The sequence below is a fragment of the Jatropha curcas genome, chromosome 6 (assembly GCF_041381405.1).
Source record: "Jatropha curcas cultivar XTBG-Jc1 chromosome 6, XTBG_Jcur_1.0, whole genome shotgun sequence".
Classification (NCBI taxonomy): domain Eukaryota; kingdom Viridiplantae; phylum Streptophyta; class Magnoliopsida; order Malpighiales; family Euphorbiaceae; genus Jatropha; species Jatropha curcas.
The window spans coordinates 18,311,710-18,383,798 of NC_143156.1; the positions used below are offsets into that span (position 1 = coordinate 18,311,710).

Sequence of the window (72,089 nt, forward strand, 5' to 3'; positions counted from 1 at the left end):
TTAACCTTTGCCAACCTCTTCGTCCATCTTTGCATGCCATAGCTGATAAACGGCTCCATTTTTGGGCAAAGTGCTTGAAAATTTTGAAAGATCGGGCTCCAAGGCATAAAACGACACCTTTTTGAGGCCATAAATAAGGTATTTATAGGCTCCAACTGCCTACCTCTGAGAACGCACAAGTACCGATTTGCCAAATATCAGCTCCGATGAGACCCTATTCGGTACCGATTTGATACCTCGAAGGGTACCAAAATGGTTACATTTAGAGGACTTATGTGCACTCTCAGGACACCTCAGTACCGATTGCTCCCATCCTTCTCCAAAACTTTTTCGGAACAAAGAAAATGTCTTTTTCTCAGAAAATCGACCATTTTTCTCAAAAGTCGGTGTTTTCCGTGCTGCAAAATCAATGAGTTTTACTCAAAAGCCAGTACAACTTTCAAAAACTATCGATGCTGGCAAACCAGGCCCATATCCCCTACCAGCACTCTCTCAAAAATTAAGCCAAATTATCAGAAATGGCACTCATGCATCATGTATAAATTTTTTGTTTTAACTAACCATGACTTTTAGGGATGGGGTCAAAAGGAATCGGAATGGGCAGTTTGGTGCAACCGCAAGAAAACAAGCTGTTCAGTGCAACTTTTAGTGCAATTCAGTGCAAGTTCAGAACAGGTAGCCAGTGCAAATCCCAATATAATTTAGTATAGATATCATTCAAATCAAGAATCAGGCAGTCAGTACAAGTTCAGAATAGGCAGCCAGTGCAAATCTCAATCTAATCTAGTGCAGATGCAATTCAGATTAAGAAATAGGCAATTCAGTGCAAGCTCAGAACAAGGATTCAATGCAAATTCAAAACAGGCAGTTAGTGCAATTCAGTGCGGGCTCAACTCAGATGAGTTTCAAAATAGGCAGTTAGTGTAGTTTTCAAATGAAACAATATGAACAGCCATTCAGTGCAACCACAACAAGACAGGCGGTCAGTATAAAGCTCGAAAAATAAGCATTCATTATAGATTTAGTATGAACAGTGCAACCAGCGCCAAATCAGAAAATTCAAGACAGGCAATCAGTGTAACTTCCATATCAAATGCAATAAACAAGCATTCATTGCAGTCCCATTCAAAACAAGCAATCAGTGCAGTTATAAATTAGGCATCCAACATTAGGGGTGACCAAAATCTAGTTTTCAGAACTAGAACCATCGGTTCCGAACGTGTGGGAACCGGTGCGAACTGAAATCGGTCCGAACCGGAACCAGTCCAAACTGGTTCAGTTCCGGTTCCACCATTTTTCGAACAGTGAACTGGCAGTTTCAGCTCCAGTCAGAACCGCCGGTTCTAGTTCCATCTGAAACCAGCCGAAATCGTCCAAAACCAACCGAAATCGGTCCGAAACCTTCAATTGTGGAACCATTGAGGAATCGAAACCGTTCGGTTCCAAACCATAACCGAAACCGTTAATTTTCGATTCAATTCTGGTTCTAAATTTTTTGGAACCAGAACCGAAACCGACGGTTCTGGAACCGTGGCCACCCTTATCCCAACATAAACTCACTCAGAACAGGCAATTCGTGCAGCTATAAACTAAGCATCCGATGTAGACAGATAAAATAAGCAGGTTGTGCAAAGTGAACAGAAATTCCCACAAACATAGAAACGACAACAGATCCTATAATAAATATGTTTGATGCCTAAACCAGAGCAGCACCCACCGAAAAATGTATTGATACGGCCATCAAGGCCAACAAAGGTACGCTAATCTAAAGGGCGATACTACTGTCCACATTTCTTCGGGCGCCCCTCCCTCTCCGCTAGCTTTGCATTGGCAATGCTCTCCTTGGTAAGGGAATCAGAGAGAGCTATCCGAAGGTGCCCTACAGCAATGGAAATCTCCTAAGCCCACTCAAGGGTTGGCTGTAGAAAAATAGAAAAGAGTCAGTAACAAACACTGAGGGTCAATAGAAAATAAGAAATAAGAAGGAAAAAAGAGAGGAAACTTACTAGCTCATCAGTGGGATACTCTAGCCAATCGTCAGGCAAAATCCTCGGCACCTCAAAATGAGTTGTCCTCCATAAATCGAAGTAGGGCACTCTCCTCTGTGACTCTGGCCGCAGGCAAAAAGGAAGTCAACTGAATCGAGAGGCCCCAGAAGCAAGGGCATGACCAGAAGATGAAGTCCAGCTGTTACGGAAGTCCTAATGGAGCCAAAGGGTGACCGGTAGGACCAAATCTAGCTCCCATGCCCTCTGCCACATTAAAGATTGTCTCAGGGTCTATCTCGAAGTCAAACTGCTCCTCTGACTTAGCCCCGCTACTCTGTCTGTGGGACACTGTCCTAGTCTCAGTGCCCGAAGTCCTGTCTGGGGAAGGCTCCACCCTAGTAGCCAAAGTAGAGGCTACCTAGTCAGCATAGGTCTCCCCCAGGAGGAGGAAGGTCTCAAGGATCTCCCCTCGCCTTCTCAGCTAGTCCACTATGCCTATGCCATCCAACATATCCACTGGAGGGTTACCTAGTATCCAGTACAGGCCCATCACCTAATGGTAAACCTGCTCACCCAGATAATAGCACAGGATCACCCCACACCTCAAAAGGACTCAAGAGTGCTTCATCTCCCAAGCATGTAACAGATTTCCCTCCAGGGGAGTATCAAGGTGATAGATGTTATTTTTATAGTATTTTTAATATAGTTTTTATTAGGATTTTTACTACTTTTAATTCCTTTAATTAGTTTTTATTTAGTTTTATTTATGTTTTTGTTTAAAGCTTTCTTGAATCATATTTCACTTGATCTCGAGGAATTTTACAGCATTTCCATAGAAAACTAGCCAAAAATATACAAAAGAGTGTTCCTAAGCAAAACGGCTGGTATGCCCTGGGTGTGTTATCTAGCAACCCCGTGCTATGTTCAATTCAACAGAGGTTCAAAGGCTAGCACGCCCAAGCCGTGCTAGAGAGCACGCCCATGCTACAAGAGGTCGTCGATCTCTGAGCATGCTCACCCCAGCATGGCCCATGCTGTAACTACTTTGAAGACTCAGAGGCCAACATGCCCCAGCTGTGCGTATCAGCACACCCGTGCCACAAGAAGCTATTAATCTCTGAGGGTGCTCATCCAAGCACGGCCCATACTGCAGCCACCTTGGGGACTCAGAGCCTAGCACGCCTAAGCTGTGCCATATAGCACGCTCGTGCTAAAGATCAGATTTTGCCTTGGGCCGAGAACATCAGTTCTAGTCCGTGCTGCTTGCATGAACATCAATGCTTGAAAGATAGGTAATTAGACCGGGTTAAAATAGCTAACAATACATCGGGACAGCTTGTTAGTAATTTTAGGTTGTTTTTCCTACTTGAACAATTAAAATTGATTATCAAACTAATAGAATAAATTAGATAGAATTAAGTGAAGTCAAAATCCCTAGTAGTTTTTAATCCTTCATTTCTTTTCATCAAATTCTCTTGCTTGATTTCTTTCTATTCTCTTTTATTTCTTTTAATTTAATTTCTTAAAATAATTCTTCTTATTGTCGTCTAAATAATAGTAGGTTAACACAATTTTGGTACTTGTTATACAATCTTCGTGGGACGATACTCTACTCATTCTTTATTACTTGTTGCGATTTCGTACGCTTGTGAAAAAGTCCCGTCACCAGGAAATACTGGAACATACGAATACCGACTGCAAAATTAAATGACACCTCTTAATGTCAGAATCAGACCTTGACAAGAACGATGATCTACAAGTCGTTGGAAACTCACCTAAGCTATGGACAGCTCATTGAATTCCTCCTCAGGATCAAGTTAACATGCCGCTCTATCAAAGTCGGTCTAAAACGGCTCGTCGCCGGGATCTCCCACTGTATGTCCTATGTCAGAACGGGAGCAATGAATGGGAAAAGTAGAAAAGCCCAAGCCTGCAAAACAGAGGGTCAAGAAGGTGAAGGCAAGAAAAATCAGCTCAAAGGAAAAATAGGGAACAGTTAGAAAACGTACCTCCCAAATAGCTACAGTACCTCCTAAGCCAATCCGAACATGGCGACTGCACTGACTCATGTCATGATACATGGATGCCATAAAGGCACCATCCCATTCATACTCCCTGGCAAGCTCAGGTCTACTAGAGACTACACAAAGGCAAGATCCATGTGATCCCCAAGTCATGTGCAATGGTGCACCCTAAGATTAGAAGGAGGCATGCATAGGTCAATCAGTCAGTAGTAGCCATATCTCCCTCTACCCAGCTCAAGTCCCTCAATAGCTCTTTAGGAGTACCACGGCGGTACAGACCCCCCGTGAGTGTCAGCGTGAATTCGATCAAGTCAGCTAAATGCTTAGGATTGACCATGGCAGAATCCACGTCCAGCGGGCGAGAATCGAAGTGGATCCCTGTCAACATGACAAACTCGAAGGGAGTGATAGTCCACTCCCTAATGGCTGTGTGGAAGTTGTCAATCGTGTCCCACCAACTCTCCACCGGTGCCCGCCATAATGGACGACAAGTGTTACCAAACTCCACCGCAGCAAACAAGTACAGCCTAATAGGAGCTATCATGTCGCCGACAGTCGGATGTCTCCCGATGACACTCCCTAGAGCACCCAGGTCCTTCCGCGGCCACAGGAATGAATGTTGGCCTACCAGGTACACGCACAGGCACAAAAACGCACAAACGTTTATTCTAAGAACTTAGAACCTCACCACTTATGGATGTGTTAAATGAGCTCACTAACACGCATTTCAGTGCAAAAACAATGTCAATGTAGCAAAACTAACATTTCATGCAGGAAAGTAATAAGTAGACAAACTAAACACAAACATCTTCAAACATGATTTTCAGATCAATTATAGAAGTTTTTAGACTTAAAACAGGGTTTTCAGACCAACTATAGAAGTTTGACTTAAAGCAGGGTTTTCAGACCAACTATAGAATTTTCAGACTTAAAGTAGGATTTTCAAACCAATTACAAAAGTTTTTAGACTCAAAATGGGGTTTTTAGACCAATTGTAGGAGTTTTTAGACTCAGAACAGGGTTTTCAGACCAATTACAAAGGTTATCAGACTCGGATCAAGGTTTTCAAACCTATCAAACTCCTCTCAAGTCTATCCATAAGGTCACAGGAGGTTACAACTCCAACCAGAGCTAAAAACATACCACAGGGACAAAGTGGTAATTCTTCCAAAACATAAGATCAAAACGGCAAATTACAATCAGACTTCGACCGGGGCTGCCTATAGGGCCTTAGGAGGTTACGGCCTTAATCAAAGCCGAAATCAGATAAAAAATCTAAGCCGAACAGGCTTTAGGACCAAAAAGTAATTTGCCCAAAGTTCAAGGACCAAGTTGCAAAATTCTTGCCTAGTCGACTTAGGCCCCCTAACATTGAGTACTTCTTCTCCTACAGGTCATGCATATCAGCTGATGCTCAAAGAAGATTTAAATTTAAGTAAGTGCACAATTGGGGACTAAATTGCAAAATTTTAGAAGTTCAAGGACCAATAAGAAAATATCGTGCTCTGGGCGAGAACCGAGATGTGGGTACTCTGATCCCTCGATGTGAACTCCATGTCACCCAAAGTTGTGATAGGCGCAAGTCTTGGTTGTTGAGCCATTTCCAAAAGAATAGCAAAGTCAGAATTTTAGAGAGGAAGCAAGGGAGAGGTAAGCAAATGTGGGCTCCTGAAGCTCACCCCCCTCCCCTATTTATAGGAAAAGGAGAGGGCGGACTTTGCCCTTACCCAAAAAAATCAGGCTTCTCAGAACTCATCCAGATTCAGAATGATGCACAGTTATAGTCAAAATGTTCGTAACAAAATTTCAAACACAGTCGTACCTTCTGATTTGCCAAACATCAGACAAATCGGACCGGCTCAAAAAATCAAATGAACCGGACCGGTTCTACAAAAATACTCTCGAAATAAGCCGAGATTTACACATAAAGTTCCAAACATCACCATGATTTGCCAAGTATGGTTCTCAAACCAAAATTCCTTTTAGAAGTGCTGAAATCGAAGTTAGGAAGATCAGGCATTGATCGGCTCCGATCCCCCGAAGGGGACAAGCTGTTGACCATGATTTTAGAATCAAGCTCTAGGAAATTCTGCTATGGTTCCAACAGTGCAAGAATCAACTCGATTGGACGTTGTTTGGGCCTCAAATGGACCTCCGGAAGCCCAAAAACCATAAAATCAAAGGGCAGGGGCAAGGCAATAATTTTCCCTGATCGACGCCGACAACCTCCTCACCGGCGCCGATCAATTAGTGCCAAAATGGCATGTACCGAAGGCCCTAATCGATACCAAAAAGGCGCACTTCAGTATCGAAAAAGGGGACTTCGATACCGCAATGCCCTTGACTCAGCACCCCTTGGCTTATAAATATGGCACTTCCCCCTCATTTCAAGCACCTCTTGTTTCTTGATTGAGCACTTCTCAAACTTCAACGACTCTCATTCTTCCTTTTACGATTCTAAGGCAATATAGTCCGACCTTGCTTTTCTTCCTTAGATGAGTTAAGGCCCGACTTAGCATTCAAAAGTCGATCCTTTCAACATTCATTTACACTTTGGTCTTTGTGAATACTCAAATCTTGAGGCTCAAAAAGCCATTTTTCTCGGACTGCAAATAGTCCGACCGGACTGGAGGCCATTTTGGAAATTTACTGGAAGTATACCAATATGGTACTTAAAACGTCCGAAAAATTACGAGGATCGTAGAACTGGTCCCGGAATAATTTTCGGAGGTCTGGAACTCCCGAAAAAGCCTTTTTTTTGGACTGCAAGCGGTCCGGCCGGACCGAGGCCATTTTGGAAGTTCACCGGAAGTATGCCAATATGGTACTTGAAACGTCCGGGGCGTCGCGAGGATCACGGAACTGGTCCCGAAATATTTTTCGAAGGTCCGAAACTCCCGAAAAAGCCTCCGGAACGAAAAATCAGCAGAACCGCCGAGCTCCGGCGGCCCGGCCGCCGAAACAGTCCGTTTCGCCTATAAATACAGGCCCGGTGTGACCTTTCAACTCACTCAGTCTGTGTTGACGGACGCTCCTTCTCCCCTACGCTCCTTGCGATTCTTTACTGCTTTTCTGCATTTTAGTTTAGCTTTAATCGCTTTCTTGCTTTGTTAAGTGGTCATTAAAATCAAATTAATTAATATTCCCTTAACGAGGAGCTTAACCTGGAGTTAAGAAGCGGTCGACGATTAAATCAGGTACATGAACTAAACTCTGCCTATTTAATTTTAGCACTTCATGCATGCTTCTCTTCTACTCCTAATAACTCTACAACTGCATAAATGCCATCCATGTCATCATTAGGCAAACAAATTGCTTCAAGTAAACAAATTTAGGCTAAATGCCCGGTTAATCAATAATCGTGGTGTTAAGCTTAAATCCGACAATATTGGCTAAAAAACCTAGTTAATCAATAACTATGGTGAAATTGCCTTTATTTCGAACAAATCCGGCTTAAGTCCAATTAATCAATAATTGTGACTAAAAGGCCTTAATTCAAACACGTTTTTCTTGGCAATAAAATTGCCTACATTATAATCCAGTTAATCAATTTTTGGCAAACACATTGCCTATAAATTAGATTAACTATTTTCAGCGACAAATCGCTTAAATCAATTCTTTGGCAAAATGCCTTAAATTAATCAACCTTTTTTTTGGCTAAAAGCTTTCGAATAAATCAATTTTGGCGACAATCGCCCAATCATCAACTTTTGGCAATAAATTGCCTAAATCAACCTTTTTGGCTAAAAGCCTTCAAATAATCAATTTTGGCGACAATCGCCTAAATCACATCATTTTTTGGCAACAATTGCCTAAATCATTCTTTTGGGCCAAAAGCCTTAAAATTAACATTTTTGGCATCAAATGCCTAAAAATCAATCAATTTTCAGGCAAAATGCCTAAACAAATGCACAAAGCATACACACACTCATGCATAAAGCATCCCCATTCAAAGCCCTCTAAAAGAGGCCTATCGAACTACGTTGACTTTGATCTTCCATTCAAACGGAAGTACGTAGGCACGTTTGGGATTTAACCCCGGGCGGCAAGTCGAAATCGCTTAAACTTTTTTATTGGTCCAACTACATCATTTACCCTGCAAAGCATTCATTGTTTTGGTTAGCTCATCAGCATGACATAGTCTCGGGATCCACCTCGGGTTCGTAGATCATGCCTTAAACATTGGGATAATTAACCTAGTAATTAGGTTAATTAAAAATCGGAGTCAACTTAGGGTTTTTTCCTAGTTTACCCTAAAATAATTAAACAAGGTGGCGACTCATACATTCACGTGCATTTATGCCCTTAGTCACATGCATTCATATGCCTTGGTATTTGGGGTAGGGGTTCACAGTCTTCCTTAGACCAAAGCTATTAGTTAATTAATTTATTATTAATTAATTTAAGAATTAATTAAAAATTCGTTAATTAACACTAGTATAATATAAGATTATAAATCGGGTCCTTGGGTCCTCGTACCCTACCTAAGCTTTATTTGGAGGAAGACTTGACCTCCTTGGTCGATTAACATCGTGGAGTTCCGATCCGGCCGCATCACAAGCACTAGGTTATAATCACTAAACTCAGACTTGGTCAATTAAGCCCGGTCCATCTGATATGTTATAAATTGCCAAGCCCGGTCCGTCCAACAAAACCATAAAACTAGTTCTCTAACAAAAGCCCAGTCCGTCTGGCACCCTATAAGCCCACTCCCCGAGTGGCACCTTTGAAACCTTTCCATCTTAATCAATGGTAGAACTCCTTGTACCTTGATCCTCATCCAAATGAGGTACGTAGGCATACCTACGGATTTCAGCCTAGGTAGCGAGCCCCCGACCAATCTGACCGGTGGAAATTTAGGGGAATGTATCGCACGACGTAGAATCCTCGATAAACGAGGCTAGAGTCGGGCTCCCATCCGAATTACATGCTTTTCCAATAATTTAGGCTTTTAATGTTTTGTCGATAATTGTCATGCATTAATAGTATGATCATGCATCAATAATATTGACATTCATGAAAAACTATTGTTGCGTCTCTTTTGAGTTCCCGCAAGTATACGGATCGCAACGTAGTAATAAAAGATCGATCCCACGAAGAACGGGTTGAGTCCACTTGCTACTTTATTCTTAATGATGTGTTTACAGAAATAAATACAAAAGTGATTGATTTCTATTTATGCTAAGGATAATGTTTAACTAAATTAAAAGATAAGTTTGTAGTTAAATACTTAGAATAACTAATCATAAAGACAAGTGTGTAGTAAAATACTTAGAATAATTAATCATGCACAGGGTTTTCTCTTTTCTATTCGAAAGCTTGTAATATACAATAAAGAATTCTTTAATTACATATGGTATAATATAATTCAACTTTTCAGTAGAGAATTATACTTTCTATTATATGTATTTCTACATATAATAAAATCCCTATTTTGTTGAATATTAAACCTAATTCTTATTCTTTGATTATTTCAATAAGACAGTTTTAACTTCAACAGAAATAAGTGAAATATTCATATGCAAATTCAATTCAATAAATTAAATCTCTTTGATCTTTACTAAACTATTTCCTTCTGAGAATATAATCTAGTAACTTTGATTAAACAAAGACCAAAAGATAACTTAAAGAATTTTTTATTGAATACTACCAATTAAATATTGTTGCTTTGCATAGAAGAGTTATGAAGAACAACATACAATAAGTCTATAAAACAAGAGAAAGAATGAATCTAACTCAAGCCTCCGGAGGGCGTCACACCTCGAGGAACTTCTTGGTGTTTCTTGGCACAATCAATAACAAGTGACTTTCGTCAATCTTGCTCTAAGTACTACTAACACACTTCTCCTAATACAATTTAAGTGTTTTTGTGAATCTAACTCTGAATAAGAATTACTTCTGTATCTGTCTTGCTTTACTTTGATTGCTATTTATAGAGGAGGAGAGTGATGGTGGTTTTGGTAGTGATTGGTTGGCCAAGAGGTGCTTCAGGTGACTTCTCTTGGGAAGAGTCCCGACTCTTACATGAAAAGATATGTTTTTCTGATGAAAAGGCAGCAATTACGTCTCCTGGAAATCTCGACTCGCGCTCGCGCTTGTAAAGGTCGCGCTCGCGACTTCTTCTCCAAATGCTTCTGCCTTTCAGAAGTTCTTTTCGCGCTCGCGCATCTTGAAGTCGCGCTCGCGACTTTTGCTGGCAAACCTTCTGCCTCTCAAAAGTGATTCTCGCGCCCGTGCAGATGGAAGGCGCGCTCGCGACTTTTGCTCCAATTGTTTCTGACTCTTGCATCTGCTTATCGCGCCCGCGTAGGTGGATGTCGCGCTCGCGACGTGGGCGTTTTCCTTTGTTGCGACTTGCCTCGCGGCGCGAGGGCTGGATCAAGGAATTCTCTTTTCTTTTTTTCTTGTTTTGGCCCTATTTTTGTATAGAACAAGTCTTTGCTCCAACTTTGTTCCTGCAATTCACTTTGAAACAAAACAACACGAACAAACGTAAAATGTACAAAAACAATCATGCATTCATGCAATTTATATCAAAATAACATAACAAGATTTGCCCGCTTTGCGAGGCTATCAATTCCCCCACACTTAGCTCTTTGCTTGTCCCTAAGCAAAATATTTATCCTTCTTTTTGAACTTCATGTTGATCATGTTTGTTTTTATTCATTGATTTAGACTTCTTAAGTAATCTACCAAAGATAAGAGATTTATGTGTTTTATGAACCAAGTAGTGTAAATGAATATGACATCTAAAAATTTCAAACATAGCAAACAAAAATCTAAAGTATAAGAAATCTAGCCATTTTAAGAAATGAGATAGGCAATCCTCCATCCTTAGAATGCAAAGAATAGGAAGTACTTTAGATAGCATACATGTATTGTTTCTTATCTCAAGGCATTTTTAGGTAGTCTTATTTCTATCTCACTAAGTGGTTGCATTTTATGCTCCATACCACTTTTTTTTTTTTTAATTTTTGTGGTTGCATTTTATGCTCCATACCACATTTTTCTTTTGCTTACCATTTTTCTTCTAGGTAGGTGGGAATGTAAATGATAAGTGGTTGCATTTTATGCTCCATACCACTTTTATTTTTAAAACGATTTTCCGTTATTCCCCTATCGTATATTTTTCTCTCTTGAACATACCTTCATCCTTTATTGATTTGAAACATACAAGTATTTAATTTTATTTGCTTCCTATTCTTCATTCAAGGCAGGATTCAAGCTTTTCTAAAACATAAGATAATGTCTAGATAATTAACTAAAGATTAAATTGTGCTATTTGAAAAATTTTAAAATGTCATATGTAAAATATCAATACCTAAGTTCATATAAGCATTCAATCTCTCTAACCATGGTATATTATTCAAGACTTCTATTTCAACAAGCAAAATACAAACAAATCAACATGTAGAGACTGAAACATTGAACTAAGGCAAAGAAGTTGACTTTTTTAATTGTCACAATTTTTTTTTTTTTTATGAACTGAGATAATAAAAGATAATAAAATGTAAGTCTCCCCCACACTTAAAAGACACAATGTCCTCATTGTGGGATGAGAAATGCAAAGAAAACACAACACATGCAATAACACATACAAATACTAAAAAAATAAAAAGAAAACTAAAAAGGGATAGAAAAACCTTAGGCCTCTGGAGAACCCGGAGGTGATGGAGTGAATTCGATGTTTTGATGGTGGAAATATTTCATCCACTTCCGTTCCATCCGTTCGTGGTTTTTCTGGATTGTATGCAGTTTTTGTCCCATGTCAAGAACAGTAACTTGCAAGGTTTCCTGCGATTGCTGTAAAGCTTCCACTTTACCCAACGCTTGCTTCCATCCGGCAACTTCATCTTCTTCTTCTTCCGCATGAGAAGATGATGTGACTGGCGCTTTGCCTTTCCGCTGTCTTTGTGTTTGTGCATTAGAGGTTCCTTCATTACGATCGCTTTGCCCGACTCTTGTTTCCCATGGCTTCCAACGATAAAGAACTGTGCTGCCAGTTTTTACTTCTTCAACCAAACCTGTCTTTTTCAAGAATGTGCCATCCATATACCGAAAAGTGTCTGTAGGTTGGGGCTGATAAGGTGGAATAGGCATTCGAGCAACATATGCCAAGATAGGTGCCAAACTACCCACTCCTAAAGTAACTTTGCCTTGATGATGAGAGGCGTTGTATATTGTATCAAGTATTATTCCTGCAACGTCCACTCGTTTTCCCTGCAAAATACAGTCCAACACAAACAAATCTCTTGTTTGGACTTTGGATGCTTCCACCCGTCCAAACAAGGCATAACACAAATACTTCTGTAGGTATAAAATACTCTCATCTTTTATCCATTTATTTCCAGCATTTCGGGGAGTAAAAGTTGATTGCCCCGTTAGTATTTCCCAAACGGAAGATGCATTCCATCCTTTCAGTTTAGGAGCACATCCACTTTTGGGGAATCCTAACCATTCATGCATTTTACCATATCCCACAGTTAATTCTTCTCCATCCACTCTAAATTTGATGGCCATTTCATTATCATCCACCCAATCAATAGTAGTCAATAACTCTAAACTTATTTTAGCATTTTCAGGGATTTGTAATTGACTAAATATTTCAAAATTTAGAGTTTTCAAATATTCCTACACTTTCTCTAAAATGCCAGTAGTCTGTAAAAAGGGTTGGTCAAGAAGATACATACCTGTGAAAGTGCACTTGGCAAGACGTGTGTAGCGTTCCCCTTCCTCCATAGTATATATGGGGAAAGGAGCCTTAAATCTGGTGGCCAAATCCTTTCGTGCTGGTGCAGAGGAGAAAGATCCTTCCTTGTTCTTCCTGGCTTTTTGTTTGAATGGCATGGTGTGAGTGTGGATGGAGATATTGTCGTTTAAGATACTCAGAAAAGAGGGTTGCTGGGAATTGGTTTTGTAGTGACAAAGTTTGGGGGTTTGTAAAGAAGGGAATTGAATTTCTTATATAGAGGAATTTAGGGAAGGATAGGGTTGAGTAGTTAATGGGGAAGTTGAAAAGGAAGAGTTTTGATTGGATTTGAAAGGGTATTTGCAGTTTTTGTAGGTTTGAATGCCTTGGGAAGGAGAAGAATTGATTGGAATGTGAGAGGGCAGTTGAGAATTTCTGACCGTTAGGAAGTTGCGCCAAAAATTTGTGGAATCGCTCCAGGAATTTTTCTGGAGTCGCGATCGCGTCTGCAACTTTGCGTTCGCGAATGGTTCTTCTCTTGCCCCTATCCTCCTTGTGTCCTAATCGCGCCCTTGTTTGGTATTATCACGATCGCGAGAGTGTATCTCCTTGTTTCTGACTTGGTTTGCAAGAACTCGCGCTCGCACAGATAGATGTCGCGATCGCGAATGGGGATCTTGAAGCTTCTGACTTCCCTTGTGGAGAATTCGCGCTCACGCAGATAGATGTCGCGCTCGCGAGTTTGGTTTCCTGCAAAATAGAATTCCCTGCACACTTGATTTTTGATGGGTTTCCCTTTTTTTAAAAAAAAAAAATTGATTAAAACAAATAATCAAATAATACATTATAATAAACAAAGTATATTAAGTAGTTATTGAAATTATACATTCTTATGAAATCGATTCAAAATGTTACCTGCGATGGATCATCAATCCTATTACCCAAATAAAGCTTACACCGTTGTCCATTTACCATGAATGTAGAACCATTAGATAGATTCTTCAATTCTAATGCTCCATGTTCTGCGACTTTGGTTACCTCAAATGGTCCACTCCATCTAGATTTCAATTTTCCAGGAAATAGGCGTAGTCTTGAATTGAATAATAACACTTGATCTCCTTCTTTAAATGATTTGATTCGAATTTGATTATCATGCCATTTCTTAGTTCTTTCCTTGTATAACTTGGCATTTTCATATGCTAATAATCTGATCTCATCAAGTTCATTTAACTGAAGTTTCCTTTTGTAACCAGCCTTGCTTAAATCAAAATTTAAAGACTTTATTGCCCAATATGCTTTATATTCCAATTCTAGGGGTAGGTGACATGCCTTACCATAAATTAAACGGTATGGAGACATCCCAATTGGTGTCTTAAATGCCGTTCTATATGCCCAGAGTGCGTCATCGAGTTTAAGTGACCAATCCTTTCGTGATGAATTGACAGTTTTTTCCAAGATCCACTTAAGCTCACGGTTTGAAATTTCCACTTGACCACTAGTTTGTGGATGATATGGGGTAGATACCTTGTGATGTACTCCATACTTCCTCAAGAGGCTTTCAAACGATTTATTTAAAAAGTGCGTACCTCCGTCACTTATAACTGCTCTTGGAACCCCAAATCTGGTAAATAATGCTTTTAAGAATTTGACCATTGTATTGGCGTTGTTTGTGACACAAGCTTGTGCTTCCACCCACTTGGAAACATAGTCAACAGCTACTAAGATATAACTTTTACCCTGTGAAATAGGGAATGGTCCCATGAAGTCTATTCCCCATACATCGAATATCTCTACCTCGAGTATGTTGGATAAAGGCATTTCATCTTTTCGACTTATGTTGCCAACCCTTTGACACCTGTCACAATGAGAGACAAATATACGAGCATCGTGGAATAGAGTGGGCCAATAAAAACCACTTTCCAAAACCTTTGAAGCAGTTCTATTTGCTCCATGATGCCCTCCATATGGACTAGAATGACAATGCATAAGTATATCTTGTATTTCTGTTTCCCCTACACATCTTCTAATCATACCGTCCATACATATCTTAAACAAGAATGGTTCATCCCATAAGAAATTTTTAGCATCTGCATAGAACTTCTTCTTTCGTGCATAAGTCATATATGGAGGTATGATGTTAGAAGCTAGAAAATTTGCAATGTCAGCATACCAAGGTGTGTGAACATGTTGTACTAACATTAAATTCTCATCTGGAAAACTTTCATTTATAATTGTAGTTTCTCCTATTGGTCCTTCTTCATTTTTCAGACGTGATAAATGATCTGCAACTAAATTTTCAGAACCCTTTTTGTCTCTAATTTCAATGTCAAATTCTTTCAATAATAATACCCATCGAATAAGACGTGGTTTTGCATCTTTTTTAGCAAACAGGTATTTCAATGCAGAATGATCAGTATAGATTATGACTTTTGCTCCTAACAAGTATGATCTGAATTTATCACATGCATACACCACAGCCAACATTTCCTTCTCAGTAGTTGTATAATTCATTTGAGTACTAGTTAGAACATGGCTAGCATAGTATATTACATGCAACTTTTTCTCATGTCTTTGGCCTAATACACAACCAACAGCAACATCACTAGCATCACACATTATTTCAAACGGTAATCCCCAATTGGGTTTTGCTATAACAGGCGCACTTACTAATGCCTTCTTTAAAGTTTTAAAAGCTTCTAAACATTCTGGAAAAAAATTAAAAGATGCATCTTTAACAAGTTAGTTAGAGGTTTAGCAATGATAGAAAAATTTTTCATAAATCTTCTATAAAATCCTGCATGGCCTAGAAAAGATCTTATACCTTTAACCGTAGTAGGAGGAGGTAATTTTTCTATAGCTTCTATCTTTGCCCTATCTGTCTGGATTCCTTCCTTACTTATTTTGTGCCCTAAAACAATGCCCTCATCAACCATAAAGTGGCATTTCTCCCAATTCAAAACCAAGTTAGCACTTTCACATCTTGATAATACAATATCTAGATTTTTCAAACAACCTTCAAATGAATCACCATACACAGAAAAGTCATCCATAAAGACATCCATAATTTCTTCTATGTAGTCATTAAAAATCGCGGTCATGCAACGTTGAAATGTTGCAGGTGCATTGCATAATCCAAAAGGCATGCGTCTATACGCAAATGTACCAAATGGACAAGTAAATGTGGTTTTCTCTTGGTCATTCGGAAAGATATAAATCTGAAAATATCCCGAATATCCATCAAGAAAACAATAGAAAGCATGACCAGCAATTCTTTCTAACATTTGATCTATGAATGGTAATGGAAAATGATCTTTTCTGGTGGCTGAATTAAGTTTTCTATAATCAATACATACCCTCCAACCTGTAGTGGTCCTAGTAGGAATTAGTTCACCATTTTCATTTTTTACTACAGTCATTCCTCCCTTTTTAGGCACATATTAAATTGGGCTAACCCATTGGCTATCCGAAATTGGGTATATTATTCCTGCATCTAGTAACTTGATAATTTCTTTCTTCACTACTTCTTTCATATTAGGATTAAGTCTCCTTTGTCTTTCTGCCTTAAGTATATGTCCATCCTCAAGATTGATGTAATGCATGACTCAATTTGGACTTATCCCCTTAAGGTCAGAAATTTGTCATCCTATACTCTTAATCCTATTTCTAACAATTTTTAATAAATCATTCTCTTGATCTACAGTTAATTTGTTAGAAATAATTATAGGAAGTGTGTGATCTTTACCTAAGAAAGCATATCGCAAATGACTTGGTAACTCTTTAAGGTCTACTATTGGTGGAACTTCAATTGATGGTGGTAATGGTTCATGCTCCCTAAGTAACATTTCAGGTCTTAAATTTATAAACTCCTCTTCTTCAATATTGACATTTTCTTCTTCAAATTTTTCATTATCTTCCAGGGTAAATATTTCTTGTATGCATGTATCAACTATGTCAATTCTCATGCAATTTCCCTCATCCATAGGATATTTCATAGCTTTATCTATATGAAACTCAATGACATCATCACCTATCCTAAGGACTAATTTTCCTTCTGAAACATCAATTAATGCTCTCCCTGTGTTCATAAATGGTCTTCCTAAAATAAGAGGGCAATTTTTATCATAAACAAAGTCAAGTATGACGAAATCAGTTGGAAAAATAAATTTGTCAACCTTAACAAGTACATCTTCAATGATACCATAGGGTCTTTTAATAGTTTGGTCAACAAGTTGTAAAACCATATTAGTTCTCTTAACTTCATCCTCTAATCCCAATTTCTTAAAGAGAGATAATGGCATCAAATTAATACTTGCTCCTAAATCACATAGACATCTAGGAAAATCTACTTTACCTAATTTGCATGGTATAGTGAAACTCCCTGGATCTTTAAGTTTAGTAGGTAACTTACTTGAGATTATGGAGCTACAATCCTCAGTTAGAGTGACTGTCGACACATCTTCCCAACTACATTTCTTTGAGATCAAATCTTTAAGGAACTTACCGTAGTTTGGAATTTGTGTGATAGCTTCCATGAGCGACATGTTGATATGCAAATTTTTCAGTTTATCAATAAAATTTAAGAACTGCTTATCTTGCTCCTGCTTCTTGAGCCTTTGCGGAAAAGGGGGCCTAGATTGATATGTTTTATCATTGTCCTTCCCCTTATTTTTTCCTGTTTCTTGTCCTCTTGATCCTGCACTATTTACTTCAATGCTCGGTTCACAAACCGGCTCCACAGTTGTATTATTCAAAATATTAACATCAGTACCCGAAGGAACTATTTTATCTACTATTTTTCCACTTCGTAAGGCAATGGCACTTACATTCTCCCTAGGATTCTTTTCTGTATTACTAGGAAGATTTCCCACTTCACGTGATGAAATGGCACTTGCAAGCTGCCCTACTTGTACCTCCAAATTATGTATGGATGATGAATGATTTTTGAATAACTTGTCAAACTTTGACTCTAACCATTTAAAACTATCATCTTGACTACTCATCTTTTGGTTGAATCCCTCTAGAAATTTATCAAGCTTATTAGTCAATTGTCCCAGCCTATCTTGAGATTGACTAACCTGATTGCCCCTTTCCTGATTATCATGATTTCTCCAAAAGGAATTATGATAATTACGATTTTCAGTATTATAAGTATGTGAGTACGGACCACGAACTTGTCCTTAGACATAATTCACTTGCTCCTCCATACTCGGATGCTTATAATTACATTCATTTGACACATGCCCATTTTGACCGCAATTGTCACAAATAAGAGGTGTTGATTTACTTATGTTTAAGTTATCAATTTTATAAGACAAAGCAGAAATTTGTGCTTGCATCATGGTTAAAGGATCTAATTCATGCACTTTCTTTACTGAATTCTTTGAAGAAGATGAAGACTCACTGCTAGTAGTAGAATGACTTACCTGAGCCCTTTCAGTTGGCCATATGCTATTATTGTTGGCCATCTTTTCTAGTAGCTCAATTGCATCATTAGTAATCTTCTTCATTAATGATCCTCCTGCCATGGCATCTATAGTTCCTCTTGTAGAAGGTGTCACCCCATTGTAGAAGGTTTGAATCAATATATTTTGGGGAAGGCCATGGTGTGGGCAAACTCGTTGGAGATCTTTATAGCGATCCCATGCTTCATATAGGGACTCATTTTCATGCTGGGTAAATGAGGTTATTTCTTTGATAAGCCTAGCGGTTTTTGCTAGTGGGAAGTACTTTGACAGGAAGGCTTGGGCTAGTTCTTCCCAGGTAGTGATAGAGTTTGGTGGTAATGAATTCAACCAAGCTTGCCTTGTCTTTCAATGTGAAAGGAAATAGACATAATTTGATGGCATCTGCTGGTACCGAATTCATCTTGAATGTATCACAGATTTCAAGAAAACTGGCTATATGTGAGTTAGGATCCTCATTTGGTAATCCGTAGAACTGAACACTATTTTGGAGCATTTGTAATAAAGCCGGTTTAATCTCAAACTGGTTAGCATTTACCGGTGGACGTACTACTCCCTTTTGTGAACCATTTAAACTTGGAGTCACAAAGTCCATCAACCTCTGTGGCGGATTTCCATCACCCATGATTCTTGAATTTCTTCTTTTTTTCTTCTTTTTTCGTTGTGAAAGAAATTGTTCAATCTCAGATTGATAATCCTCCAATTCGCTGTTTGAGGATCTGGTACTTAGCATATGAGTTATGTACACTATGTGTTCCTGCAAAATTTTGAATCAACTATAAGTATGTATCTTAATTAAAATAAAATGCAAATCACATATAAGAATATTTCGTTAAATGACAGAACACCGTTCCCCGGCAACGGCGCCAAAAACTTGTTGCGTCTCTTTTGAGTTCCCGCAAGTATACGGATCGCAACGTAGTAATAAAAGATCGATCCCACGAAGAACGGGTTGAGTCCACTTGCTACTTTATTCTTAATGATGTGTTTACAGAAATAAATACAAAAGTGATTGATTTCTATTTATGCTAAGGATAATGTTTAACTAAATTAAAAGATAAGTTTGTAGTTAAATACTTAGAATAACTAATCATAAAGACAAGTGTGTAGTAAAATACTTAGAATAATTAATCATGCACAGGGTTTTCTCTTTTCTATTCGAAAGCTTGTAATATACAATAAAGAATTCTTTAATTACATATGGTATAATATAATTCAACTTTTCAGTAGAGAATTATACTTTCTATTATATGTATTTCTACATATAATAAAATCCCTATTTTGTTGAATATTAAACCTAATTCTTATTCTTTGATTATTTCAATAAGACAGTTTTAACTTCAACAGAAATAAGTGAAATATTCATATGCAAATTCAATTCAATAAATTAAATCTCTTTGATCTTTACTAAACTATTTCCTTTTGAGAATATAATCTAGTAACTTTGATTAAACAAAGACCAAAAGATAACTTAAAGAATTTTTTATTGAATACTACCAATTAAATATTGTTGCTTTGCATAGAAGAGTTATGAAGAACAACATACAATAAGTCTATAAAACAAGAGAAAGAATGAATCTAACTCAAGCCTCCGGAGGGCGTCACACCTCGAGGAACTTCTTGGTGTTTCTTGGCACAATCAATAACAAGTGACTTTCGTCAATCTTGCTCTAAGTACTACTAACACACTTCTCCTAATACAATTTAAGTGTTTTTGTGAATCTAACTCTGAATAAGAATTACTTCTGTATCTGTCTTGCTTTACTTTGATTGCTATTTATAGAGGAGGAGAGTGATGGTGGTTTTGGTAGTGATTGGTTGGCCAAGAGGTGCTTCAGGTGACTTCTCTTGGGAAGAGTCCCGACTCTTACATGAAAAGATATGTTTTTCTGATGAAAAGGCAGCAATTACGTCTCCTGGAAATCTCGACTCGCGCTCGCGCTTGTAAAGGTCGCGCTCGCGACTTCTTCTCCAAATGCTTCTGCCTTTCAGAAGTTCTTTTCGCGCTCGCGCATCTTGAAGTCGCGCTCGCGACTTTTGCTGGCAAACCTTCTGCCTCTCAAAAGTGATTCTCGCGCCCGTGCAGATGGAAGGCGCGCTCGCGACTTTTGCTCCAATTGTTTCTGACTCTTGCATCTGCTTATCGCGCCCGCATAGGTGGATGTCGCGCTCGCGACGTGGGCGTTTTCCTTTGTTGCGACTTGCCTCGCGGCGCGAGGGCTGGATCAAGGAATTCTCTTTTCTTTTTTTCTTGTTTTGGCCCTATTTTTGTATAGAACAAGTCTTTGCTCCAACTTTGTTCCTGCAATTCACTTTGAAACAAAACAACACGAACAAACGTAAAATGTACAAAAACAATCATGCATTCATGCAATTTATATCAAAATAACATAACAAGATTTGCCCGCTTTGCGAGGCTATCAACTATGATTTTGATTTTTAAATTATGACCCAAACTATTGATTCAATTCAAAAGAGACTGAAAACCTAGTCCCCAAACCCAATAATTTAAGGCTAGTGCATTTTATCCAAAAGGCAAATTGAAAATGGAGTCCAACACGGGATTTTTTCCTTAATCTTTTCTCCGAGAATAAAAACAAATTAAGGTGGCGACTCTATCACATCACACACCTGTCAAAACGTTCCAAAGAGCCAACCTGACACACTTAAGCGCTAAACGGAGCCACAATCAATCTAAACAAACAAAAAGGAACCATAAGGAGTTCCTCCAGTTTTCATGACGAATGGACCAATGGGCCCGTCTGGATTGACTCTGTCCTTCGGATCTTTCCTATGGTGCTCGAGAGGGGGCTCACAGCTGGCAACTCTGCTGGGGACTTAAACATTTTTAAACTAAAAACTATAGTAAGAGGACTACCGAGTAGGCTTCAAATCTCCGGTTTGGGTCTAATTGAGAAATCGCATTTGCAATACATTCAAATGCATCATTTGGGATCCTTTCCCATCATTAAAATTAAGCAAATCGAGTTGCTATTATCACTTAAGGGCAATCTTCCTCAGAGCTGCCCCGGATCGAGAAAGCTGCTCACCCAATCCTTCGCACCTCTGTTCCTTTACAGTAGGGTAAAGTTTTGGTGTACCAATCGTTCCATTTGATACGACATGGTCAAATGACAAGGTATATTCCAACTCTAGCAGATGGGACCCTTTAACCAATCCACTAAAAGCATGTAATGACCCTAGATCCAATCCCTAGGATTATATGCACCCAGAACATCATGAAACCATTTTGGCATGACATTCAAGGATTCAAGCATTTCATATCCTGGACCAAGAAGTAACCTAAACACCAACCAGTGGTTAAATCTAAACACCAACCCTTATCCGAGGAAATGTACCCAACTAAAATTTTCTCACTTACCAAAAAGCCTCAAACACCGACCTAAGCACCTCAGAATACCAAAAGCCTTAAAAATAGACCTAAGACCCAAGTTTCCTAAACTAGGGGGCAATGTCCGAATCATGCCCTCAAATCTTAACTCGCGCATTGCTTCCTCTCTACTTTAATGCCTCAAGCACCAACTTGAGCACCTCAAATTACCAAAAGCCTTAAAGCAGACTTAAGCACCCAAGTTTTCTAAACTAGGGGTAATGCCCGAATCATGCCCTCAAATTTTGGCTCGCGCATTGCTTCCTCTCTACTTAAAAGCCTCAAGCACCAATCTAAACACCTCAAATTACCAAAAGCCTTAAAGCAGACTAAGCACCCAAGTTTCCTAAATTGGAGACAATGCCCGACTCATGTGCTTGAATCTTTGCTTGCGCATTGCTTCCTCTCTACCTAACATGGCAAACTTATGATTTGGCAAGGCACCAATGCTCCTTTATATACTGCTATTACCTCTACAAGATCGATTTTTTCATGGAAGAAAAACCGCTCAAAAGCATAATAAGCACTTTGGTGCAAGATATTGCCTCGCCCCATATTTCCATTGTCAACACATAATATTTGTACTCACTATAGTTTATGATTTCTAAAATTCCATATTTAGATGTAATCTTCTGCATACTTTATTTTTATAAATGAAAATTTTTTGCTATCAACGAGCTAAATTTAAAGGCATAACCTAATAATAAAATACATATGACCTGGCAAAAAAATCCAAATTCAATACTTCAAAAAAAAAAAAAAAGGAATTCAAACTTATCGGGCTTATCTAATAAATGTGTCGAGTTTGAATTTTGAAATAAAGCTTGTACGCCTCACTGCTATCATAGTAAGGAGTACAAATGAGCTTAAACTCTATTTCATGTCTATAAATTAGCCACTCCTAGAAAGAAAAAAAAAAAAAATATATATATATATATATATATATATATATATATATATATATATATATATACAAATTGTAAACGGACAAGCTCACTTGAATAGAATTTTTAGAGTCGTCTCAAGCTCAACAAGAAGCATGAGGCAAAATTTACAAGCCAGAAAATGGCAAGTATTGTTTGCCATTTTTGGATTATCTGCTGATTTATACATTTTGAGCTTTGAAACAAAATCTCACTTCAAATATTACAAACTACAAACATCTAATCTATTTTCACACGTAGATATACCATTAAGAAAATCAGAATGCTGATCGGCTTAACGCAAACCTTGAATTGTTCACGACTGAAACATACTTCAAGCCAAAAGTCTTTGGTTAAAGTAATCATCATCTTTGTCATCATCATCACCATCATCATTGGTTTCCTCATAGTACAAATCTCTCTTACCATCATTTTCGAGCTCATCATCACTGTAACACTCTTCAGAATCCACATCAAGACAATGGCGCATGTTCCAATCAGGAGGGAAGGTTTTCTGCAAAGCTTCCGTAAGCTCCCCACCTGATCTCTCAATCTTGCATAAACACTTGGACCAATGAACTGCTGTCCCCATATCTACAATCAACCCAGATTCTATCATCTCTCTACATATTGAAAGAATGCCAGAGTAAACATATGCTTCAGCAACAGTAGCCCTCGAAAGCAACGATGTCATCAAGCAGTGATATACAGCTTTATCAGGGTTTAAACCTGCCAACTTCATCTCTTCAAAGCACCTCAAAGCCTTCTCTGGATGAGATGCACGTGCCCACCCATGTATCAGTGTTGTGTAGGTTTTAACATTTGGCTTCACTCCTGAAGTTTCCATTTCTTCCATTGTTTTTGTTGCTCTCTGTAAAAACCACTTTTAATCATAATCTATTACAAAATATCTAATATATACATATATAGGTCAATTACAGCTCACCGAGGCTTAATGAATTATACTAGTATTCATGTTTTATATAAAGATAATTTGGTCCTTTAGTGGCTCTAAGTGCCAAATTTTAACTTGAGGACCAGAATACTGAATTTTCAAAAGGGAAAAAAAAAAAACAAAAAAAAAATCTGAAGTGTAGAAAAAAATGAAGTGTGAGAAGCTAAACCCCAGGCAATATTGTATTCTTTTCCCAAAAAAAATTAGGTGTTCACTAGAAAGCAAAACTTCTTCTAGGAAATAATGGTATTCATAGAATGAGAGAGCTGACAGTCAAACACTATAAGGATCTTACTTCTTCTAGGAAATAATGGTATTCATAGAATGAGAGAGCTGACAGTCAAACACCATAAGAAACAAGATCTTTTAGTTAAAGGTCTGGATGCAAATTGTCATTAAAGACCATCAGCTCTTGTTTTATTATGTAGATAACCAAAATACGCCTGGTTAAATCTAATGATGAAAGAAATTTATTATATTACCACTAAAAATGCAAGGTACTTGAGCTTCTAGCTAGTTCAAAAGCAGGTAGACAATTTATTAACATACCATCATATCCCCAGCCTTGCAACAAGCATTTATGAAAGATGTATAAGTATGAATATCAGGTTGAACTCCTCCTTGCTTCATTTGTTGCATAAGGTCAGCAGCCTCCCAAACATCACCTCTTCGAGCCCATCTACATGATAAAAACACTGAACTGAAGTAACGGACAAAGATGAAACAGTTTGTTGGGAATACATAACTATAATCACATTAAAGACTATTTTCAATTTCAAGATAAATCAAGAAATGATAATAGAGTTCAACAATAACATTAAAAAAAAAAGTGGTTTCCAGCCAGGAGAGACAAGTGAGAGAGCACAAAGTTATTGCTTATATATATATATATTGGTAAAGACTGCATACCCATCAATTAATATGTTGTAAACAAAAGTGTTCCTTGGAATGTTTTGAGCACTCATTTCTTTTGTTACTGCTAAAGCACTCTGCATCCTGCCTGACTTGCAGCACGCCTTCAATAATGCCTCATATGTATATACATCAAGCTCTAGTCCTTCATTTCTCAGTTTGGTAAAATACTCAAAAGCTTTTCCAGTGTCACCTAATGCTGCATAGCCATGCATGATGGTTGTGTATGTGTGCTCATTTGGACTAACTCCTGCTAGTGCCATCTCATCTAATATTTCAACAGCTTTCTCAATCTGCAATACGCAGAAAGGATATGGTTTACATCTGACACTGAAAAGAATAACTTAAACATAAAATAAGATAGAACTTAAATTTAGATACAGAGAAAAGCAAAAAACGTAGATAACATTAAATATGAAGAGCAACAGTATTCAAAACTGGTGGAGATTTTCATAATTTAAATATTAAAAAGAAAAATAAAACACACATAACAAACTGGAGTATCAGCCTGGGACAATGCAGCAAGGTAGTTAAAAAAAGCATAAGGCGCACTCAAACCACTGTATCACCCCATAGCTTGAAGCAGAGCAAAAATGCACTCCTTTGTTTGAAGGAAGCGCTAGATTAGAAGGGGGGAAATAATCAATAAACAGAGTTTTAGAAGCTGAAAAATATCATAAACTGCAATTTCAATTTTGGAAAAATAAATTTTGAGTAGAAGGACCTAAAGAAAGAATTGAAAACAATACAACTACCTGCTTGTTGGGACCAGTGGTGCAGAATTTATCTCCAGGTTGAATTTAAAAGTGAAAAAACCTATTTTTTAGTACCTTAATATTTGTTTCCACGAGTCACTAGAGAAAAGAAAAGAACTATTCTTTAGTACTTTTTTACTTTCCCGTTTTAACCCTTAAATAATATAAAACAAATACCCCAGTTAAAAAAAAAAATAAAAAACATAAATTGAGGGCTTTTCTCACTTTGCACTTCAGGGCCACACACTTAAGCACAAAAATCCCTCTCTTCAATGAAAGCACCTTGCTTATAATATGTAAAAAAGCTCTTCTATTTGTGGCTGTGCTTCTGCACTTAAGGGAGCACTTTTTTGCGCGTTTGACTATTACTGACATGCAAATAAACCAATTACATAGAGGGATCCGAAATTAGGCCAAAGAATGAAACATTGCTAGAGCATAATTAATGTAGAAGAAACTTTTCCACTTGATGTATGGATGAATCTTTTTCTTTTCTAGTTTTTTTTTTCCTTTTTCTGCTGCATATGAGCCGTGAAAAATGTTATAGAAGGTTATTGAACCAAAATGTTGTTTATACTGAAGGTGGAGAAAAAACAAAGCACAAGGCAGTCCTTGAGATGCTATGTTGCAAAAATGCCAAGCCAAATAAAATGGCTTTTAGGCCTTAGCCTTTTGAAGTTCTATTAAAGCAATATATTGAACATCAATCAAAATTTAGGTCCCCACTTTAAATAGGGATCTGCGCCATTTGACACACGCAGGTTCTCCAAACTTGTTACAATAAAAATAATTTACCTGACACTTCTCCACCAGTCCAAGAATCAAAGCATTGAAAGTGTGCACAGTTGGGATACATCCACTCCACCTCATCATATCAAAAATATCTAAAGCTCTTCTCATTTCTCCAGCCCGTGCAAATCCATGTATTATTGGCATAAATGTACGTGTAGTAGGTCTAAGCCTTTCCTTCTGCATTTCCTTAACCATACAGATGGCGCGTTCCATGTTTCCCATTCCACAGAATGCTTTGATAAGGTTATTGTAGAGCACTACATCAGGCTTCAACCCATGTTTTACAACATCTTCAAAAATTGCAAATGCATTTGCCCAATCTTTAAGCTTCAAGAATCCATTAATCAACATGGAGTAAGTCTTCATGTTGTGCTTTATGCCAGCTGATTCCATCATTTTGCTTACTTCCAAGGCTTTAGAGACTTTACCAACCTAAAGAAGAGAACATAATATGTTTCAATTAATGTTTATCATCAATTATAAAATCAGTACAAAATTAACCACCAAAGCATGGAAATGCAGCACCATTAACCACAGGAAAAAAAAAAAAAAAAAAAAAAAAAAGAAAGGAAAGAAAAAAGAGAAATAAAATACGAAACACAGTAGTCAAGCAGACAGGATTAAGAAAAGCTTGAGCAGCAGAATTCCACATGCTATACTGGCATAGTCTCTATTCTGTGAAATGGATACTTGATCAAGGAATGTGTTGGGTGGTGGCAACAGGAGCTAACATTCATGTATTCGATGATAGGTGATTACTGAAGCAAATGGGAGCAAGATTTGGAGCCCATATCCTGAACCTTTTGTGAGTGCTTCGGTCCATGACCTCATGGATGTGAGCTTCAATGTTTGGAACAAGAAACCTATTTAATCTCTTATCTTCCCTTTGAGACCATAAAGTTTTCCACTAAACTCTACCACCACTGGTTTAATTTACAAAGAACATTACTCTCTGTCACAGTGTGTGTGCATCTCACATGGCAACAGAGAAGCCAAGGCATTCTGCACAATCAATCTCGTTAATTTGCTGACAAGCTCACCTTGATCCTTATGTCAGCTCTGTGATGAGGAATGGAGACTGCAATCCACGTTTTACATGGCTGCTCTTGGGCAATGTTATGTGGAGAATCAGTCCAGTGCAGTTAAGAGGTATCAAATACTAACTCTATATCCTTTTATCATTGAATAGCTTGCTTGACTATTTTGATAAGAAGCACATAGAACTATTTTTCATGTTAGCGAGTTTTTATGGAAGAGTTGCAATATTTTTTTGTTCCAAGATACTCACCAAACTTACAAGAAATTCTTGCATTTGGATTATTCTAAGCCTACAATGGTGTGAATTCATGTGCTGACAAAGCAAGCTTAAAATGGTGGTTCACTGGAACCCATGACCTATGACCCGACCCATGTATTATATAAACACAATTGATCCAATCTAACCCATTATATTTGCAAATCCGCCAGGTTGGGTTGAGTTGGGTCATAAGGTTGAGATACTCGGTACCAGAGTAAAAGAGGAAACATGATTGCTGTGATGTTAGTGTGTCCGAGGCAAAAGCTTCTGTTTATGGTTTGTTATTGGCGTGTGATTTAGGATTGAGGACTGTGGTGGTACTCTGATTTTTCGGAAGTGATCCATGCGCTCAAATCAAAAGGTGGAGAATAGATCCTATCTCAAGTTTTTAGTCTCTGAAATTAGGTCTTTGATGCTTGTTTTGATCATACATCCTGCTTTCATGTTTCTAGGCAAGCCAGCAATGTGGCTCATATTTTGCCTAAAATGGCTCCGGAATTGTGGATCATGCTAAGCCTGAGCATGTTTGGATGGAAGATTGTCCTTCCAGTGCTTTATCTTTTTTATGATTGGATGTTACTTTGATCTAATGAAGTTTGCATTATTACTCATTAAATAAATAATAATAATAATAAAAAAGATCACCTAGATATGTGTTCAATCAATTCCCTAACAAACTTTTACAATTTAAATTGGTTACCCTCTGTTTCAATCTGTTTACATTTTAAATTGGCTACTCTCTCCCGCTAGGTAGACAAGAAAGTGCAACCCAGTACAAGACGCGTGTCTTAATCAAGCTATCTTTAAGTTGCATTTTTTTTTTTTTTTTTTTTTTTTTTTTTTGGGTAAGTTAGTATCCCCCTTCAGGTTCCCATTACAGTGTTTCTGAATTATATTATTCAACTCTAGATATTAATATAGATTCTTTTATGCTTGCTAACCAAGTTATGAGGTCTACTTGTTAATCACATGATGAGTATTCTAAAGTTGTATCTCACCTTGTGCTGGTGTTTGCGCCCTGCATCAGGTGGTTGCACACTTCAAAATACACAAACAACTAAAAGCACACTTTACAATTTGCTGTGTTGCAACAAAAAAAAATAAATAAAAAATAAATAAATAAATAAAAATTCCAGCTTCACACTCATACCTAGAAATTGACATAGAGATGTGGATGAACACTCAAATAAATTTGATATTTTAGGCTGGTAGATAGGCAATCAAGTTGCTTTCCAATCCTAGCCACAGTTGCAAAGAATGTCTTTGCTTGCTTCGCTTCAACAATTTTAGTCAGACAAGCATTTAGTGCAAGAGGACAATTGCTGGATCCTACATGCTTCAGTTTATCAAAAAGAAATTTGGAACTGCAAGCATGTGTGAACAATTGGACTAGGGTTGCTTTGAGAACCCAAGATTGCTATTCAATTGCCGAAAGAAAACAATTCAACAATGAAGATGAGTGGTTCAAAGACTGAAAAAATGTAAGAAAATAAGGGTCTATTTTCAAAAATTGCAGTCAGAAAAGCATTTAGTGCAAGTGGACAATACCAAGAAATTTGGAAATGCAACACATGTTAATGATTGGACTAGGGCAGCTTTGAGAACCGAAGACTGCTATTCAACTGATGAAAGAAAATGATTCGAGAACGGAGGTAAGTGGTGCATAAGACTAAAAATGTAAGGAAATAGAGGACCTATTTTTAAATTTTTTAATGTCCTCCAAACCTCAAGAGGATACTTAAATAATTAAATTATAAATAATTTAATTGAAGCCAATCTTCTTTTTAAAAAAATATTATTTCTCTATTGAATTGATGCAAATTCTACATTTCAAATAAATTGAACTTATTCATATTTGAAATTTCTTTTTCAAAATTTAAAAAAAAAAAAGTTCTTATCAAAACCATGATCGGAACTGTGCTGGAATCAAAACGTCATCGGAACCCAATTAGAACCAACCTAAAACCAAGAAAATTGTACCTTTAATCTTTTTTTTTTTCTTTTTCCTGTGAACTGGATTGTCAGTTTAACCAACAACTCTAAGCCAGTTCCAGTTATTTCTCCTAAGGGAACAAATACATGACCGACCACTGATTCTAGTCCAATTTGGAACCGAATATGCTAGGCCAATATCAATCCGAGCTTTTCCTAAGCCGATTCAAATCCAAACCAGCCCACTAGCCAAGTTTACATGGAATTTTTATTTGGGAGAAAATCATTGCCAAGATGAGCGTTGCAACAATGAGGATGTTAAGATGAAATGACAAGATTTAACAAGATTTTTATTTGGATCTTGTCAAACAAGATTTGACAAGAGAAATGACCACATCCCACACAAGGTGCAAGTGCACAAATTGAGAATAAAATGAGAGAACATTTGAGAGAGTTTAGTCAGACCTCTGTGCCCCTGATTCATAAGTGCCACATATTGATAGTGGAAGGTGCTAAATAGGGAAAAGATGGACCTAGAACCACAAGGAGGAAAGTCTCAAAAGATTTAATACTTTTTAACATTAATGTAGACTTGGCTATGAACAAAGAAATGGAGATAAAAGATTCATATAGTCGACCCAGCTAGTGGGGATTAAGGTTTAGTTGTCATCACTATGCTGCTAAAGAATATATTCATTTGGAAAAGCCAACTATTACCTTAATGTATAGGTTGATGAGACATCCATAGCTAATAACTGAGGGTGCAAATCCACATTCCTGCAACATATATAGCAATTTAGCACCAAGGCAACAAATAATACAGTTCATTACGCTAATGATGATATGACTTTTTTCGGTTACAAAAGGTTACATATCACGTGAATTAAAAGGGAAATATTTTTGAATAATCGACAATGTGAAGCAAGAACCAATATTCCTCGGTGACAACAAGAAAATCTTGGTTGTTGGATTCCTCACTCGTGTAAACATGATTTGTATGTTTAAAAATTAGGGGCATACCACTCATGCCGAAAAGGGGGTATGAATATCCTATAACAGATGAGAATGATAATAAGCCTTCTTTAGTCAAAAAAATTAACCAAGTTTACAGGACTAGTCAAACTAGTCACTTTCATCTATTAAGAAAGACCTTAACATATATATTGCGCTTGCTTCTCAAGACAGCAGAAAAATATAAACAACAATAAAGGTAACACTTAGAGATCCTAAGGTCTTCCAAAAAGCCTTAAGTTCTATTCATCAAGCATATGGCTTTAGCATTACAGTTCAGAGCATTGGATTATTAGACAAACAGATTCCACATTGGATTTAAATCAGAAATGGAACCATCTAGTATACAACAAGACTTATTATGAGGTGCTCAAGAATAGCATAGTATTATATTTGAAAAATGTCATAAGAATTCAAGAACAAGAAAGACTATGTTTACACAATTTTGCAGCTTGATTTAACTCACCATTCACATGCTTCGCTCATTCAATAATTCAAGGGATAACACATTCCATTTTACAATTAATTACAATTTACATGTTTCTTCAGAATCCCTCAGCGTTTGAATAATGGTCACAGTTGGCTACTGGTCTCAGTTTGAATACTCCAATTAAGAGGAAAACGTAGTGCAAATTAAGGTTTATGGGTAGGAATACACCAATTAGACATGTATAACAAATATACTTAATCTTGCCAGTGATACATACATAAGTTTTCATCAAAACACTATATAACTCATTATCCAGATAATAACATGTGAAAGCAATGATTCCCATCCCATATTTCAAATTGCTTACTGCATTTCTTTTACCTAAAGTAACTTTTTGCATTGAAAAAGAAAAGCATGGGGAAATGGGAAGAAGGCTACAATCAAAATGCATATGCTTACAGCATATTGCAAAAATTAGAGCACATGTGAATCTGTTAATGGATGATAGACATTATAACATCATTTCTTTACCTTAAGCCTTTCAAATACAGTCAGACATTTCTCTTCATTGCCAATCATAGTATAACCGTCCATCATGGTATGATATATGTCAATAGGAGCATCTATACCATCTTCTTCCATCTCCCTCACCAAAGCTTCAGCTTTGTCCATGTTACATGTTTGACTGTGATTGAGAAAAAGAAATTAACCTTTTAATAAATAAACCTCATAGTAACAGACATTGGTTATCCAGAGAACAAGTTTGTGCATATCAAATCTGAGTAATGTTATAAATACAATACATAGTAATTAAAGGCACAAAGGGATGCTGGAGCCTAGGAGCTAGCCTCTAGGCAAAGGCACCCGCCCGAGTGAGGTGAGGCACAAAAATTTAAAAAAAAAAAAAAAAAAAAAAAAAAAAAAAACACGCATAAATCTAAATATAAAAAAAAAAAAAAAGAGAGAAAAATCAGAATCAGAAAAACATGGAAGAAAACACACATAAATCAGGAGAAAAAAAAAAGTCAGCAACATAATGACTTATTTTAAGATATTGGAGTTAAAATAGAAAGGAGTAGAATCAATAACAACAACAACAACTAAGACTTAATCCCAAATAAGTTGGGGAAGAGAATAGAAAGCAAATATAGAAAGCGAAATTGAGAGAGACATATTTGAATGGCTGCTGGTCAGAAGCTAAATTATAGGAGGTAAGCACTAGATGGAAGAGTCAAGGTTGAATTGCGAAGCACCTCACTGGTTTTTATGCTGCATTTTATTTCTTTTATTTATTTTATGTAATCAGATGCCAACAGGACAGCTTTATATTAAAAGAAAACCCTAGCTGACTTGTTCAAGAAAAATAAAATAGAAAGGCTCAAGCCCTTGAGGCTTAAGTAACAATGATCCAATACAACCAATTTCAACATACATATCTTCCAAGAATCCAATAACCTAAGAACCAAAGGCCTTTACTAAGTTTTCCCTCCTAAACAAAGTTCACTGGAAAGACTAATATCGAAACTGTCCTTACAGTTCAGTGTTTTAATTAAACCAAAACCCCAATTAAACTCTATTTTAACAAGTGCGCATATAAACAAAATGCTTGTCCAAACCAGGAGCACATTGTGGATTCGATAATTCACACAGTCCCTAAGATTGTATTATCCCTCAAAATGTTCAAGGTATCTTGATTGTAAGCATAGCAAAAACAGTCAAACCCCTATATTGATATGGAAATCTGTTATTAATACAAATATGAAAAAATCTTCATCGACTTCACTGCATATTATAAAATATTGTATGCACAATGATAAAATACAAAAATTCATATTATTGAACTTGAGTTATAAATACTGACCAATGAGCATAAATTATGTTCCCATAAATTATCGAGTTCATGTTTGAATGTGTCTCTTTTGCCTCCTTAAACCAGTGATCTGCAGCTCTTCAACAGAAAATGAAATGGTGTTAGCTCACATGGGAACCCATAAATACAACTAAGTAACAGTTATTCTTGTCATTGAACTAAAACAACAAAAGACCATGGAAGGTTCTTCAGAACTCTAATTACTAAATAAACTAAACTATCTAGCAATTTATCATGATTCAACTACTTGTAGATCACACAAGAAAGACAATTCTCATCAATGTCTCATCAAGGGTAGACAGACTGGTGGAGATTGGAGATTCCTTTTCCTAGAAGAAAAGTAAATATTTAGGAATACAAAGGCTTTAGGTAAATTGGCTGAAACCTTCCCAAAAAGCAAGTTGCATATAAGTTACACAACTCCTTTTTAAGGAGATAATTTGCAAGTGCTTTCTCCCAACACAACTTGACTGGTGCAAGTTACATAATATTAAGAACTCAAATAACATTGTTGTTGAATAGATTTTATGTACTAACCCTTGAAAGTACAGATGAAGCAATATATGTCAACAAAAATTGCTAAATAATAAGGTTGATTGAAACAAACCTCAGTTACGCTTACTGACCTAACTAGTTGAATTCTTTCAGTTTTCATTCATCAAAACCTCATTGACTTAAGCACCAGAGTTCAATACCCCTGGGAAGACCACAAACCTCTATTGTTCATCTTGGAGATTTCAAACAAAGCCATATTTTTTAGGACACGACTATCAAATACCAGAAAAGGTATTCTGCAAATAATTGAAGTAATGAAATAAAATAAAAATAGCTTTTCACTACCACACAGGAGGCTTGTGCCAGTATTTTGTAACCAATCCTGAAAAATGTAATACATCAATGCATACTTGTAGAATTATCAAACTGAATGAGAATAGTAAAAACCAGTATCCTAGATAGAATTTAGCGAAAAGTCAAAGTGACCATAACTTCAAATTTACCATGCTACGCATATGGAAAACAGTATGAAAAGAAAGATCGACTAAAATATTTGAAATGCTAAAAGAACTCCATTCCAGCCAAACCACCAGATCAACAATCAGTTAGATCTACTGAACTAAACATCCAAAAATCGAGAAATTGTCAATAAAGAAATTTTAGAATTACTGATTACAACACTGGGTAATAGTTGTCTAGTCAACTAATGATGCACCCAAAATTAGGCATCCTTAAAATGCTTTTAGGGTAAGACATGTTCTATTTATCTAGATTTGAAATATTTCAGCAATTTCCATATTAAATCACAAATTTAAAAATGAGTAAATTCCAACCATGATATTGTATAAGGTGATCTAGGCATATAAAATCCAAACTAGTAACATTCATAACAAATTCAATGCATATAAAAAAAATTTTTAAAAAATAATAATTATCAAACCAAAAGCTCAAAACCATGCTGAAAAGGAAAAAAAGTAAACTACCAGGCTCCAGGAACTTAAGAAAAGGCTATCTAATAGAAAATTAACAGAACAAATACATTAATAAAAATACAAAAATAGATTTTTTACTTACTCAGCATTGCCAATTTTGGCAAATCCCCCCACAATTATGCTGTAAGTAACCAAACTCATTTCAACACCCTCGTCTTTCATTTTCCTAACGCAAGACAATGCTTCTTCCATGTCTCTACCAACTGCATAAGCGTGAATAAGGCTGCATGAAATGAATTATTTTAATGCTGAGAAAGAAGATTGAGGGCAACAACTATCCTACTAATTAAATCCAACTTTTACTTGGAAAGGGGTCTCAATTCAAATACATTGCCATGAGAATAACAAGAAAAGAAATATACACATTGATTAAGTACAAATTTATAATTCAAAACATTTTGCAATCTTATTTGTGTAAAAGAAGTGTTTGGCTTTATAGAGTAAAATAATTTTGAATGATCACTCTCAAAACAAAATCTACAAGTTGACGTATTGACCCAATTAAAAGCCTTCACCCAAGTTTGGCAGTAGGTGGTAGCTCAGTAGCTGAAGAAATTAGAATGGGTAATTGATGCTTAAATCAGACAGAAGGAAGACTGTAAAATATTTTATCATACCTTGTGTAAACATGCGATGTTGGCTCTATTCCCCTCGCTCTCATGCTCTCAAAAGTTTGACGTGCCCTATGCATATCCCCTCGCCTTGCATAATAGCTCAACATCAATCCATATTCCCTTCTGGAAGGCTAAACATCACAATTAAAACATAAAAACAACAGTAGAATAACTAATATACTCAAATAAAATTGATTAAAAAAAAAAAAGTTATATAACTTTCATAAAGCTAAAGGGCAGCAAATGATCAAGTAATTTTTCACAGACCTTTTTTGCAGATTTGATATATGTTATGGTGTAAAAATGCATGTCATTCCACATGACTCATTTATTTAAGCATTGGTTATAAATATTATTTCTCTCTAGAGCAATCAACAGAAATACCGGCTTAAATAGTATGTAAGAGAACTGGATTTAATCCATAATAACAAATAAAAGGGGTCTTAACACTTCATTCTGCACAGCTAAGCTAACTAAAGGTCCACCTTTATTGCAGATAGACTTCAATCCAGAATACCAAATAATAATCATTGTGGTATAACCTTTAATTCTAAATCTTTCGTCCAATTGATGGTCTCTATACAACCTAACTTTTTTAATCCAACTACTGTAATCTATCATTTCCACTATGTAATTACGAGCAGAACTTTTAAAGAATAGCCGGAAGAAGGGGAAAACTATAAAATAAGAATGTCACATTCACCTTCTTAATCCTCTCGAAAGCACTAACAACAGCCTGCCATTTCTCCGGCTGTGTCTCCAGAACCTGCCGAAAGGCCTTTCTGGTCCCTTCTCTTTCTTCATGCCATTTCGATTTAAAACCTTGCCCATCCTCCCCTTCCACCCACCGCTCCCTTTCCTCTGCTTTAGTTTTTAATCTTCTCCCGTCGTCCAATTTGACAGTCAAAGTTCTTCCATGGAACTCCACTCCATCAAACTCCACGGCCTTCATAGCAGACTTTTCTGCTGTTGAACCATCATAGATAATAAATCCAAACCCAGCATTCCTTTGACATTCATTGTGTCCTTTGATCAAAATTACATTTTTTATGGGGCCAAACTGGCGAAAGAATTCTGATATTTCATGCTTCTTTATCCAATTGGGTAGATTCCCAAGAAAAATCTTTCCTTGTTGGCGAAATTCAGTTTTTTCGGATTCTTTATCCAATTTGGTCGTTTCATTCTCTTGAGTTTTGGGTCGTATTGTGGGGGGAGGGAGTGTAGGCAGAGGTAGAGGTGGAGGTGGCGGTGGGGAAAGCTTGCTGGATAAACGGAGTTTGGCCGAGAGAGAGTGATGGTTGGGGTTGTCAGGTGGAGGAGGAGTAGAGGGGACATGAGAAGGGTTTAGAAGAGTTTTGAAAGGGTTTTGAGGGGTTTTATTAAGAGTGGAGGCAGGAGGAGTGGTAGCGTTAGAGTTGAGGGATTTGGGACGGCGGACAAAGGGAGACTCGGTGGGCTGTGGTTCTGGTGGAGGCGGTGAAGGAGGTGGTGGTGGTGGTTTAAGGGAGAAAGAAACGGAGGTGGAGGTGGAGGTGGAGGTGGAGGTGGCAGCGGAGTGGTGTTTTCTTGCTGTGGAGGAGAAACAAGGGATGTGTGGAGTTGCGGATAGCGATAAAATATCCATTTATCCGTTTAGAGAGTGATAAGAAGCGCCATCATCAACTTAAAACAAGAGCAGGAAATGGAAAATCCTTTCCATACATAGACAACAGAAAGGAAAAATTACTATTAGCATTATATTTATTGAAGGCTTAACTGTAAAATTACCATCAACTTCAAAATCACTCTAAAATAATCTTATCTTTTGTACTTTAGGCACCCTTATTACAAAAATGATTTTATGTTTAGATTACAATAAAAAAATATTTTAATGGAACTCATATATTAACCTTGGTCAACTTAACCAATTATTCTCAAAACTCTCCGTTTAGATCACTACCTTGCCTCTTCCTTTTTCCCATTTTAACCACTACCCAGTAAGGGTGGCCATATTACGGTTTTAGGAATCGAAACCGTCGGTTTGAACCGGTTCTAAACCGTAACAGGAACCGGTGGGAACCGGAACCTGTCCGAACCGGAACTGGAACCGGAGATTTTCGGTTTCAGATTTCTGGAATCGAAACCGGCAATTCTAGAAAATCGGTCGGAACCGGATTCGAACCGCCGGTTCTCCGGCCGGTTAGAACTGCCGGTTCGAACCGGCGGTTCTAGCAGTTAGAAACTGTCAGTTTTTGTGTTTTTTTTTAATTTTGTTGTGAAATCTCTTAATTTTGTTGAAGAATTTTTTTTTAAAAAAAATAATTATGTTCAAGTCTTTAAAAAAATAAATTTAATTGAAGTATTTTTAATTTTTTAGGTGTATTTTTTTTTACAAATAACTTTCACAAATTTATTAAATTTTGAAAACCGGTCTTCAAAATTTAAAATTTAAAATTATGCAATTCGCCGGAAAACCAATCGGAACCGTCGGTTTTGTCACCGTAGCGGAACCGGAACCGTTCCTTCCAAACCGGAACTTTTCGGTTCGGTTCCGGTTCTAATTTTTTTCGAACCGAAACCGCCAGTTCCGGAACCGTGGCCACCCTTACTACCCAGTCTCTACCTTTTTCTCTTTCTTCCCTTCTTCTTTCTCCATTTTTTCAATTGATCAATTATCTTTCTAAACAATTAATTACCATTTTCAAAACCAAAAACTTTCCTTATTTCTCCCTTGTTCTTCCATGTAACTCGTAACCATGGTATTTCAAGCTTCTCTTTATAACATATTGGCAGCCACTGCAAAATCGACGGTAGAAGGTTTTATGGTCTGATCTCATCGAGTCATCTTCATAGCGAAACCCTAAAGTATTTTATCCAAATCTATGAGTTAAAAAGGAATGTAGATCAGGTTTGTTTATAGTGGGTAATATAATTGGAAATTTTAGATTTAGATATGTAAAAGGAATATGGGTTTTGGGTAAATCATAATTGCAACTTTCTTAATAAGCTTTCTTCATCTGTTTTCTGCATTACCTTGCTTTTGAGTTATGTTTGAATGTATGAAATATTTGATTATTTTGCAATCTATATATCTTTCCAAGTTTATGTGATGATTTTATATGAGAGTTGAGGTGAGGGAGTTAGAAAAAGGGGTTGATGTTGATGATGTGAGGGAGACAAGAATAGGGTTAGAGGAAAATAGCGTTCTAGCTTGGGTTAAGATGACCCAAGGGTTACCATATGGGACCTACTTTATTGTTTTTTTATTTATAACCTTAACCTTATTTTTGTTTTAATTTTCAAAATGAGGGTATTAATATATCTAAGTTTGAAAATGAGGGTGTCCATGATACAAAAGTCATTTTAGAGTGATTTTGCAATATGTCATAAAGTTGAGAGTAAATTTTATAATTTAAGCCATTTATTAAAATACAACTTAGTCAGTGTCTACTAAAATATATCCAATTACTCCAAAGCTGTCACTTGTAACAATTGCATCCTAACTTAACACCCCACATATGTCAATTTCAAACCTTTGTAAAAATTACACACTAATTATAAGCCCAGTCAAAATTGATATTAAAATATAATATACATGGGTTGTGGTTCTAGTGGAGGCGGTGAAAGAGGTAGACATGGCCACGGTTCCGGTTCCAGAAAAGCTGGAACCGGAACCGAACCGAAATGGTCCGGTTCCGGTTCCGGTTCCGAACCGTCCGGTTCCGGTTCTGGTTCCGGTTCCGGTTCCGGTTCCGATCCGATTACAAAACCGACGGTTCCGATTGGTTTTCCGGCGAATCGCATAATTTTAAATTTTAAATTTTAAATTTTGGATACCGGTTTAAAAAAAAATTTTATGTGAACATAAAAAATTGAAAAATACAGTTAAAAAATTTTAAAATATGAAGACCGGTTAAAAAAAAATTATTTGAACATAAAAAATTAAAAAATACACCTAAAAAATTTTAAATTTTGAAGATCGGTTTAAAAAAAAATTATTTGAACATAAAAAATTAAAAAATACACCTAAAAAATTAAAAAATACTTCAATTAAATTTATTTTTTTAAAGACTTGAATTGTTGAGTGTTGAACATAATGATTTTTTTAAAAAAAATTTTGAACTGAATTTTTTTTTTTTTTAAGTTTGAACAAAATTAAAAAAAAAAAAGGGCTTGAACTTATTTTTTTTTTTGTTTAAAAAAAAAATTACGTTGCCTACGTATCCTCTTGGGGTTTAGAGGAATCAAAGCCCACGTAGTTCTTACTTACCTTATATCAATTTCACCCCTTTTACCTTAATCGCTATTTGCACCACCGGTTGATGTTCCCGTTGAGGACCCATCGTATAAATCAAATAAATCTTCATTTTTTTTTGGATTTTCTTGGGCTCTTAGTTCGGCTTTGGTCCAATCATCCACGCACGCTTGTGCTTCTAATGAATCGGGTGTCATACGAGATCGTGTTTTATCAAGTATGTTACCTCCTTGACTAAAAGCTTGTTCAACCGCAACAGTGGAGACCGGAGCTGCTAAAATTTGTTTTGCAAGTAAAGAAAGAATTGGAAAAGTATTTGCGTGACGACTCCACCAATCTAAAATTGGAAAATCTGCATCTGCATAATTATCACCAAACTCAAAAGAAGTTGTTAGATAATTGTCAAATTCAGAAATAGAACTGGATTCCCTTGTTCTTTTTTGTCTTTGCAATAAAACTTGTTGAGCAACATCAATACCACTTACCCTTTGTGTTGAAAATTGTGGAATATTAGATTGAGAAGAAGTAGAAATTGAAGTAGATGAACTAGAAACTTGAACAAATTCATTGTATAATTGCATAATATTTTGTTTAACTTCATGCACTAGTACATTTATATTAACATTATCTTCTACATCAAGATTTAATACGTCATAATAAATAGTCAAATAATCACATAAAACATCCATTCTATATCTAGGATCAAATACAATAGCAACAAGATAAAGAGGTGGTATATTTTTAAAATAAGATAACCATTTTTTTTCATTGAAAAAATACAATCTTTTAATAAATCATCATTTTGAAATTCTTGTAGTGCAGTAACAATATTAATACACATAGGTAAAAATAAATTAGATGTGGGATAATAAACCCCACTAAATTTATAGGTAGCATCATTAAAAATTTTTAAAATATCTAAAATTTTTGCACAAATCTCCCAATTTTGTGGATATAAATTAATATCCTCAATATTGTTAGTAACAAAAAAACATAATAATTCTTTATAAGAAAAAGACTCGTTTAGTAATTCATATGTTGAATTCCAACGAGTTGGGACATCCCTTGGAAAACGTTTTAGTCTTTTATTATTTTCTTTACAAAATTTAGCCCAACTTTTCATCACTTGGGGATGTGTCCATAAATATGAAATAGCTTTTTTAATTGGAGAAATAAAAGAATCAAGAATTTTCAAACCATCTTGTACACATAAATTTAAAACATGGCATGTACATCTTATATGAAAAAATTTACCACCAATATTTGGTTCACAAATTTTTTTAAGTTCAATAATTGATCTAGTATTTGCAGAAGCATTATCAAATGAAATAGAAAAATTTTTTTTTGTCAACCTATATTCATCTAAAATTGAAACAATTACTCTATAAATATTATTTGCAGTATGTTTATCATCAAAAACACGAAAACCAATAATTCTTTTTTGAATTTTCCAATCATCATCAATCCAATGACATGTAATACCCATATAAGAATGCATTTGCCAATGATCACTCCAAACATCACAACAAATTGAAACACGAATTTTCAATTGAGAAAATAAAAGTTCTAACTCTTTTTTTCCTTTGTTATATAAAGAAATAATAGTTCGTTTTACAGTATTTCTTGGTACTCTTTTAGCACAAGGATTTAAAGCTTTTTGACAATAATTATTAAAACCTAATTTTTCACCAAAACTAAAAGATAAATGTTCCATAGAAATCATTTTTGCTAATTCTTCTTTTTGTATTTTTTCAGAATATTTAAATAAAGAAAGGTTAGAAGCGTACCCGGAAATTTGTTGTTGAGACCGATTAACTCCTATTTTTGTTGGATGTTTTGCCTCCAAATGCTTCCAAAATGATCCATAGCCGCCCGCTTGTTTAAATTTATAAGATTTTCCACAATAATTGCAAATCACATCGTACATTTTCTCACCTTTGAATTTTTTTGTGAAATGAATGGAGAATATGTCGGAACTTTGTCTTGCTCTTGTAACAATTTTTGCTCGTTGCTCTTGCTCTTGCTCTTCATCTTCTTGAAATTGCTCATTAAATTCGGATTCTTGAGTTGGAATATCCAAATTTTCATTTGGAAAACCTTCAAAATTAAATTGGTCGGGAATCATATCATAGATGTCGTTTGTAGGGATAGATGATTCTCCAGTTTTTCCCTTGCCCTTACCCGAATTTGAGTTTCCTCCACTTGCCATTATATGATAATAAAATATAATTTGAAAAATTGAATAAAAAAAATTAGAGAGAATAATTACTTAATAAGAGATATTGTAGAGTAGAGAAGAATAAATGAATAATATAGAGTAGAGTGTAGTATATTGTAGAGAGAGTAAGTAGAGAGTGTAGTATATATTGTAGAGAGAGTAATTAGAGAGAGTTGAGATTTTTTTGTAATGAATTTGTAAATAAAATGAGGTATTTATAATAAATCCAAAAATTCATTTTTCCAAAAATACCCTTAAAACTAGCCGTTATATAGCCGTTTATGGCTGTTGGGAGGGGTAATTAAGACATTTCACAACAAAAAAAAAAATTCAAAAATCTGACAGTTACAACGGCTAGAACCGAACCGGCGGTTCTAACCGGCCGGAGAACCGGCGGTTCCAGTCCGGTTCCGATCGGTTCTCTGGAACCGCCGGTTCTGGTTCCTCATTTGCAGGAACCGGAATCGAACCGGATTTTTTCGGTTCCGGTTCCGGTTCGTCCCGGTTCCGGTTCTCACCGGTTCCGGTTACGGTTCCGGGGCCGGTTCGAACCGACGGTTCCCCGGAACCGTAATTTGGCCATGCCTAGAAAGAGGTGATGGTGGTGGTTTAAAGGAGAAAGAAAATGAGTGGGTCCCACATTTGTTATATTTTACTACCAATTTTAATTGGGTTTGTAATTAGGGTGCAATTTTTAGAAAGGTTTGAAATTGGGGTGTCTGGGAGGGGGTTAAAGGGTGCAATTGTTACAAGTCGCAAACTTTGGGATATGGTTTAGCCATCAATCCTTATATTTTAGAAATACTTTGTTTTCATTTTGTCACATCTTTAGTCCTCTCGCCCAATTTTTTTCGATTGTCAAATGAATAAAGAAGGGTCAAAAGAGAGAGAGAGTTTAAAATTAATCCAAAAATACACTCTTGTATTTTATGTCGTTTCTCTTCTTTCTTTGGTCAAGTTATGTTGAATTAACAGTAAATCTTCTTGTACCATAGCATTCTTTGGTCCATTGCCTCTACGGTCCAACCATCTAACCTTTCTAGCCAGAAATGTTATAATCACTCAAAATATTCTATTAATCACAAAATACGCAACCATCTTCAGATCTATTTGAGGTAATATGCTTTTGTTTATGAATATGCCTACTTATTTCTTCTGCAGTATACTTTGATGGTCATTTCATGACAAAAGTGAAAGTTTTTATGGCTTATTGATATATTTGTTGTGTTTGTTGTATCTGTCTTTGATAATTTTGTGTTTCGTTTTCTTGATTTGTTCATCTTTGCAATAGACACATGTTTGAATTTCTACAAGATATCGAGATGAGGCTTAGTATTCAAATGATAAAGAGAGAGACAGAGAGAGACCTTGAAGCAATGGATGTCTTTGTTTTCTTTTTTATTTTGATTTTTTTTTTTTTTTATCTTTGATCGAATATTTCCTTGATTTTTTATTTTGATTATGAATACTTTGTTGATTTTTATTCGACTTTAAATATTTTGGTGGTCTTTTTATTGAAGTTGTTGCGGTGAAGTTTAATGGTGGGTTCGGTAATTAAGACAATGAAGAAGGGGATTGTTTGGTAGAAAACAAAAATATGAGAGAAGGATAAGGATATTTTCGTCTTTTTTATTGATTTAACGGCCAAATTGGTTAAAATTAAAAGGAATGATTAAATATTTCAATAGAATGAAAACATATGGACTTCAAAAAGCATTTATAATAACGCATGGATTGACTAGTTATATTTCGATACATATAAATGGATATAATATTAATTTTTTCCAACAAAAATTAGGGGCAAAATAATTTTTTTTTTATTTCTCCAATTAATTCTTTTAGGGAAAATAATAAATTAATCCTTGATTATTGTTAAATTAACATATGGGGACTTTTATTTTAAAAAATTAACTTATGAGACCCTTAAATTATAATGTGTTAACATATTGGTCCTTCTATTAAAAATAGCCAATTTTAACTCGCAATTGACAAAAAATGGGTTCCTAAATTGAATTTAAATATGAGGATTGAATTTAAGTTTAAATATGAAGATTGCTAATTGAATTTAAATGTTAATTCTTAGTATTATTTGTCTTTTTATTAATATTTTATATTAAAATATGATTATTTATTTTAATATTAGATACAAATATTAATCATCATCAAAAAAATTGAGTTCAATATTAGTCATTTAATGTTATAATTTAATTGCAACATTAGGATCAGTGGCGGAACTTCTAAGGCCCCCAATTTTTTTTTTTAAATTATATATATTATATATATTAAATAAAATATAAATATTAAAAAGATATACAAATTACAAAGTCTTCCTAAGCAAGTTAAACCTTTATTTCCATCTTGTTCTCATAGCCCCTTTTTATCATCTCTCTCTAAAAATTTTCACAGAACTCTTAATGAAAATCCAATCACTATTTTCTTCTTTTCAAGTTTGATTTTTTTTTTTTTTTTTTTTTGTGAGGAAATTTTCAGGTAAGAATTTAATACTCTCATTGCCTTTTAATTTTATGCTAGTGTTTTTTTTTTTATTTTTGTAAATTGAATAAGGATTTTTATTTATGTTTGTATTTAAAATTAAATTATGTATTTGTATATTGCCTAATCGTCGAAGAAAATATTATAAATTAAGAATTGGAAATTCTTATTTTGACGGTCATTGTTCTTTCTTTCTAATCTAATTTATATAATTATTTAGTTTTTGATTACATAATATTATCTAAACTATAATTGTTTATAATATTATATAATTGTTTTTAATTATATAATTATGAATCATTGTTAAGTTGTTTATATATTATATAATAATTGCTTGCACTAATGACATCTGGAGCATATGAAACTATAGCATCCATGTCATTTTCTAGAATTTATTCTTGGGGGAGGTAAAAAATATAATTACATTTTCATACGAGCAAATTTATATTACATATGGTCAAAATTTTTTAATGAAAATAGCATAAACATCCACAAAATAATAAAAATATTTGATATGGTAAATAATAATTTTTAATAGGAAGAAACAATGACTTCCTGATATTTCCATACTAGAATTACAATGAAAACAACACTAGTGTTTAAGATTTTAAATATGTTATTGTTATTTTAAAGTTCGATTTCCATTAAATTAAAGTATTTTTTTGAACAGAGGTATAGAGTTAGTGCATGTCATTTATTTTTATTGTCTTTCATGTTATATATTGAAAAATATATTATTATGGAAAATATATAGTCTGTCATAAAACTACATTAAAACTACATGAAGTTATAATTTACCGTAATTTTTAACAATATTAATGTTAATTATATATTAGAATTTGTTTGATAATTTTATTTAAATATTATTAAAATAAATATTTTTTTAATATTTAAAATTTAAAAATGCTATTTTTAAAATATTTTCTAAAACAAATGAAATTATGAAATAGTAAAAAAAAAATAAAAATACAATGAAATAGAATTTGTCTATGATGTATTTGAAATAGTAAAAAGAACTTAAATTCTTTTAATTTATTATGTTCTAAATTTTTTAAAATATGGTTAAATAATTTACTAGTAGAGTATATTAATCAAATACAATGAAATTAAAATAAAATTTCTTAAATATATTCTTTTGGTTTGATTTATACTTATTTGAAGTATTTAAGCATTCTTGTATTTTAAATTTTTTTATAATTCAAATTTAACAAAAACAACAGAATTATGGAGTTATAATATTTGACTAATATATCCAATCAGAAAGTTTTTCCTTTTTTTAGTCTAATGAAATCTTTTTGAAAAACAAAAAGGCTATAAAAGTTTGAATCAATGAAAAAAATGACTATTTAGATATGTTTGCTATTATTTTTATTTTCAGCTTTTAATTATTAAAGATGAAATAAAGAGAAAAATCAAGAGCTCTCTTCCTATTCAATATTTTATTATACTCTTTTTGAAATTTATCGAATTTAATTGAATTTTCTTTGATTTAATTGGATGTATTTTTTTTAAATAATTTTTAAAATAGACATAAAGATAATTAGACCTTTGAGATTTTAATTTTTTAAATATTTTTTAATAAATATACAGGACTTTGAAATTTTTAAATTTAATCTCATTGATCTTTCATCACCAATATTGTTGTTTGCATATTGATCCTTAGATAGAGGTAAGAACCTTAAGCAAGTTATTTTTATTATGTGTAAAACACATGGAATCCAAAATATTACATATCATTGACAAAATTTTATCTTAATTTCATCTAACAAAAATAATTGATGTAAAAATCAATTTTATATTTTATATTATCGCTATATAGAGCAAGTCTTGATTTATTAGATTAATGTTATAGCACTGCCACATCATAAAATATTTTATAGTATGGTAATTGCTAATTTTTAATTATATATTAATTAATAACAAACTTATATTTTTTTATTAAATAGAGAAACAAAAACATTATTTTCTTTTCAATTAGATGTTACATGGTAAAAAAAAATATTCATTATATTTATTTTAATCTAAATAAAATTTATACTTTAATATTGTATAAATAAAAAAATTAAATGAGTATATAATAAGCAAAATCAACATGCAATACACATCATAAAAGAACTAATAACAAGTAAAAGTACTAGTTGATTATTTTCAAATTAAAAGCTTCCTTTTCTTTAAATGACCAACTTAAAATAAAAGTAAACTTGAAATTTGTTTAGATGGAGGATCAAACTCGAATCCACCCACTTAAGTAAAACAATCCAACACCACAACCTACAAGAGATTTCATGTAAAAGTTATGCACTAAAAAGTTTTATACAATCCAGGGGCAGTCCCAGCCCCCTGGCTCCATCACTAATGAGAACTAGTTATGTATCCGCGCTGTCACACGTTATCCTACTGTAAAACATGACATGTTGCCCGTAATATATTTAATAAGCACTTAATTCTTATAAATACTTACTAAGTATACTACAAGGGACTTAAAACTTTTTATTCATTCATTTATATCTTGTAGAAAAGTAAATTTAGTTATTAAATGAAGTGTAAAACTTATTTTGGTTCTTCCACCTATTATAAAGAAATGCCTTTTTGGTAATTTAATAGATATATGAAACATAACTTCTATTAAGCTCAAAAAAATAGTCGAGTCAATATAATTTCTTAAACATCAATTACATTATCAAAATCATTAAATGGTTTCATAACCCATAAGCCCATGGATGATTTAATTACATACTGGAGTCCTTTCCAAACATTAGATACATAATAGAAATTAAGTACTTTAATAGAATACAAAATTTCAAATTTACAAACTCATAATTTACATGTATCTACTCAAATATACATAGCTGTTCTGTTAATGTTTAATACATCATACATATTTCGAAAAGAAACCAAATATACAATAGCTATATCAATAGCATACTATCTACATCAAACAAAAACGATCCTCTCCCATTTTCTTTTCCTTTCCTTTTCCTGCGATAACACAAAAACAACTATCGTTAAGCATATTGCTTAGTGGTGTACTATTGTAAAACAAACACAATTTATTAAATCAAAACTCTTTACAGGAAAATAATGAATCGTAATTCATAAATCCACCATATTAAAGGAAATAGTAAAAACAATATCATTTAAATCATAAATTCATAATGTAGTCTTTACAGCTTTTGTAGAGTTAGTTCCAAGGGCCATCAGTGTCTAATGTGCACATCTAGACCTGCTATCTACAACCTCAATCTGTGATATGATTTCAATAGAAGAGGGAGCAATCTACAATCTCAGCATGGAGGGATAATTTCATATAAATCATATATCATCTAGTGATGATATCCATATCAATCGATTGTAATATCAACTTTAACAAATAAAGTGATATTCGTGGTAATAACCATGTCTATACTTAGCTGTATGACTTTTAAACCATTCCATTCATGTAATAATATCAAAATCACAGTGGGCAACATTTCATTTCACAAACACTGCTAAAAACATTCATTCACGGGCACCCCTCATACTACATGTATCAATTGGCTCACATCCTCCTCTTACAAAGTATAAGAATCATAAAATTCATTTACATATGTCATTAGGTCATATGATTTCAAAATAAATTTCTTCTTTAAAAACTTATGAAATCACATATTTTTTATAATTATGATTCATAAAGTAAATCCATTGGAAATATTTTGCAAAATCAATTTCATTTTGTTTAGATAAAAGTTAGAAAGGAATAGTACACTAACCTGAGCTAGAAGGCTCCCTAGCCTTTCTCCTCTAGCAACTACCCTCTCCTCAACTCCCTTTCTCTCAGAAGCTATAGTATGAAATAATATTAACATTAACTCCATACTACACAATGTATACACATACACTACCATAGGAATGCAAATTAAGCATTAGAATGTAGTATTCATGCTTTTCTTTCATTTTCACCATGCTTGTCCAAGTGTCATATCACCTTAGTATAGGCATGAAACACTTCATATCCAACACTTAACCATATCTTAGAAACAAAAAAAATAACAATTAAAACAATAGAAGTCAATGGCATGCTTAATTCATTAAATGTTCATGTAATGCAGAATTTCAGCATTTGAGTAGCTTGCATTCCATTGACTATATCTTGACTTCCACTTATTATTTTTCCCTGAAATTTCTACAGCATGTTTATAACATCTTAGGGTACTTTTCTGTAAAATTTCATAAGTTTTGAAGCTCATTTGCATGATCAAATGGCCCAATTACAGAATCAGAATTTCAGTTTTTCTCATACTGAGCAGCCTGCATTGATTTAGTTATAACTCCATTTCCTTTTATCCAATGAACTTTCCCTTTTAACAGGACCTTTCCAACATCTCAGGATATCTCCATATAAAATTTCGTGAATTTTGAAGTTCATTCACCTAGTCAAATAGGCCAATTACAGAAGCTGAATTTCAGGCAGCTCAAATGTAACAAGTCCAAGAATGCTATACTTGCTTAAGCATTCTCAACTCACTTCCATCACCAATTCATGCAATCCAACTCTTCTATTACTTAAATAACATCATAATATAAGATATATCATATCTCTAGTTCATAAAATATCAATTACAAACTCAAAATGATCCATCTTTTTGAATTATGCAAATTAAACTTTGAATTCATGCATAACTAATTTTAATAATTTTTAAATCATCTTAAAATCAACTATAATCACTTCATCTTCACCAAGTCAGCATGCAAAAGCAAACACCTAATTTCAAAGTTCATGGAATTCAAAAATTAATCCATAAAATAGAAGAAGGAAGTGAAGATAACTAAACTTTTCTTAAGAATTACTTGAAAATTCCTTGATTTTCACCTCCTTTTTGCTTGGTCCTAATTAGATATAAACCAAGTGTATTTAATAGTCTAAACCCCATTTGAGCAACTTGATATTGAAATTACCATTTTTTTTTTTTTAGGATTTTTGGGTAAAATCATGCTTTACCGAGAAGTTATTCCTCTTTAACTTATTTTTGATTTCTTTTAACTTTTCAAATTGATTTGTAATCACCTTAATTACTATTTAATTAATATTTGCATCCCTGATATATACTATTTCCCGTTATTCTAGGTTTTCCTTTGTTTTGGGTAACCGAATTTATCGAAAAAGCTCGAATAGCAAGAACTACCAAGCTGAGGATATTACAGGCGCAATGCGCAGACCGTATGATTTTCTATTTTTTAATTAAATTAAATGTAATTTTCAAAAAATTTATTATAATTTATATTTGTGTTGCTTTAATTTAAATAATTTGCTATGTATTGTTTATTAAATGATAAAAGGTAATATTATACACTCTTTTTGAAATTCTCAAGAAATAAACTGAAATATTAATTAGCACAATTAATTATTATAAACAAATTATTGTAATTCAACTCATATATTTAGTTAATTATTTATTTTTCCTCTTTGAAATTCTCATATATTCAAATTAAATGAGGTATAAGAATATTTAATTTTAATGAAATAAATTTTAGGGAATTGAAATTAATATTTTAATTCTATTTGTTAATATAATTATATTATTTAATTCATTCTTATTAACTATGACTCTATTATAACTCTATTAGTTTTATTTTATAAAATAGAAACTATTTAATAAAAAATTTAATCTATAATATATATAAATGTACGAATGAGGGGGAACATTGGGTTCCTAAAACGTCCCTACTAAGTTTATGAATTGACAAAAATATCATTACTAATCCTATTCTAATTATGATATCAAAATATTATGTTTATTATATTAATATTATGAATATAATTCCATTTTAATTAGGAATTTGTCCTTTCATACCACTATATATATGTTTAGTTTTAATTGCTTTTGACTATCAAAAATTTGTTGCTTTGAATTGTTAGATCAAGCTTTTGCTAATTTGAAATTATTTAGTTTGCAATCATGCATTCTTCTTGCGGTAAGTATAACCTAACTCTCTATTTACAAATTATTAGAATATGTTTTACTTATAGTTCTTGTAATTTAGATATATAGATTTATATATTAACTGTAATTATTTAGTAATTATGAATAATTACAAGTTTACAAGCTTTCCCTCCTTAATAACATTATCATAAAATATCTTAATGTGATAGACCCTCTGATTAGGAAAATTTTATTTATTTATCGATTAAAATTATATAATCATTTTAATTAGATTGATTATATTAGTTTCTTAATCATATTATTTATATTAATTAATAAATCTTGTTTCATTATTTTTCCGTTGCTAAGAGTTAACAAAGGGTTTTACAAAAGTGTTAGTAGTGGAATCTTTCCGTTTCTAAAGTTATAACATAAATTGATTTTTTCTGCCTTTGCTGGTTCTACACTCTTTAATCTGAGCATTGTTTAAACACACTCCCTAAGCCTCAAATACTGACTTTAACACTACTACCAAGTCACCAGTATAGCCTTAAACCCTAACCTAAGCATCACTTTGTACCAATCTTACTTGAAACACTTAACACCTCCCAAACACCAAAACCTCAAACATTGATATGAGATCTACAACTTGATAATGCATGCTTTTAAACTTCACCAAAAGATGAATATTGATGCCTCCTTTTGTCTATTTCTTCTAGAGAACAACAACTATGGCTGGACCTAATGAAATGAGAGCAATGATGGAAGAGATGCTCCGGGATCAAGAAACCCATTTCCGGACCACGCTCATAGAATGGAGTAACTCCCTCCATAATGCGATAACCTCTCAGCGGGAGACTATACTGGGGGAAGTTAGGACCTTGATTACTTCTAACCAGAATGACACTTTTCCTCCTCAGTAGGCTGGGGGATCTAATGACCAACATGTTGTCACTACCCAACGACGATCAGATTGCCCGAGGGTCAGTTCTTGAGATAAGAGCCACTTCTAATGCCACTTTAAGTCAGACTGGGGAAGAATTAGCCTCGCATGAGGTGAAGAAAATGATGGAGAAGATGAACTCCTTTGAAAAATTTCTAAAGAGCATAAAAAAGTATGAAGACTTAATTGATGTTGACTTTGTCCCATTGTTCCCTGAGGCAAGATTGCTACCCAAGTTTAAATGCCGAGTATGGACAAGTTTGATGGCACCACCTGCCCCATAATCCACTTGAAGATGTATGTGGAAGCCCTGACTCCTCTCAGAGTGAATACTAAGCTCCTTATACAGTTATTCCAGTAGTCCCTAACAGGTGCAGCCTTGCAGTGGTTTCTTGCTCTTGACAATACCAAGAAAAAAGACACGGGACGAGATCTGTAATGCCTTCAACCAACAGTACCATACTAGGAGAGATCCAGAGACCACCAAGCTGGGTGCTAAGGAGTCCTCCTCGTTCCTTATGAGGTGGAGGGACAAAGCATCCCAGGTGCTCAACTGTCCTACTGAACAAGAATAATTGACATAATTGTCAAGAACTTGCTAAAGACATAGTATCTCCTAGATTTCAGGGCCTTTGCTACTGCTACTAAGATTGAAGACTTGATTCAGTCAGGTCAGAATAAGGAGGACCAGGCTTCCACCTCCAAGTACAAAAAACCCTAGTAGAGCTATCATGCATTTCCTCCCATCAACCAGAAAGCTGGTGAGGTGGTCAATCTGTCTGGCCAAAGACAAATTCCTCTTCCTCCTCTAAGACCAGTCGCTAGATATGACCAACATAACTTTACAGACTTGGGGTTCCCTCTATCATTCATCTTTCAGAAGGTTGTGGATGACAAGACCTACACCAAACCCCATTCACATTCCTAAAAACAAAAACTTGAATGCATATTTGATGACGCACCCGCAACGACTAAGATTAATATCGGGCAGCGAGATTGTACCATAAGTATTAATGGGTCGTCAAGTAGTATAAAAATATCGTAGCCACAGGGATTAGAAGGATTGAATACTAGAATCTTTTGAATACTTAATTATTAGGAAGAATCAATAAGAGGGGTGAGTATGCGTAAATTCAAAATAATAAGATAACAGAAATAAAAATGGCAGAAAAATAAATGACTGGAATTTAAATAAAATAAAGGTGAGTAAAAGTAAAATGCAATAAAAAATAAAAGTGAGATAAAGTAAATTGCAAGAAATTAAAGTGTAGTAAAATAAAAGGACAAAAATTAAAAGCAATTAAATAATATAAAATAAAAGTTAGGAGTTAGCAGTTAGAGGTTAGAAGTTAGTAGTTGAAGTTAGATATTTTTTCTTTTTGAATTTATAAATGTGAAAGTATTCTGGTGATGGATTGATCCATTAACATTCAGAAGTGGGTGGCAGCGAAGTAAGCACATGTGATATATTTTCTGAAGGGCAAAGTGTTCTAGTTAGTGTTTTCGTACCGCCCCCGCGTGACTCGAAAACGTCCTTTTTATTTTATTTTTGAAGGAAAGTGATCTTATTATGAAAAGTGATGACAAAACATTTTATTGGATACGATGCCGATAAATCGGTCTTATAAAACATTTTGAGTCGCCACCCATTATTTCGGCAATGGGACCGTTTGCAATTTTATTTTATAAAGAGTGACTCCATTTTAAACCCAATTTTATTTAAGGCCAAATTATTAAAAAGACTGGTCAGGCGCATTAATGCGATTCTGGATAAGGGAATTGGGTACGCCGGCCCATTAGAAGCCGACGTCGGGAAAAATCGGCCTCTTTTAACCTACGATTTCTAATTTATTTTAGTTAGAAAAGCCAAATTATTTATTTACTTAAACCTAACCCAAGTGAATTGGACCGCGTTCCTATATGGAAAATTAATTAATCGTCCCAACCAAATCCAATTATCGCATTCATAATCATTCAAACCAAAGCGATTAAATCAAATAAATAAAAGACCCGCTCTTGCCTTATGATTAAAGGCGGGTATCAAACCGAACCTAAAAATACATTCTACCCGATTCAAAATTAAACCCAAAATCATGCACAATTATTATTTAACATCTAAATCACATTTTATTTTTAATTTAATCCTAAACATGCAAAATTACTAACAAGCACATAAATTAAATATCATTTTCATTCAACCTAAAATTGCAAAATTCATACAAATAAATATGCAAAATTACATTTTAGTATTCTAAACTTAATTAAATTGCAATCTGTTCATGATTGGTCATCTTCGGATTTATTGGAGAAATTAAACTTTATTTTATGCAAAATTTATTATTTTTAAAAGAACAAAAATTATTTCTGAAAGTCTTAGAACAGTTGCGTCATGCAGCTGCTAGTCCCGTGACGGATCTAGCAGTTCCGTGATGGATCTGTTCCTAAAACTCCAGATCCATTAGCCATTTATTTTAGACCCACAATCAAAAAAATAGAACACTGAAAATAAAATTTTGGATATGAACAGTTCCGTCACACATCCTCCAGATCCATTACGGATCTGATAGCTGCGTGATGCAACTGTTCTGGATAAAGAAATAAAATTTTGGACATGAACAGATCCGTCACGTATCTGCCAGATCCGTTACGGTTCTGATAGCTGCATGACGCAACTGTTCTAGGTAAAGAAATAAAATTTTGGACATGAACAGATCCGTCACGCATCTGCTAGATCCGTTACGGATCCATTGGTTGCATGACGCAACTGCTCTGGTCCGACCTTACTTTTTAAATAATTTGTTTAGATCGTTCTTTTATTTAAATATGACTTAAGAAAATCTAAAGTGACCAAAGATAAACAGAATACAGTTTAACCAAGATTAAACTACTAAAACAATAACAAAACAAACAAACAAACAATAAATAAAAATACAAAAAGTATAAAGGAATTACCTAATCCTCAGATTGAGGATTGTAGATGGCTTAAATGCCTTAACAAATGATGGTTAAGGCGATCTAGAAGTTTTGTCAACAAGGATTTAAACACTCACTCTTTTCTCTCTTGCTTTTTCTTTTTATATGATTTTGTTTTCACCCTAATTGATATCTAATGGCTATTTTTCTTCAAAGGAACTCAGAAGAGTCTCTGGAGAAAAACGTAGCCGAAGGTGTATTTTTTGGACGCCCTAAAAACCTCTCCCTACGACTGAGAAAAAGACGAATTTATAAAAGTAGGGCAACAGAGGATAGCTGTGTGACGCAGCTTACGGCTGCGTGACGGATCTGCTAGCTGCATGATGCAGCTTTCTTTCTGGACCACAGCCACGTGTTGCTCAGAATAAAAAAAACCGTTATGTCGTCACTTTTGGTGACATCATACAAATCGGAGCTGCGTGACGCAACCGACAGTTCCGTTACGCACCTGATAGCTGCGTGACGCAACTCTGACGCAAACCAGAAACTTAAAATTGATTTAATTTAAATCTTTGGATTAAAAGACTTCTAGATATCAATAACCCTTCATTCCGCATCCTCGTATCCTCATTGGATTAGGTGGGGGCATAAAGACACGCGTCAACAGTTAGTTATCTCCTCTTTCAAGGTAGTCAACTATAACAATCATATGACACCTTTCATACGTTGCATATGTAATAAACTTCCCCCTTTTAACACTGGCTTTATCCTATTTCTAGATATAAAACCAATGCATAATTTATGTGGTTCAAGCGCTTGAACTTCATCTTTCGATCCTTCTCACCCACCTAATGTGGAGCAAATAAAGGGATCCGACTTTATTTTGCAAGCGTTTGTCTTGCATAAATTGAACCAAAAATCTATGTCACATTATAGATAATTCAATTTTTAATATAATCGCCCCGCATTCCAGAGGTAATGGATATTAATCCATTCCCAGAATGGTTAGTTTACTCACTCATTTTAGATAAAATAATGTAAACAACCAAATAGCAATCCATATCTTTTATTGAGAGAAAAGGAATGGAGTTACAGAAAGGTTGTTTCTTTATAAAAACAATAACAAAACAAAGAACATAAAGATAACAGATAATAACAGAGGAGAATGATGGATCAGGTATGGATTCCGTTGAGTCTGAGACTCTGTCGCACAACCTTCCTCTCCTGACCTCTGAGATTACGCACATGAAACTACGCTAAATATTTATAGAGTGATATACTATTTTTTTCTTAGCTAACCAACCCTTTTTTATCTATTGATTTACATTGTTATTTATAGAACTCAGATGCTTGGAGGCTGCTCTTCTCTGCGCAATTTGGCAAGTGGGGCAAGTAGGCTGTGTCCAATCAGAATATAACTAAGCATGAGCTGTTGTTCAATGAATGGGGACTCTTAGCCTCGGAACTAGTGTAGGCGATCACTTGATTTGGCATTGGCACATATGAGATCGCCTAGAATCCATAGGAGGTAGACTAGTGCTTCGTTTAGCCATAGGAGATTGCCTGGTGCTTGCATGAGATTGCCTGGATGATGTTTAGGTCTTAGGAGATCGCCTGTGTGACGAGTTGGCCTTAGGAGATTGCGTAGTGCACTTAGGTGGTCTCCTAACCTTCTTTTCTTGGCTTAGGCGATAGCCTAACTTCACTCTCCATCTTCTTCATGCCTTAGGCGATAGCCTAAATGTTAGGGGTGGCCACGGTTCCGGAATCGCCAGTTTCGGCTCCAAAAAATTTAGAACCGGAACCGAACCGAAAAATTAACGGTTCCGGTTACGGTTTGGAACCGAACGGTTCCAGTTACGGTTTGGAACCAAACGGTTCCTCAACGGTTCCAAAATCGACGGTTCCGACCGGTTTTCCGACCAATTTTCTGACGGTTCCGGCCGATTTCAAACCGGTTCTGGCTGATTTCAGATGGTTCCGACTGGAGCTGGAACCTTCGATTCACGGTTCCAAAACTGGTGGAACTGGAACTGAATTGGTTTGAATCGATTTCGGTTCCGGTTCAGACCAGTTTCGGTTCCCACCGATTCGGAACCGACGGTTCTGGTTCCGAAAACTGAATTTTGGCCACCCCTACTAAATGTATGTTTGCTGGATTTGGGCTTTTCTCCTTCTGGGCTTAGTTTGTGGACTTCTTTTCTCCGCAAATCAACCTCAATTTGGTCTTATAAAATGGGCTTACAATATTAGCTCTCAAATTGGGCTTTTTCGGGTCCAATTGCCAATATTTCCACTGATTTTATGAAGAATACATCTTTTTTTAATTTTCGAGGTTCCTCCTTGCATAAAACTATAATTCTATAAATTTTCTAAGGTAAGTGCACAAATGTAGCCATTTTATTAGTTAATTTATGGGGATTTTGGTTTAAAAATGTTTAAGTATTTGCTTTGTATCAATATTGTGCCTTCCACTAAGGAGCAGGGAACAAAACAGATGAATGCAAAACCCTAAGACACAAGATTCAAGACCTTGTGGACAATGGCCAAATACTTCCTATTCATCCCAAAGAGAACATAAACATAAACACAAACCCACTTCCCCATCATCAAGCCAATATTCACATGTTGCACCAAGAGCCAGATACTGACTTGGTCTCTCTTATCCAACCCATCCTTCAAGACTCTTGCTACATCATAGACCTGAATGATGTACTAGAGGAAATCAACACCATCACTCGGAGCATGAGACAATATCCATCTCCTCCTCCTGAAGCTCACAAAACCCTGTCACTCTAGCCAAAGACACCCCTAGCTCTAGTGTTGGCCCATAACCTAAAAACCTTGTCTTGGAGCAGTTAAAGAAAACCAAAGTCATCATCTCAATCTAGGGTTTGATTTAGTCATCCTTTGTGCACCGCCAAGCTTTTGTTAAGGCCATGAACCAGTGCCAGACCACTCCAAACATAACCCTAGACCACTTCAACATTGGTGACTTCCATTATAAGAAACCCTTTAGCCATGGCAATCCATTTTGCAGACCATGAGATCCTGAAGGGAGACACCACTCATAACATGCTCTGTATGTTATTGTGCGGGCTAGGGGCAAAACAGTGCCTATGGTGTTAGTTGACAATGACTCCACTCTGAATGTGTGCCCCCTCAAGGTTGCAAACTGCCTTGGGTTAACTGCTGAAGATTTTATGCCCTCCAATCATATAGTGAGACATATGACAACACTAGAAGAGAAGTGTTAGGCGTGGCTGACCTGGAAGTTACTATCGGGGCCGCAACCATAACTATACCATTTCAAGTGGTAGATGTGCTTGTATGTTTTAATCTTCTCTCAGGAAGGCCTTGGATTCACAAGGCCAAAGCAGTATCCTCTTCTCTCCATCAGAAGCTGAAGTTTCCTTATGAGAGTGCTATTGTTACAATCAAAGGAGACTTGGCGAGGAAATCTGACATCTTGCCCTTGGCTCCACTATTGGAAATCTAGCTGAAACTTGCTATCTACCCCCTTTCAGACTTCTCATTCAATTCTGTTCCGTTTATAAAAGCAAAACCTAGTAAAGAGCTATTCCCTATGGACTTTGACCAGCACAGTAACCCTTTAGTTGCTAATATGATATGGGTAATGTACTATTTTCCTGGGGTGGGGCTTGGTCGAGCCCAACATGGTATGGCCATCTTCATTGAATATCCTATTGCAGAACCTACCCTTGGGCATGGACTTAAACCGATCGACCAAGATGGGGAGGAGTTGGAAGATGCCAAGATGTTGGCAAGGAAAAGGTGAACTCGGAACATCCAGATGTGCCCATATTTCGAAACTCTCAATGGTTACTTTATCAAAGAGGGGAAACTGAACTCTATTACCGTTTTTAAGAGCCTTGGTTTTGTCCTATAACTCAGCAACTAATCCTTGGTTTTTAAATCTTCTTCGATGTCAAGCTCTTGTAGAAGACAGTGAGCCTCTTTTCAAGCTCTAAATAGATTGGGAGGACAATATGGAATCATCTCTTTTTGAACTATGCATGATATCCAATCAAGTGGAAGCAGACCCCACAAGCCTCATTGGACCTATCCAAGCACCCCTTTAGAATTGGTATTTGGAGGACAGTGTAGAGCAGTTCACGCTACTTGCTGAGTCTAAACCTGAGTTTGAGTCACAAACTAAAACTGAGTCAGAGTCTAGTTTAGAGTCTTTTAAGTCTTCCCTATCTTCTCTTCCAGACCTAGGAGGGTCTTTTTATTAAACTGAATGTAGATGGCGATTGTGGCACTTTTACCAGTAATGAAAACTTTTAATTTTCTTGTTACCCTCTCTCCAACTTGAATGAGATTGCCGGCAAAATAAAAAATGAAAAAACAAATGAAAATGAAAAAGAAATAAAAATTACAAAATAACAAATAAATGTTGGCACAAAAACTGATCCAAAGCATAGATTTATTATGCTTGAATGTAAGCATAAACATGAGTTGAAAGAGCTCATCAAGTAGTATTCAGATTGCTTCACCTGGACTTCCAGTGATATGACCGACATAGATCCCAACATTGTAGTCCACAAGATCCCCACCTATGATCATGTCAAGCTAGTGAAAGCAGAAGCTCCGAAGACAGAAACTAGAGATGTCCCTCAAAATCAAGAAAGAGATAGCCAAGCTGTTAGAGAATAACTTCATTGGCAATAGACTATCCTATTGTGAACATGTGTTTTTCTCGCCATTATATGAAATAAAATCATTCACAAAAGGTGTTGTTCTAACTGATAGCCAATCAGTCAAAAAAAATCAAAGGTTGGTCAAGCAAACAAAGGTGACCTTCGCTCACACTTTTGGATATAACTTTGTTTACAACATAAATTTTGGCACATACTTAATACCAATGGAAACTAGATAGAAATAGATTTCCAATGATATATTATAAGCCAGAATCTAATTTAATTTGGACCCTGAACCATGGTATAAATTCACTGCACACCAAAACCACTCAAAAAATGATCTTCCTCCACTATTTTGTTCATATCTCAAGATACAGGTTGAAATTTTAGGTGATTCAAGTTGGATTAGAAACTAAACATCTAGAGCTTTCCAACGGTATATCATGGGTTAAAATCAGAGTTGAAATAGGCCTCGAACCAGTCAAATTTATTAGGAAGATTCAAATCAAATTAGAATCGTAGTGCAGGAGGAGCAGGGCAGGCTTGGCCGACTGCCAGCTCCAGCTAGCCACCGGCCACCTCTGGCCAACTAAGCCTGACCGATGGCTGGCCGTCGGCTAGCCAACCTTGGCCGTCGGCCATCCCTGCCAGTCTGCCAGCCCACCCCAGTCGCGGCTGGCCAACCCTGGCCGCCGGCCGCCCTTGCCAGTTCATCAATATTGCAACATCTACACCCCTAATCCCACATTGCTCAAATTTGGACGCCTCCACTACCTCCAAAGCCTATAAATGCCCCCTAAAAATCTTATTCAATGACATAATAACCTGCAAAAATGACTTGGAGCAATATAAGCAACCTATTTAAAGGCCTTTGCTCCTACAAGCCTTTTAGCCAATCGTGGGTTTTCACTTAAGTGAAAAATCACAATAGTTTAAGGGTTTCGATACCCGTTTTTTTAGGGTTCATCAAGGATTTCCCGAGTTGAAGATTTTGGATATGTGCCACCTCCGAGACACGATTAAAGCAGGCTACAAGAGGTAGGCCCCACATCACTTTTAATTTTATTGCTTTAATTCAATTAGGTTAGATTTAATATTTAATTAGGTTAGTTTAATTAAATGCCGAGTTTAGTTGAATTAAATACCTAATTAGAATTAATTAAATTTAATGTTTAATTAGCTTAGACTTAAATGCATGATTTATTTTAGTTTAGAATTAAATTAAATAAATTGCATGATCACTTAGAATTAATTAATTAGGCTGAAATTAATTAATTAAGTACATAGCTAATTTTAATTAATTGCATTGGATTAATTAGATTATTTTAGCCTTTAAATTATATAATTGCATGATCACTTAGAATTAGTCAATTATCATAAAATTAATTAATTAGGCTCAATTAAATGTTTAATTACCTTAGAATTAATTAGTGCATGATTAGGATTAAATTAAGATATGATTAATTTAGGACCTAGTTAACTACTCCCCTTGTTCTCTTTATTTAGAGAAAATAGAAAATACACAAGAATTTAGGTGGTAGTTAAACTGAATATTTTTTCCATTTTCTATCTAATATACCCCTAATTTATATTTTTAGTTTTGATGGAGCCAACTCACAAAGAGAGAGTCCCAAGAGTACATTTATTCGACAATTAATGCCTGAAATGGAGGGAATATTTTAGGAAATGCTGTAATTATTTTGAGAATTCAAAATTTCCAAATTTGATTTTACAATTTTAAATTTTGATTTTCTCGCATTTATATTACGTACTGAGGGTTTTTCAATAATATACACCAAAATTTAGTGAAAATTTGGAGCTAAAATTTTTGGTTAAACCAGCAGTCTCCTCAGCTTCTATAATATGGCTACATATAAATTTTAATCAGACTTAGAACATCTAATTATATTCATAGAGTTTTTGAAAATAAGGGCAATAATTTTTCATACCTTATGAATCAATCATTTTTATTTGATCTCAATGACATCCCAACGAATTCAGGCATACATTTTGAAGATATGCCCACTACTTTTGAACTGCCAGACTTGAACTGCTTACCTGAAGACCAAGAAGGTGTTGTGGTTGTTGCTGACAGTAGTCAATCCCAAAATGTTGTTCCAGGTAACAGCAAAATAGAAACAAGAAGAAAAAATTGTTGATGATGTTAAAAATTCTATAACCATCATGTGCAGTTTTGAAAAAGTTGCGGCCATATTCAATATTTCTGTGAAGACAGTTTATAAATTTGGCGAAATGCAGAACTTCATCTAGAGAATAACTCCAATGTCATTAAACATCCATGGAATAGGGATAGAAAAGATTTCAATTCTTAGATGAAAGGATAAAAGAAATTCCTCTTAGATGTCGCATGACAATTCGTTCTTTAGCCATTGTCACTACTCCCTTCTTTTTTTGTCTCAGACTCAATTCATTCCTCTTCCTATTCTATAGACTCAACATCTTCTTTAATCACTTTCCTCTTCTTATATGGAGGGTTTTTTTGGAGTGGCGTGTGTTGACATCTGTGGATAGACTTCTTTGAGGGCTTTCCTTTATTTTCATTGCATATTTTTTTCTTTTCACCCATCAGATCAGAAGGTGATTTTGTGGATTTTTCCCTAATTTTTTCTTCTTTGAAATAAGATTTGAGAGGGTATGTTTTTTTGTTTAGTCTTTTTTGTTTTCTGGCTTCCGTGGTCATTTCTTGCTCAACGATTTCATATATAGTCGTCGATCGATGCTAATGAGAAGGCACAGGGCGATGGTTGTGAAAATGAGAGGATTGTGGAGAGATGTGATGGAGGCAGTTTTCAAATGTTGTGTCTCTTTGTATTTCGAAACCCTTATTTGAAGAGGGAAAAGAAAAAAAGGGTGCATAACCATAACATAATGCTGATAGACAGAGATAATAAAATGAGTACACATTTGTAAATTGAGCACATTTAAATGACTTAGACTCCTGTAGGTGAAATAGATATGTGTTCAATATATTTTTAATATAAGCACATTTGTTGACTTTCAATAGTTTACAATTCTGTGATAAAATAATAGTTCACTTTTACTTTGGAAACACAAGGGCATTAAATTGCCCAATTCTGTGTGCACAATTAACACAGGGACCCAAATCAAATGAAGGTATTTTAGACTTTGAACAATTGCATCCTTTCCAAAGTTTCTATTTTAAGTAAATTTCTCTATATAAAAAGAACACCAAAAATAGAAATTTTCTCTAAATAAAGAGAACAGAGGGAGTACATGATTCACTTAGATTTAATTAAGTTGCATGATCACTTGGTCTAGGATTAGTCATTTATTTTTCTTAACTTAGGAAATAAATAATGGCACGATTAATTAGGCTTTTTCAATTAGATCAAATGCATGTTTAGCTTAGTTTAAATAAATGCTTTAATACTTAGAGTGCATGCTAGTTTTTAAACCACATACTTTAGGTTAGAGATTTTGAATTATTTTCTTGAAATTAAACATCATTTCTTTACACTTAGCAAACAATTTAGGAACCATACCTATTCCTTAACACTTTGTTAAGTATGACCTAGAGCACCTCATATTTATTGCATCTTGTTGTAATTGCCTTCAATGTGAGACTCTAAGCTTTTGAATGACATGAATATAACTTAAATGAATGGATAGGATTACTTGTTTTTTCTGCTTCGTTATGCACATCGCTTTATCATTTTCTTATGAAAACTTTTGGTAGCAAAACGCCAAATGAACCATTTTCTACATGATTAGGTGACTAAAGCCACCTTTGTAATTGATTAGTGACTAAAGCCAAAACACTTTACTTTTCAATCAGCTTTACGACTAAAGCCACATTTTCAATCAATCGGTGACTAAAGTGACTTTTTCCATCAACTTGGCGACTGAAGCCACTTTTTTAATCAAATTGGCGACTAAAGCCACTTTCTATCAACTTGGCGACTAAAGCCAACTTTTGATAAAACACTCACACACAAACACATTTTTCATGATTAAAATCCCCATTTTATGATGGGAAGAACTGCTTGGTTCTGATTCCTATTCAATGTGATAAGCAGACAGACTCAACTACTAAAACTCGAGTTGCGAACCAAAAATCCACAAAAATCCTTTTTCCCTTTCCCTTTTCATGCTTTATTCGGATCCATTTATTTCTTTTGATTAGGAGACTTATGATTGTCCTAGAATCCCCATAAGGGGCTAGCGGCAATACTCCTTTTGATGCTTTGCCTTTGTGAATGTTTGCTTTATTTTCAACTTGGGGAAACGTGTGGTCATCCTAGAATCCTCTATTCATTTAAATGTTGCCTTATAGTTTTTTTATTGGGAGATGTGTGGCCATTTTAGAATCCTCTAAACGAGGCTAGAAATGACACTCCCTTTTTTTATTCTTCCATCGCTTTATACTTTAAATGGCTTTCTTATTATTGCATGCATCTATCCATCTTTAAATTGTTTTTCATTCGACGAAGAATTAACACTTAGGCCAATTAATTGATTGTTTTAAAACCGAAAACCTAGTCCTCGAATCCTCATCGGTTTCAATGATTAGTGATTTTTTATCCATTTGGGCGAATGTCCAGAGTCAAATTAGGATTTTCCCTCAAAATAAAAAAACTTAAGCGGTGTTGACGCGTGTTTTTATGCCTCCGCCTGATCCGATGAGGATACGAGGATGCGGAATGAAGGGTTAATGCTATCTTGAAGTATTTTAATCTAAGGATTTAAATTAAACCGATTTTAAGTTTCTGGTTGGGTCAGAGTTGCATCACGCAGCTAAGTAGGCGTGTGACGACACTGTCAGCTGCGTCACGCAGCTCGGATTTGTATGACGTCACCAAAAATGACGACATAACAGTTTTTTATTCTGTCTGAGCGACACACGACACGTGGCTGTGGTCCAGAAAGAAAGCTGTGTCATGCAACCAACGGATCCGTCACGTAGCCGTAAGTTGCGTGACGCAGCTATCCTCTGCTGCCCTACTTCTATAAATTGATCTTTTTCTCTCATTTGAAGAGGCTTTTTGAAAAACTCACTTGCGGCTATATTTTTCTCCAGAGACTCTTCTGAGTTGATTTGAAGAAAAATTGCCATTAGACATCAATCTAGGTAAAAACAAAATCATAAAAAAGAAAAAAATCAAGAGAGAAAAGAATAAGTGTTTGAATCCTTGGTGATAAAGCTTCTAGGAGGCCTTAACTGTCATTTGTTAAGGCATTTAAGCCATTTACAATCCTCAATCTGAGGATTAGGTAACTCCTTTACCTTTCTTTGTATTTTTATTTACTTTTGTGGTTTTAGTAGTTTAAGCTTCTTTAAACTGCATTCTATTCGTCTTTGGTCATTTTAAGTTTTCTTAAAGCACATTTAGATAAGAAATGATATAAACAAATCATTTGAAAAATAAGCTTGGGCCATAGCAGTTGCGTCACGCAACCAACGGATCTGTAACGGATCTGTTTGGGCCAGAGCAGTTGCGTCACGCAACCAACGGATCCATAACGGATCTGGAAGATGCGTGACGGAACTGTTCATACCCAAAATTTTATTTCTATACCCAGTGTTCTATTTTCCAGATTGTGGATTTAAAATAAGTTTCTAATGGATCTGGAGTTTTAGGGACAGTTCCATCACGGAACTACTAGATCCGTCACGGAACTAGAAGATCCGTGACGCAGCTGTTTTAAGATTCTAGAAATAAGTTTTTTTAAGGGACAGTTCCGTCACGAAACTATTAGATCCGTCACGGAACTAGAAGATCCGTGACACAACTGTTCTAAGATTCCAGAAATAATTTTTGTTTTTTTTAAAAAATAATAAATTTTGCACAAAATAAAGTTTAATTTCTCCAATAAATCCGAAGGTGTCCAATTATGAACAGATTGCAATTTAATTAAGTTTATAGTGCTAAAATGTAATTTTGCGTATTTACTTGTATGAATTTTACAATTTTAGGTTGAATGAAAATGAAATTAAATTTGTGAATTTGTTAGTAATTTGCATGTTTAGGATTAAATAAAAAATATAATGTGATTTAGGTGCTAAATAATAATTATGCATGATTTTGGTTTTTGGGTTTAATTTTGAATCGGGTAGAATGTATTTTAGGTTCGGTTTGTTGCCCGCCTTGAACCATAAGGCAAGAGCGGGTCTTTTATTTATTCAATTTAATCGTTTTGGTTTGAATGATTATAAATGCGATAATTGGATTTGATTGGGGCGATTAAGTAATTTTCCATATAAGAACTCGGTCCAATTCATTTGGGTTGGGTTTAAGTAAATAAATAATTTGGCTTTTCTAACTAAAATAAATTAGAAATTGTAGGTTAAAAGAGGCCGATTTTTCCGGGTGTCGGCTTCCAACGAGCCGGCGTACCCAATTCCCTTACCCAGAATCGCATTGGTGCGCTTGACGAGTCTTTTTAATAATTTGGCCTTAAATAAAATTGGGTTTAAAATGGATTCACTTTTTTTATAAAATAAAATTGCAAACGGTCCCATTGCCGAAAAATGGGTGGCGACTCAAAAACTGTTTATAAGACCGATTTATCGGCATCGTATCCAATAAAATATTTATCACCACTTTTCATAATAAGATTACTTTCCACATCAAAATAAACAACATAAAAATAATAAAATAAAAAGGATGTTTTCGAGCCATCCGGGCAGCGAGGTACGAAAACAGATTGGCGACTTCACTGGGGATAAATGCACCCGCTAATCCCCAGTTATTTTTAATAATTAGTCGGTTGTAATTAGGAATTAACTCTAAAAACCTACGTTTTCTAAAATTGGAAATAAAATTGGTTAGAAAGCCGTCGGAAAATTCTTTAATCGTCCTTGTTTGTTTATTTGCTTTCTTTTTTAAGTTCTTGCATCCATACTGCATTCCTTTCTTCTCACCACTTTCTACCCGAAATTATCCCGCGGTATTGTTGTTAACTTCGGAGGTGGATCCAGCCTAAACCTTGCGTTTTAGGCACATCCACCTGAGAATTAGCAATTTTACCAATCGCAAGCCCGGTACCTTAAAAGGTGCGTCAAAAGGAGTAGGCCCACGTGAAAGCCCGAATCCTGTTTGCGGAACCCAAACCTTGTAAGCCTAATGGACCAAAGCCCATGCATATAGTTGAAAGCCCTAGTCACTTCCCCATAAGGAAAACCTGAGTCTATTTGCTGTTGTTCTGTCGCATTCATTCCGAGAGTTTATATCACCAATCTCAAAACCCCCTGCTGGTTGTCGAGATTAGAACAAATCCTAGGAAACAAATGTTGGAATTATTACCAACGGAATTCGTGTGCGGGAGAGATAAGGTTGGAAGGCATGCATTTCCCAACTCCCGTTCCCTATGTGTTATAAATTGTTCATATGCTGTGACATTCCAGCATCACGTGATATTTTCATTTCAGCCATGCATTAATAAGAGCTAATTTTCGGTATGGACGTTTGATCTTGATTTTGAGAGTGGACCTCTAATTCGTTTTGTATAACATAATGCAATCGTTTATAGTGAATTGATACCCAAAAGAAAAGGGAGTTATGAGGGGGTTGCGATTCCTTTGAATTTTCACATTTCTCGCGTTATTTGAAAGTAAGCGTGAGATTGCAAAAAATTTGTAATTAATCAAAATAAGATCCTGCTTGGGACTATCTGTTCCAAGGAAAAAAGTAAGGACAAAAAAAAAAAATAATAAGAAATATCCCGCTTGGAAATTCTTTCATTCCAAGGCAAAAATTAGGGACTCAAGAGAAAATAGCCGACTGTAAAATCCAAAAGGAACGGTCGACAACAGATTATGCCGGAAATGTTTGAGTACAAAGTAAATTATTGCTATGTTATTCATGCCGAATTTTAGGTCCAGTCGTCAAAAACGAGATCTAATTTCCATACTAGTTATTAGCACATTAGATTTGCATTTCTCATCCTATGTGCCTATATTCTTCATGCATACATGCAGAACCCCCTTTAATTCAGGTCCTTTTATCTATCAGCCAGAATTGATCTGTCCCGGGAAATCACTTCTGGAGTTTGGCACTGACATCCTGGTCAACGTCTGGTCAGAGTGTCCCCAATCCCCGAGCGTGCTCCGGTTAGTTCTGTGGTTAGTTCAAGTTTGTTTGGTTCGGTTTCTGGTTCAGATCTGGTTGTAGTTCAGATGGCTGACGGTGGTGTGAATGAGACCGGTTTTTCTCCGGCCCAGTTAAAGGCTATATCTAATATAATAGCCACTGCTTTTGCTCAAGAGAGGGCACAGAATCAGGTTCCTCCTTCTTCAATCAATCAACCGTCTTCCCCTGTAGTTGTGGAAAGGGAGGTTCCAGAACCCACTTTGGGTAACCAAGCATCAGTTGGTAATGTTGGTCCGGTTGAGAACGATCTGATAAAGCAGTTAGCAAAATTGAAGGATAAGGTGGAGAAGATGTCTGTTTTGAAAGAAAAAAATCCAGTCACCAATTTTCATGTGATCGAATATGTCTTGAAGCCCACAAGTTCTACTTCTTCCAAGACCTTTAAACATGACCCAAGGTCTAATTTGTCTGAGTTCATTCATGTTGCCCAGATGAACAGGTATGATGAAGAGGATGTGTTATGGGCATTTCCTCAGACGTTGCACAAGAGCTATAGGAAATGGTATGACGGTTTGGATGTGGAGATACAGAGAGATTGGATCAAGCTTCATACTGCTTTTCTCAAGCATTTTAAAACAGATGATAGTGATGAGTTTGGTCTCCGTGATTTGGAGAGTCTAAAGCAAGGGAAGGATGAAAGCTTCTCCGATTACTACAGAAGATGGAGAACAAAGTTGTTTATGGTCCAGACGAGGCCAAAGGATCAAGAGTTGATCCAGATTTTTAGTCGAAGCTTATTACCTTACTTTAAGGAGAGGATGTTGGCTCAACCTCTCACTGACTTTTCTCTGGTACAAAGGGCTGGATTAAATATTGAAGAGTTGTACAACAAAGAGAAAAAGAAAAGCTAGGGGTTTGGTAATTACCGGTCTTCCTACGGTGATCAGAATAGAAATGCTGGTAATGCTGCTACAAACCAGTTGGGGAGTAGCAATACAGTTGGAGCTGTTAATGAGAAAATGAGAAGGGAATTCACTGATTTAGGTAGACCTTTAAGCACAGTTATGAGATCTTGCATCAAGAATGGTGTGTTGTCAAAGTTACCTATTCATCCGTCTAGGCCTATTCGGGGTAGGTTTGTTGATCGAGACTGTGAGTATCATCAATGCAAAGGTCATTCTACCGATGATTACTTCAAGCTCAGACATGATATACAAGATTTGATAGACAGTGGGAAGATCACTTAGCCTTCTGAACGTAGTAAGCTGAGCACACGGAATAATCCTTTGCCGCAGTACCAGTATAACTATCCATCTCACAAGTCTCAAACAGGTGGATCAGTTAATGCGATTGGAAGTGGTTTGCCTGAAGAGTTGGTATTAGCAGAGGCGGAGTTGGAAGAGAGGATGTGTGCTATGTTAAACATTTGGGATGACTACAACAGTGAAGAAGAAGTGGAAAGGAAGCTAGTGAAAGTCGAGATAGAAAAGAGTCTCTCAGTCAAGATTGGGAAGATACCAGACAATGAAGATGAACAGGTTCAGTTAGCGATTCAAAATAGTTTGGTTGATCAAGCGAACCAGTGGTATTACAGTAGTGATGATGATGTGAATGAAGTTGGTGTCCACAGTTTGACCCGGAGCGGTCGTGTATACAATCCTGACAACAATTTCCTGATCAGAGGAAAAGGAATTGTCATTGATGGGATAGAAAAGAAGATATCAGAGAAGGGTGGAGAGAAACTCAAAGAGAAGAAAAAGGAAGTTGAAGCGGATAAATCACAAAAGAAGGTTACTGAAATAGGTGAAAGTAGCCAGAACAGAGTACCGAGTGGGGTGATAGCAAATTCAGTACTAAGTCAATTATAGAGGACTAAGGCTAACATCTCGTTATGGGATTTATTGATAGCTTCGAAAGAACACAGAGAAGCTCTGTTGGAGGCTATGCGTTCGTCAGAGTTCCTGCAAGAATTCAGAGTGTGGATATGATTAACGTGCTGCAGCGCAGGATAGGTGAGGTAAGTTTCTTCGATTCCGATCTTCCTCCCAAAGGTAGGAACCATTTTAAACCTCTGTACATCCAAGTTGGTGTTAATGGAAGAGAGACCCGTAATGTGATGGTTGATAATGGGTCAGCATTGTGCGATTGTCCGCTAAAAATATTATCCAAGTTCAAGATTGAAGAGTCGGAGCTCGAGCCATCTACCATGGTTGTAAAAGCTTATGATAACACCATGCGTAGTGCTAAGGGAATATTCAGAGCGAAGATTTCAACAGGAGTAGTAGAGAGTTGGGTGGAAGTGATAGTCTTGGACATCTTGGCTAATTATGCTTTGCTGTTGGGAAGGCTGTGGCTTCATCCTTTGGGTGTGATTCCATCCACATTGCACAGAAAGGTCAAGATACCTTTCGGCACTGATGTTGTAATGATTAATGCTCAGAAAGAACTGAATGTGGCTGTTGTGGAAGGTTTAGAGGCAGCTGTGCCCTTATCTGGATTTTAAGTGGCTGTAATTGACAATGTCATAATCACTGAAGAGAAAAGTGCAGTTAATAGGATGAGCCCTTTCTTCCAAAAGATGATGAAGAAAATGCAGTGGAAGTACGATAAGGGGTTAGGCCGAGATTTGCAAGGCAGGTTTGAACCAGTGCCATCTTCATGTGGTCAGAAGCACCGATACGGTTTGGGGCACTCAAAGAACAGGAAGAAAGAGAAGTGGGAAATTCAATCTCCGAAGAAAGAGCCAGGATTGAACAAGATTTTCTTTACCCCAGAGGCTTCCGGAGGGTTTCAGAGCAGAGGAAAGACGTATCCAGGCTTGGAAATTTTTATGACAGATTTTGAGGAACAGATCATCAAGTCTCCAGAGCCTTCCTTTGAGCAATTAGTGGATGGTACACAACTTATGATTGGCATGGTTCAAGCAGGAAGTGGCTCAGAATGGTCCCAGAAGATGCCAGAGTTTGAAGACTTTCTCGGGATTGGGGACGAAGCTTCAAAGATGATTCAAGAACAGACATCCAAGGCGAAAATCCTCCAATCATTACTAGCAGCAGAAGATGCAGAGGAAGTTGAGAGGAAGATGCTGGAGATGTCAAAGTGCACAGAGATGAAAGAAAAAGATGCCCCAAAGACCGAGGATGCTCGTGATGCCGATGAAGTAGCACAAGCCATTAAAGATAGCTGTGATGAGTGTATTGAACAAGCTCTTGTTGACGCGTGTTTTTATGCCCCCGCCTGATCCAATGATGATACGAGGATGTGAAATGAATGGGTTAATGTTATCTAGAAGTCTTTAATCCAAGGATTTAAATTAAACTGATTTTAAGTGTCTGACTGGGTCAGAGCTGCGTCATGCAGCTATGAAGGTGCGTGACGGTACTATGGTTGCATCACGCAGCTTTAATGAAACTCAGATTTGCATGTCGTCGTCAAGAATGACGACATGCCGTTTTTATGCTAAACGGCACGTAGTTGTGGCACAACAGGCGAGCTGCGTCACGCGTCTGACTAGTTCCGTCACGCAGCTAATGGCTGCGTGACGCGGCTATGCTCTGTGACCTACTTCTATAAATAGATCTTTTTCTCACGTTTGAGACAACTTTGAACGATTTTTAAAAACCCTAAAAAACATATTGTGCAGCGATATTTTCCTCCAGAGGCTCTTTTGAGTTCGTTTGAAGGAAAATTGCTATTAGATATCAATTTTAGGTGAATTAAATCGTAAAAAGAGAGAAAATAACAAAAGATAAAAAAAGAACACTTGAATCCTTGGAAACAAAGCTTCTGGGAGATCTTAACTATCACTTGTTAAGACATTCAATCCGTTTACAATCCTCAATCTGAGGATTAGATAACTTCTTTACCATTCTTTGTATTTTTTACTTATTTTTGTGGTTTTAGTAATTTAAGCTTCATTAAATTGTATTATGTTCATATTTGGCCATTTTACGAGTTTTTAAATCATATTTAGATAAAAAAATGATCTGCATAAACCATTCAAAAATGAGCTTGGGCCAGAGTAGCTGCGTCGTGCAACTGCCAGATCCGCCACGGATCTAGGAGTTGCGTCACGCAACAGTTCATCCAGGAACAGTTCCGTCACGCAACTGTTAGTTGCGTGATGCAACTGTTAGTTGCGTGATGCAACTGTTCTAAGCTTCTAGAGATAATTTTTGTTTTCCAGCAGATCCGTCACGCAACTGTTCTAGGGTTCCAGAAACGATTTTTTTCCTTTCAAAAAAATAATAAATTGTGTATAAAATAAAGTTTAATTTTTCCAATAAATCTAAAAATGACTAATTATGAACAAACTGCAATTTAATTAAGTTTAAAATATTAAAATGTATTTATGCATGATTTTGGTTCTTCTGGTTTTTGGGTTTGATTTCGAATTGGGTAAAATGTATTTTTTAGGTTCGGTTTGTGGCTCGCCTTTAACCATAAGACAAGAGTGGGTTTTTTATTTATTTGATTTAATTACTTTGGTTTGGATGATTTGAATGGTTATTATGTGATAATTAGATTTGATTGGGACGATTAAATAATTTTTCATATAAGAGCTCGATTCACTTGGGTTGGGTTTAAATAAATAATCTAGCTTTTCTAACTAAAATCAATTAGAAATCGTAGGTTAAAAGAGGCCGGTTTTTCCGGGGCGTCGGCCTCCAACGGGGGCGTACCCAATTCCCTTACCCAGAACCGCATTGGTGCGCTGACCAGTTTTCTAGATAATTTGGCCTTTAATTAAATTGGGTTTAAAATGGAGTCACTTTTTTAAAATAAAATTAGAAACGGTCCCATTGCCGAAAAAATGGGTGTCGACTCAAAAATGTTTTATAAGACCGATTTATCGGCATCGCATCCAATAAAATGTTTTGTCACCATTGTTCAAAATAAAAACACTTTCCATCAAAAAACAAAAAGACACATTTTTCGGGTCGCTCAGGGGCGGTACGAAAACAGATTGGCGACTCTGCTGGGGATGCATCCACTAAATCCTCGGTTATTTTTTAATAACTAGTCGGTTGCAATTAGGAATTAACTCTAAACCTACTTTTTCTACAAGTGTAAATAAAATTGGTTAGAAAGCCGTCAGAAAATTCTTTAATCGTCCTTGTTTGTTTATTTACTTTCTTTTATTTTTCTAAGTTCTTGCATTCATACTGCATTTCTCTTTTCTCACCACTTTCTACCCAAATTATCCCTCGGTATCATTATTAACTTTGAAGGTGGATCCAGCCTAAACCTTGCGTTTTAGGCACATCCATCCGAGAATTAGCAATTTTACCAACCGCAAGCTTAGTACCTTAAAAGGTGCGTCAAAAGGAGTAGGCCCATGTAAAAGCCCGAATCCTGTTTGCGGAACCCAGACCTTGTAAGCCCAACGGACCAAAGCCCATGCATGTAGTTGAAAGCCCTAGTCACTTCCCCTAAGGAAAACCTGATTCTGTTTGCTGTTGTTTTGCCGCATTCATTTCCGAGAGTTTATATCGCCAATCTCAAAACCCCCTGCTGGTTGTCGAGATTAGATCAAATCCTAGGAAACAGATGTCGGAATTTTTACTAACGGAATTCATGTGCGGGAGAGATAAGGTTGGAAGGCATGCATTTCCCAACTCCCGTTCCCTGCATGTTATAAACTGTTTGTATGCTGTGACATTCATGCTGTAAAGCCCCAAAATTTTCGAATCTTAAAATAATATTATTTTATCGGGTCATGAATGGTGCTACAGAAAGGGAGATAATATTTTATTTAGATCCGAGGAAGATATTGAGTATGATTAACTATGAATGGGTAGTGATTTACCAGTCTATGAATAGTACCACCGATCTGTGAATAGTACTACCGGTCCGGGAGTCGGTATTATTTTGGTCCGGAAAAATTATTATATATGTTTTATATTTTCTTTAATATTTTTGGAGTATGTATGCATGATTTTTATGGGTAGAAAGTAAGTAATGAATATTTTTGGAGAATTTAGATAATTAGTGAATAGTGAATTATGATGCTTTATTAATTAAGGAAATTTGAGGAATAATTTTTATAGAGTAATTTGAGAAATTTGTGGAGATAAATAATATTGTGAAGGAATTGAATTGGAGAATATTTTTAGCCAT

General features: G+C 35.6%; 1 protein-coding gene, 1 non-coding gene and 1 pseudogene across 2 annotated transcripts; 1 reads left to right on the top strand and 2 right to left on the bottom strand.

Moving 5' to 3' along the window:
• Positions 1–16,138: 16,138 nt before the first annotated feature.
• On the bottom strand, positions 16,139–18,788 carry LOC149495648 (uncharacterized; annotated as a pseudogene).
• LOC149495649 (small nucleolar RNA R71) lies at positions 18,297–18,403 on the top strand. The gene has a single exon (XR_016321546.1). It is a non-coding gene; the product is annotated as a small nucleolar RNA R71 (small nucleolar RNA).
• A 3,763-nt stretch (positions 18,789–22,551) lies between the features above and the next one.
• LOC105650312 (pentatricopeptide (PPR) repeat-containing protein) lies at positions 22,552–36,245 on the bottom strand. Its single transcript, XM_089722755.1, has 10 exons — positions 35,236–36,245; positions 34,536–34,663; positions 34,001–34,141; positions 32,423–32,509; positions 31,093–31,246; positions 29,838–29,897; positions 25,895–26,323; positions 24,342–24,637; positions 23,982–24,111; positions 22,552–23,348 (listed from the first exon to the last, which is right to left on the bottom strand). The coding sequence occupies exons 1-10, from the start codon at positions 36,154–36,156 to the stop codon at positions 22,812–22,814; spliced, it is 2,883 nt and encodes a 960-aa protein (XP_089578881.1). The 5' UTR covers positions 36,157–36,245; the 3' UTR covers positions 22,552–22,811.
• Positions 36,246–72,089: the final 35,844 nt, after the last annotated feature.

What these genes read in the sequence shown, in the direction of transcription:
- LOC105650312 (XM_089722755.1), bottom strand. Translation starts at nt 36,156, where the DNA reads ATGGATATTTTATCGCTATCCGCAACTCCACACATCCCTTGTTTCTCC. An exon ending in AACATAATTTATGCTCATTG is followed by an intron (nt 31,247 to 32,422) that starts GTCAGTATTTAT and finishes TCTCAATCACAG; the next exon opens with TCAAACATGTAACATGGACA. An exon ending in GACTGGTGGAGAAGTGTCAG is followed by an intron (nt 24,638 to 25,894) that starts GTAAATTATTTT and finishes TGCGTATTGCAG; the next exon opens with ATTGAGAAAGCTGTTGAAAT.